This window comes from Sinohyriopsis cumingii, chromosome 3, assembly GCF_028554795.1.
Source record: "Sinohyriopsis cumingii isolate HCF-2022 chromosome 3, ASM2855479v2, whole genome shotgun sequence".
NCBI classification, from domain to species: domain Eukaryota; kingdom Metazoa; phylum Mollusca; class Bivalvia; order Unionida; family Unionidae; genus Sinohyriopsis; species Sinohyriopsis cumingii.
In genome coordinates, this window is record NC_142963.1 from 21,168,625 (window position 1) to 21,240,713 (window position 72,089).

Sequence of the window (72,089 nt, forward strand, 5' to 3'; positions counted from 1 at the left end):
TGTCTACCGATCCAAATATAACAACAGAGATGAAGTCCTGCCGCGAATTCAAATGATACTATGCGAGCGAATCCGGTTAAATCAAAATCAGGCAGTGGTCCATTAATAGCAACACGAGTCATTTCATGTCTGGGGTGTCCAAATCGTTTAAAGTACTCAGCGGCGGATCCATACCCGAGAAAACTCGCTGGATAACAGGCAACCATATCAACGGAAATCATAGCGTCGCGGTTGTATTCAGTGTTCCATAGTCCACCGTGATAGTATTCCAAACAACTGGATTGTACATCCGGTAGAAATTCCTTGCGCGTTGGTCTCCACGCATTTTTCCCTGCTGCAACATGAGCCGCAACCGATGGAATCGTAAAACAATTTGTTAGCAGTTGTTCATCATGCTCTTCAAATTCCATAGTGGTTTTTTCATCTTGTTGTGAAACGCTTCAGTGCGATATAATTCACCGTTTGGTCTTACAAACTGATCAAAGGTATCCACATCGTTTTCAGCGCTGCGAAGTAACCACACTGACACAGGGTCGTTTTTACACAAACAAGCAATAGCATCAAATAGTTTCCTCTCCGCGAGAAAACCATCCTCTCCCAGGAATTCCCCCGGGATATACTTTACTGTTCTATCCCGTGGAAATATTGTGACCGCGGGCGTCCACGCGTGTTCGTTATGATCAATAATTTTGATTGGGGCTCCCTTTGATCTATACTTTGATTCGTATATTACTTCACCGGTTATCGTTGTAACGGTTATTGGAAATCTCAACGACGTTTCTAATTTCGCTATGTCGCTGATGGTTGCTCCTCGCTCGCGCACTGTCTCCTCCCATTGGTTTATTTTGCTACGTCGTAAATCGGTCAGTTTATTTCCTCGACACGCATTTGTAAAATGCTCTATTACTCGTTCTGCTACACAATTTATCCCCGTTGACTGTTTCATCGGCGCTAGTTTTCCGATATCAGGTTTCTTATTTAACGGGTATATTCCATAAACAACTGCTGTTTCGGGATACGCTCGTTCATAGTATGGTCTGTCAATTCCGGTTAACAGCCCCGGCTTGGAGTCGCGGCTAACAATGACTGTTTTCATGTCGCTGAGAACTGGTTCAAATTTATCACGTATGATCCAATCGCCTGATTCCACCCGGACAATGAATTTTACTCTGAAGAAATACCTTTTACCGTCAAGTTGTGATATTATCGTTGCTGCGCGGTTGTCGTTCATGGTAGCATCAACAACGCCATCAATTCGAAATGTTGACCAACTATGAGATGCACCATCACGCTTGAATTCATCGATACAATCGCGTATTTTATTCAACAGGGTTCTATCGTTTATTAACGCTTTTGGTGTGTCCTTGAGGACTCTATCGAAATTGAACTTAATATTTTTCCGGGGCTTAATTGCTGCTAATCTCTCGAACTCATCCATATAATTAAAACAAGTATTTAAATGAAAGAATATAGTATAATGAATCACTGCAAATGGTTGATTATTGGGTCGACAACCCCGTGCAATAAATCATGTAGAGGTGAATTCTGCGGATATCATTTACAAAGCGTTCGTAATGGTTCTCTTGGCCCCCTCCCGTGCTTGGTTTGCCACGTCGGTGTAAGAGGAAAATCGCAGTTGTGTATTAATTGTGGCGGAAAGCGATACAGGGAACTAAAACGCTATTATGACAAGCGAATTAAAAACGCCGTCATTGACCCCACCGCCGACTTCGTCATCAAAACCCCCCAAGCCTATGTTGAAAGATTTATAATTAAACCAAATAATAAATTAGACAAATAGTATTATTATACAAATGGACCAAGAATTTCAGCCGCATCCTGTGCTCGTCAGTTACGAGGCATCTCGCGACGGCATTGTTAGAAACCGCAAACTGAAGAAGCCGGTTGGTACCGTAAATAATCACGGGTATTTGCAATTTGGTGCTGGAAAGAAGACATATTTTGTTCACAGAATCATCTATGAATGTTTTCACGGATTAATCGAAAATGGACTTGTGATTGATCATATTAATAATAATAAGACTGATAATTGTCTTATAAACTTGCAAGCTATCTCTCAAAGTCAAAATACCAAAAAAGGCCAAACCGGTAAATACCCAAAGAAAGCAAAACCCGTAAAGTCATTTGATACAACAACTCACGAGGAAAAAATATTTCAGTCGATGAATGAAGCCAGTAGATACTTTGACATTTGTATCGCCTCAATACGAAAAGTAGCAGAACGAGTATATCAAACAGCAATCTCAAAAAAGACCGGGCATAGAATTCGATTTTCATATGTAGATACGAAGTCACCGGCGCCTATGGCGCTGACGAAGTCGCCATGACAATAAATTGTCCATTCCGGAAGAAAACAAAGTATGAACACCTCGGGATCGATACACGGGGTTTCATTTTTTTTTATTTAAAAACAAGATGTTCTATAAGAATAATGAATATCGAAGACATCAATAATATATTAGCCGAGATTTCAAAATTAAAAAATCAAGGAATTGAATTATCTGATGGTCTCGACAGTGAAAAAATATTATCCGATTATGAAATTATTAACGAACAGTCGAAACGGGGGCGTTTTACCCTGGCCCGCGAGTACTTTTTTGTAAAACGATTACAACATACGATTAATGAAAACTTGTACCACAATGACGCAAATGCATTCATTGGACTATTTACTGCCGTTGAAATAATACGAAAAAAACTTGGACGTGTTTATGAACGACGCCGGGAGATTTCCAGCAAGATCAAAAACATTAGAAGGATTATAGACGGAGCCTCCGGCGAGAAATTAGAAATTGCTTCGCAATTGCAATAATGGTAGGCGAATCACTTACTACTCGGCTAGCCAGAGAGCGGCTAGCAGCGCTTAAAAAGTTCATACCGTTACGAGACAGGGTCCGAGAACAACTTCAAACGCGGCAGCAACTACAAACCGATTTTACTGTTGGAAGCGAGCAACTCTTTGCCCCGGTAACTAAAGCGACCAAAGATGTTACGGCGGCAACTGTGCCCGTCCTCGATGCGCTTGAAAAGATAGCGGCAGAGACAAAACAAACAAAAAGGTCTTTAGAAACACTCCCTGCAAAAATAGCGGCTGCTACAACACGGAGGCCACCACCACTCGCTATAACCGAACCACAAGAACCCTATGTTACAATGACCGACGAAGAAGAATTAGGCGCCACCGCAAGAGAACCAGAAGAAGAAATACCGGAAGAAGAAATACCGGAAGAAGAAATACCGGAAGAAGAAATACCGGAAGAAAAAGAGGAGAATATACCCCGTATTGTACTCAAGAAGAGCACAATAGATGAAATTAGAGGCTTCAGCCATGAAGAATTAATTAATTTTGCTGCCAACAATTTTGCTAAGAGCATACGAGATAAGAAGCATATCAATAGCGGTTACGAGAAAAATATAAAGTCGTTAAAGGATTGGACAAGAATGGTGTATTTAGCGAGTAAATATAAAGATGCATTACCACTGCGTGATAATAAATATATAATATTCCACAATAAAGTAAAAAGTATAAAACCAAAAAAAGGAAAAGGATACTCTGTTGGTAAAGAATCCTACGGCGTTACCTGTCCTGGTAGTGTTCTCAGTGATATATCACGGCTAGAGGTACTAATTGGAGGAAAACGAGCCGGAAATAACTCTCCGGAAATAATCAATGAGGCCGCTGATATTTGCAAGCGGTTATTTGCAGGCGGTATTATGGACATTAATGCATATCGAACGCTCATAGACGAACTCTTGGATGATTAAAAAAAATTATAAAATTATGGTTTTTATTAATTTTTGACCGTTTTTTGACTGTTTTTGGCCATTTTTTGACTGTTTTTGGCCATTTTTTGACTGTTTTTGACCATTTTTTGAGGGCAAAAACCCAAGGAAATCATTTAGAGAAAATCGATGTTTTTCTGAAAAATCGAGAAAAAAACGACTATAGGCAACAAAAAACGACCAAAAATGACTAAAAATCAAGAAAAAACCAGAAAAAAACCGGATTTTTATCGAGGGCAAAAACCCAAGGAAATTTTGATAAAATTTATTCCGGTTTTCCACACGGCGGTGGGGGGGGGTAATCAATCACTGGTGATCACAATCACTGGTGATCACAATCACTGGTGATCACAATCACTAATTGGAAAACTGGTGTTTTTATAATAAGGATGATCATACACTACAACCACGATAAACCAGTACTCGTCTACGTGGTAAATTCGCGATTGCCTGTTTACCGCGCGTACTATGGAGATGGTCTCAGTAGCACCATTGCGGGGTTATTTACAAGAATGGCTCCAAAAGTAGCGCCGTTAGCCAAACAATTAGGAATGAAGGCTATTGATGTTATTCGTGATAAGGGTATTAGTGCCATTGGAGATGTTGCCGGAAAGGCGCTTTCAGCCGCGCGGGACAAACTAATGTCATTGGTAAAATCCAGGAGAAAAAAACAGATGCCATCAACGACAGTGATGCCTGCGAATGTCAGTAGAGTAATAAATAACGCCGTGGAAGAAAAACTAGAGTCGTTGGCGACTTCGCCATCAGCCGATGCGGCAACCAACGCGCTCATGAACGCGATAGCGGGGAGTGGTTTACGACGAAAACGACGTTGATGGATTTCAATTGAAAACACCGACATGAATAATAATAAAATGTTTGCGCGAACCGCCGACCCCGCGTTTGATATGGACGCCCCAGTGCGCAGGGATGATTCTGTCCGTGATTATCAATATTATTCTTATTATGCAGCGCAACCTGACCTACGATCGCGAATTGAACTTCAAGTCCAAGATACCAGTAAATATTTTTTGCCGTGTGAAGCGTTTATCGAAATTGAGGGAGAACTCGTGACAAATGCCGCCGATAATGCACCATACGCAGATGACCATCGTGTTCGAGTTGGCTTCGTCAACAACGGTATCATGGCGTTATTTGAGAGCGCCAGATATCTTATTGACGGGCGAGAAATTGAATCAATAGAACGCGAGGTTGATGTTGCAACGACGATAATTGGGTTAGCGAGATACTCGGATGATTATACAAGATCGGCGGGCCCATCTATAATGTTCGCAAAGGACTCCACCGATAACGCTGACCATCTTCAGTACGTTAACGTGCTGGTGGAAAGAGATACCGCAACTGACCCACAGGCTGAAGCAAATAACCCAGACCGCAGAGCAAGACCAGGCGCTAATTTCAATATTATAAAAAGTCTTAACGATAATTACAATATGGGATTCGCAACACGAGTAGGGATGTTGCAAGGACCACGCCGAAAGTTTTCATGCGCGATTCCACTCCATCACATATTTGGATTCTGCAGAAATGTTAGAAAAGTCATCTATGGGGCTAAGCATACAATTGCCCTGACGCGAAGGGGCGATGATAACAATGCAATATGGCATGCTGCTGGCGTCGCTGCCGGTAAAGTCATTTTAACTAAAATGGCATTGTGGATGCCGGTGCTGACTCCATCAGTTACCACGGAAGCACGATTGTTAGCATTTATGGAACAGGGGGGGAAATCGTTGTTGAGTTGGCTAGCGGTAACAACTGATGCTAAAGAGGATAACGTCGCCGATACGTTTACATGGCACCTGGCATCAAAACAGGGTGTTTCAGCCCCGCGTCATATATTCATAGCGCTACAGAATAGGGAACGATTGGGCAGTCAAGAACGCAGCCATATGATATTTGATCGATTAGGAGTCATGGAGGTTTCGCTGAGAATAAACGGACAACAGGAACCATCCGAGGATATACAGCTTAATTACGGCGACAACCATGTCGCACGTGTGTATCATCGATTGCTGTCATATATGGGTCGTGATCAAAACGTCGACACTGGTTTGCAAATATCACAACTTGATTTTAAAAACCTGTATCCGATTTATTATTTTTCGCTGGAACATCTTGATTTAACGAGACAGTCCGTCGTTGATATACACTTCCGAGCTCGTATAGCCCCGGGTGGTGCTGATTATAGAGCGGTTGCTGTCATTCTCAGCGATAAATCAATGCTGTTGGAAGGCGTTGGTGGACGAATGAGAATCGTTGATGCGCCAGTGGAAAACATGTAATTGAAAGCATAAACGCGTTTACAATAAAATGTCGTATAGTGTCGTCAGTGTAGAGTTGACCGATGGTCAAGTCAAGAAATTACGATCAAAGTCGGCTAAACAATGCGGGACCACAATAACGCTGAAGCCGTCACAGATGGCAGGTGGTAATCATAAGATATCGTTGACGGCGCGTCAAATAAAACATTTCAATGATGCGATGAAGAATAAAAAGGGTGTTCAAATAGATTTTTCGGCCGCAGCGATTAAAAACATGGAAAAGACCGGTGGGATATTTCCGCTGTTAGCTGCGATTCCGGCATTGATTTCCGCGGCCGCACCAGCAGTGGCTAAGGCGGCGGCGTTAGGAGCCGTTGGTACCGCGGCGGGAATGGCATTAAAGAAGGCAACCGGGAAAGGCTATAAAAAAAAAGACCCGTGGCCGGAAAGGGTCTAAGACTACCGGGAACCCCGTATTCATGGTACTCGGGGAAGGGTCTAAGTCTACCGGGAACCGTTTATTGACTCGGGAGTCAATGACTCCTGAGTCAATGACTCCCATGTCTAATTTTGATTTAATAGACGCCGCAAACGCGCTAGCGATAAAAAACTTCAGAGGTGTTTTTATGAGGGACCAATTACCGGCGGCACCAAGGAATATTGAAACCGGCATAATTAACCTCGATGGGTCCTCCGGAGCGGGAACTCATTGGGTTGTATACGCGATTGATCCGCGTGCGATCGTCTATTTTGATTCATACGGGTTGGCCCCGCCGAACGAGTTCATGCGGTATATCCGGGCCTGTTCAGCCCGGGCGTGTTCAGCCCGGGCGTGTTCAGCCCGGGTTTTTTATTCCACGCTGCCAACACAGCGATTAAGTGACCCACCGATATGTGGCCGCGAGGTATTAAACGTACTTGCGGAGATTTCATCATCGCGAAAACCACCTCATGTGGTTGTAAACGAATACACTAGTGGGGTCGTAGAAGCTCAACGGATTTTAGAGAATAACATTTACAATAATAATGATTGATATCTGGGGACGACCGGTTTCGGCGCTGAAAAAGCCCACGGAAACGCCCGCCACCGATGACATAAAAAAACTAATTGAGGATGAAATCGCTGATACGTTGAACTTAACCAGTGTTGACCCAGATGAAATAGTTGTATTTCAAGACCGCCAGGGTAAATTGAAATCCAGTAATGTGTCGCTGGATGACGTTTTAATACGACAGCGTGATACCGCCGAGGACACTATCGCGCTGTATACCAGCGACGGACGACTCAAACCGGGTGAATCCATCTTGACGATAAATGGAAAAATAAGTACACTTGGCGACAATTATATAACCATGTCAAATTCGTTAAAGGGTTTACGTAGTGAAATTAAATTATATGAAGAACGGATCGTGTTGACGCTAACGCATTTCGACGATGTGCGACACATTGTCGATAGTTTTTTTCGGGGACCCCCGACGGAGACGAACCAAATCTTGTAATAATAAAAAATGCTATTTCGGAACTTACGGCGATGTCGGCCAATTTACCCCCGTTGCGAAAAAATGTTAACAGGATCGATGACAACTTTGATAAATTCTTTGGTAAAAAAAAATACCAAGCCGGATGAGATTACAATAACTATAAATGATATCACTGCGTATGGACAGGAAATAAAAACAATCAAAACTGATGTTGCAACAAACAAAAGGAGTGTAGACGCGCATGAACGGGAAATAGAAATAATCGGCGCTAATGTTGCAACGATCATAAATAATGTAGACTCGCATGGACGGAAAATAGAAACAATCAAAACTGATGTTACGACGATCATAAATAATATGGACGCGCCTACACAGGAAATAGGAATAATCAAAACTGATATTGAAGCGAACAAAAAGAGTGCGGACGCGCATACACAGGAAATAGGAACAATCAAAACTGATATTGAAGCGAACAAAAAAAATGTAGACGCGTATTGGCGGGGAATAGGATTAATTAAAACTGATGTTGCAGCGAACAAAAAAGGCATAGACGTGCATACATATGAAATAGAAACAATCAAACTTGATGTTGCAGCGAACAAAAAAAGTATAACCGAGAATACACGGGAAATAGAAACAATCAAAACTAATGTTGCAGCGAACAAGAATAATATAGACGCGCATTGGCGGGAAGTAGGAATAATCAGAACTGATGTTGAAGCGATTAAAGACGGGCTACCGAGAGTAGCAGAGCAACTCGAAAAAATAAAAACCCCTCATGAGAACATCATCAACACAGTATACACAATTCGGCATGGATCATTCGATTGGACTCCTACACAGAATACAGTAAATATCACCGCAACTGTTAAGGGTATTTATCGACTGACACTGGTTTCAATGATGCAGTTTAATATATTATCGTCGAGTTCATCCGGGTTTAACAATACAATATCAACAATTATAGACAAGAACGCAACTGAACTGTTTACAATTTATGCCGTTGATAGAAATCTAGCCGGGGCAAACATCACATGGTATGTGGAATTTGTAGCGAATCTAAGTAATTAAAAACACTAGCTCTTTTAAAATAAAAATGACCACCAAGGAAATTGAATCAGAGGTATCACCGACGTCACATCAATATCGATTCGATACCGCAAAAGAATTTTCCGCGAACTTGAAAACGCTTTCCGAACAATACCGTGCAAAAATAAAAAAATACCGCCGAAAAATAACCACCATCGACGCGGTCGTGTACTCGGTGTCGGGTATAGTGGCCGGTACCGGCGTCGTTTTATCCACGGTGACCACGATAGCCCCGATCGCTGTTCCAATCGCCGTCTCCGCGATGACAACAATTGCTGGAGTCGCCAACGCAATCACTAGGAAGATATCATCGTGTTTTCAGAAAAAACTCAACGAGTATACAGTAAAACATCAAATAGTATCCGACGCGTACTCGAAATTATCCGGGTTGATCTCGTTGTCAATTGATAATTTGTTCGTATCCGATGTTGAATTCTCCACGATGGTCCAGTTGTATAGCTCCGCGATGTCAAAAATCGAGGATTTTCAACTGGAAGCCGGAACCACCTGGTTGTTGAAATTAGACACTAAAGACAACAAATAATAATAATGTCGCTGAACCCCGAAGGGTTTCAGTTGCTTCAGCGGATCGCGGAGAATACCACTCCGGTACAAACAAGTATGATATCGATAACGTCAACGAAACCCGAATTTAGTGTGAACTTCCCATCGCCGGTTCCAGTGAAGGAAATAGCGCTGGCAAAATTGCGAGTATATCACAGTTGGCCTAATATTCGAGCGGACGCATTTAACGGACAACAACCTAATAACTCGCTAGTTTTTGCACGGACAAATAAACCCGATGGGACCCCAGACTGGGAGGAGGTTACAATACCAACTGGGTCATACCAAATAGAACAAATCAATAAAGAATTTCAACGCAGGATAAAATCGATCACAGGAAAGGAATCAAAAATCGCTATTACGGTTCATGAACCGACGTTATCGTCGACGATTGAAATAAGCACACCGGGGTATATGGTTGATATTTATAACAGTTCAATAAGAACCATACTAGGATGGCCTGAGAATCCACCTCATAAAACCCCCGCGGACAAGCAATCGTATCATGAGATTAATCCCAATTATCAAAATAAATTGTATAATATGAAAAACGCGTTATTACCCAGTATATTTGCATTTCAAGACAGGAATAACATGCAATGGTATTTTCAGCATGGGGAAACTCCTAAATTGCACACCACATTCGTAATTAGTTTAAAGAATATCACTGATATGTTTGCCGAAATTAATCATTATTACCAATTACAACTAGAACAGCTACGAGAGAAAAAAGCACAAAAACACGTTGAGGTGTTAAATCAACTTATATCAGACATGGAATATATCAATGAACGAATCGTTAAAGTAATATCCGATAGCAGCGATGATAATAAACAAAAATTCCTAACCGAGTATAATATCACAGAAGCCGATTTACCTGATTTCAAGTTTCCAGGATACAACGCGCCAGAACTAAGAAAGTCTCTTAATGATTTTATCAGTTCATCAACTCATATCCTCAGACACGATAACGGAGATGATGGTAGGCATATTGCTCCATACAACGTAAATATCGCATCGGTGATAGCAATTAATCTAGTGTGTGATGCTATCGAAGGGAGTTACCAGGTGGATACCAATCAATCAAATCAAGCTCAACAGGGATATATCCTTTATTCATTTTCACCAACAGCCCCTCCGGGATATTTAATCGTTGAGAATCCGATTAATCCGGTCTATATGCGATGCCATGATCGGTTTTTAACGAGAATTAATTTTAAACTCACCGATCAGTCAAATAACCTAATTGATCTACAGGAGGAGGAGTTAGTGATCACTCTGTTTGTAAGATCATAAAGACCCTCATTGTAAATAACTCCTTAGCAGCAGGGGGGGCGATGACATCGACGCGGTCGTCGATGTGCTTACCGGACGCTGACGACGATGGGGATCGACGCGCAGAAGGTGTTAATTAAACCAAATGACGATTGGACGATCCCCCAACGACGTCGTCGTTTTTTTTTTACCAGGCGCTGAAAGTGCAGAAAGTAATAATTAAGCAAAATAACGATTGGACAAAATGTCCGATTCGCCCCCCCCTGCTGCTTCTCAAACGATCACGAAGATGGAAGAGTCAGCACAGATCTACCTGCTGGTCAAATATTTGCTAAAAGTCATACGAAAGCATAATTCACAGGCGAAAGTGGCAACAAAACTTACTCTTTTGGTCGTTGATTTGATGAGAGTCATACGAAAGTGTGTGCTAATGAAGTTTGCTATATCTGCAAAGGTAAATGGGTATTTGTCTCCAAAATACCTGCTTCGTCTAAGAAAGAGAGACAAAAGTCAAGATACCTAATATCGTTGTCAGGGGAAAGGACACTGGAATTCAGAGTGCCCTACGAGAAAAGAGAAGAAACAAAAAACAAGACGAAACAGAGAAGAGGGATTCAGAAGAAGAAGAAGAAATTGAAGATGATGAAGAACTTGTGCCAGTAAAGACATGGAAATGGAAAAATTGACAATGTGAGCCGATGCGTTGGCCCTGATGTGAAATTTCATACTACCTTCTAAAAGAGAATAGACCAGAAAGAAAACGTGTCTCTTGGTCTTGACATTGTATAATAAGGATGGCGTGTTTTATTTTTACTCACACTTTATGAAATTGTGCTCTTTCACCTCTCTCTATCCCTCTGGATCATGTTTTAGTTAGAATTGAAATGGAAGGATGTTTTCCTTCACGCACGCTCTTTAGGTATGGAAGTCCGTAAACAATAGTCAGTCTATTCATCCATCATTTTTGTGTCTTGATGTTTCCTAAAGCACACACTGATGCCATAAAATAACGGGTTAAATGGGTTTTGTAGTGTTGGGAGTGGGGGTGGGGTGGGGTGTAGGTGTTTGGCAGAGTTGGTCATTGCAGGTGAGGGCTTAGGTGCTTTCAAAAAACTTTTTCTTCTTCATTCTGTGTTGATGGAATACAATGGGTTATTTTCTTCACTCTCTGGTGATAGTATATATAAAGGGTTATTTCTTCACTCCGTGTGGATAGTGTATAATGGCTTTATTCTTCTTCCCTCTGTGGTGTGCGCGCGCGCGCGCGTGTGTGTGTGTGTGTGTGCGTGTGTGTGGTGTGTGTGTGTGTGTTAGCGTACGTTGTGTAGATCGTATATTTGGTTGTTTTTTTTTTCTTCCTCCCGAGTGTGGATAGTATATTTGGGGTTTGTTTTTTCCTCTTCCCTCTGTGTGTGTGTGTGTGAGTGTGTCTTCGCGCGTATGTTGTGTGTGTGTGTGTGTGTGTGTGTATTGGTCTCTGTTTGTCCCTATAAAACTCACTTTATCCCTATCAGATACACTCTACCTACCTACCTACCTACAGTAGCGCGTATTCAGGTCAGCCACTTGCAACACTGTTGCCATTTATCCCCTAGTGTTCAGTACAGTGACGTGACTGACGCTGAAAATTTTGAGACTATAAATATCGACTTGGGGATTTCCACATTTTGAGAGCTATACATATATACTAGAATTCATAAACAGGAACGTCACTCAAGCTGAGGCTATAAAAAGATAGTGGGATTTTCCAAAGGAAAAACCCACAAGTTGGAGCTATCAATAGATAGTGGGATTTCATAGGAATTTCAGCTGATTATAGATACATAGGTATTTATCCACGATCGTCACAGAAGTTGATATTGTAAGTAGTTACTAATTTTATCCATTTTATAGTGTGTGTGTGTGTGTGTGTGTGTGTGTTTGCGTACGTTGTGTAGATCGTATATTTGGTTGTTTTTTTTTCTTCCTCCCGAGTGTGGATAGTATATTTGGGGTTTGTTTTTTCCTCCTCTGTGTGTGTGTGTGTGTGTGTGTGAGTGTGTCTGCGCGCGTATGTTGTGTGTTTGTGTGTGTGTGTGTGTGTGTGTGTGTGTGTGTATTGGTCTCTGTTTGTCCCTATAAAACTCACTTTATCCCTATCAGATACACTCTACCTACCTACCTACAGTAGCGCGTATTCAGGTCAGCCACTTGCAACACTGTTGTCATTTATCCCCTAGTGTTCAGTACAGTGACGTCACTGACGCTGGAAATTTTGAGACTATAAATATCGACTTGGGGATTTCCACATTTTGTAGCTATACATATATACTAGAATTCATAAACAGGAACGTCACTCAAGCTGAGGCTATAAAAAGATAGTGGGATTTTCCAAAGGAAAAACCCACAAGTTGGAGCTATAAATAGATAGTGGGATTTCATAGGAATTTCAGCTGATTATAGATACATAGGTATTTATCCACGATCGTCACAGAAGTTGATATTGTAAGTAGTTACTAATTTTATCCATTTTAGTCTAAACCATTGTAACTTAATTTTCGGGGATATGTTTATTTTCCTTTAAATTCTGGGACAATTTCGTCATTTTAACGTTACTTTTAGTCACATCCATTTTGTCGTTGAGCATTTTCCTTGATTATAGCTATTTATAGCATCATTACAATTATGCAAATTTTTGAACACCCCAGCAAGATTTCAGGTCTTGGTAATGCTTTATATATAAATCCCACGCTTGTACTAGTGTATGTATGTTTCTGTCTCTGTTGTGTTTGACCCTCTACCATCATTGTCCCTAGATAGTCCCACCATTTTCAATTCCCCTTGACGCTATACAGATCCACCATGTTCAATTTCCATATGTTAAATTCCCTTGAGGCTATATCCCCCAGGGGTTTCCGTAATGTTAAATTTCCCATTGTCCCTAGACAGTCCCACGATCTATTCCCCATGTTAAATTTCCCATTGTCCCTAGACAGTCCCACGATCTATTCCCCATGTTAAATTCCCATTGTCCCTAGACAGACCCACACTATAGTCCCCTGTTCCATTCCCCTTGTCCCTAGACAAGCCCAAACTCTATTCCCCCATGTTAATTTCCCTTGTCGCTAGACAGACCCACACTATAGTTCCATGTTAAATTCCCCTTGTCGCTAGAGTGACCCACGATTTATTCCCATGTTAATTCCCCTTGTCGCTAATCTGACCCACGATTTTTCTCCATGTTAAATTTCCATTGTCGCTAATCTGACCCAGGGGGTGCTTTTAATGCTAATTCCTATTGTCGCTAATGTATCCCTATATACTACTTGCATGTGACATAAAGAAGTTTGTCGTTGAAAAAAAGATCTTCTCTATTCTGGTTTGAACAGTTTACTTTGATGTTTGTCTGATAAATTTGAGTGGTATAATTAATGCGTAGTGTTGCATCCCAGTTATTTTCTCTGTGGCAGGGTTTTTGATATCTAAATTATCGTGGGAACAAAAGCACTGTATTCAATGTGAGGACGGATTTGGTCACTCCTTGTGAATACAGAAAACATCATCGTCGCGACTGAAGGGGAGTGTTGATGGAAATTGCTCATACTTGCAGAAGATGAACTGAATGCAACAAAGATGGATCTATTCATAACCAACGAGCGTGACGTTCAATTACAATTTCACAAATCTAACAGTCCAATTAAGTTCTGACGTATTACCTATGACATGTATTTTTCGCGGTTTACTAATTTCAGTATATTTCGTGGGTTTTTACGAACCTTGAATTAAAGGACACAATAAAGAATGATCCTTCTGTAAAACAATTGGGCTCCGATTTATAATCCGATTCAGAAACCGTGGTAAATGTCGTTATTTTGCAGCAAAACCACGAAAATTGATATCCAAAAAGATAAACGACTTAGTAGTATTGCAAAAAGGATAATAATTTAAAATGTAAATCAGACTGAACTAGGAAGGTCTAAAAAATTCAAACGTTGTAATCATCATGATTAGAAAGCACATGAAGACGTACTGCATATATTTTTACCATAAAATTACATATAATTATGTACCCATAATTCATGTTTGAAATTATTTGGAATGATTTGTGTTCCTGAAGTTTTTATATAATTGTTTATTTTTACATTTTTCGAATTTAATGTTTAGTTCGCACAATTGAGCCACGACTGTGCTGCGGATCTATCAACGCTACATACATACATACATACATACATACATACCTTTACTTATACTGTCAACTTGTAACATTACACATATGGGCCACTCACGGTTATCGATACAATGCAGTTACCGTTAACATTGCACTGCAGATTCACTGACATGGAAACTCTTGTATACCCTTTGCAAAGATTCCAAAGATGAATAATGTATAAATTGCTTGTTACAGTAATTATTAATTTCTCTGTGCAAGCAAAACCAATATTACATGCAAATCTGTTCAATACACCTAATGATAAAAAAGAAGCTAGACGAGATTACAATCTACCCAGCTAGGTTACAGATTTGCATTTTTTGGCATTGCGCTTAAAGATGAGTGTCATATTGTATTTTAATACTAATGTTTTTTGCCGCCAATAAAGAAATTTGTAAACTCTTATTTTCTAAATGGTCGGAGTATGTTGAAATTTTTTAAATTTCTAAATTCAAAGAAATCTGTCTAGGGAAGAACCATCGGAAATTACATCGATAGAGCGCGAAGTCGATGTAATCAAATGTCATGAATGCTACGTAAAATGACATAAACTTACAGGACATTATTATTATTATTAGTAGTAGTAGTAGTAGTAGTAGTAGTGGTAGCAGTAGTATGCCCTCACGCTCGCTGTTACTTTGATCTCATATCAATTTCATTGTTGAACACATGCATTACTATCTATCATATTTCATGTATAATGTTTTTATGTTGTATAATTCTTATACCACTAAGATTTATCAAATTATTGTATACTTCAACAGTGGTGCATTTGTGTCAACAGGCTTATGTACAAACACCTATTTACGTATAAGCGATTTATTTTTGTATTGTCTGATGTATGTCATTGAAAAAGGAATAACATGTCTTTTAGTGGTCAGAATTAAGTTGGCTGACTCGTCCAGAGCTATTTTGAAGAAAGTCACCCGTTGCTGAATAGAATGTCACCTACGTGTTGAACAACTTTACGGTTTAATATACACTTAGCACACGATATTTTCGGTAAAAAGCAGAAATGCGGACCAGCGGATAACAAAATACACTGAATGCACTGGTGATATTGGGTACATGTTGGAGACGGAAAACCAATGGAGGTTAACTGGGCCAACGGAGGGCTACTGAATAAAATAATATCTGATGTTATGCGACATTGTATTTGAATCAATGTGTTAACTGGGCCAACGGAGGGCTACTGAATAAAATAATATCTGATGTTATGCGACATTGTATTTGAATCAATGTGTTCAATGATCTAAAAATAAATAATATTCTAAACCAGCTGATTAAATTCAGAAAGAAAAAAAAATTAAGTAAGAACAAATAATATTAGATCTAATTATAAAACTATTTAAATAAATGGTCAAACTCAACCGTCATGGTCATACCAGCTGGTTTCCATAAGCAATCTTTGTAATTTTTGTTGGAATAGGACAGTTATGTATAATTACATGAATCAATGTATGTACTTTTCTAAACAAAGATTATATCTCACCTGACTTAATCCGTAAGGAAACAAAAATTATATAAAAACAAAAAAAATCTTTGCTGGATCTACGAAACAAACTAGCTAAATAAACGATCACTCCGTCTGGTTCCGCAAGCAATTTTGTAATTATTGTGCCGAATATGATTATCAGACTTATTTAGCGAGAACACACATTTGGAACTGCATTTGGCAGATCTGATTATGAGTCCGATTTTATGTCCGTAACTTTCCAGCAAGTTATTTAAGAATAAGGAATTCAAAAGTTTATGTATTTTGTATATCACTCTGATAGTCAAAGGGGTCTAGAAAGATTTCATCAAACCTTGAAGACTATTGTTCGGTCATATTGTTTTAATTCAGGAAACGATTCAGACGCGGGTGTTCATTTGCTGTTATTTGTTGAATCATTAGGTTTTAGTCTTTTTAAACGAAATGTCTCTTTTTTACATACTGTCAAATGACCATTGAAATTATTAACAGAGAAACATCTTTTACCGAAGATACAGAAAATAATAATGTTGACTATGTTTCTGATTTCAAATATAAGACGTCAAAAGCCTTGTGATGTAGCAAGAACTATTTTGCACTCTTTGCCAAGTCAAAAATGAAATTAAGGTATGAAATACAAAGAAAACGAGTTTTCAGCCTGGCGATAGAGTTCTGGTACTCCTACCCATACCTCAAAGTCCTCTTCAGGCTAGGTGTTATAGTCCTTAGACGTTTGAAAATAAAGTAAATTACTTAAATTATATCATTAATACTCTTGGGAGGCGAAACAAAACAACTTGTCATATGAATTTGTTATAGGAGGACAGCTCTGTTAATTTATTCAATCAATGTAGTTGTACCTGTCCAAAGCAGTGAGGATTTAAAAGATGGCAAGCAATCGGAGTGTAGTTTCTTGGGTGTAACCAATTTTTGGAATTATGAAATATTGAACAATCTGGACCAGACACGTTCACATCTACATCAACAAAAAAAGAGTGAACTAAAATACTTATTATGTGAACATGAGCACTTGTTTTCACATGTTCAAATACAAACATATAAAATCTACCATGACGTTGAATTTGTAGATTGTACACCTGTGAAATAGCACACTTATATAGGAAGGACAGGAATGTTTCAGAAATGAAATTCAATATTTATTGGAAAATGAGTTCATAAAACCAAATAAAATAACTGGAGTTCACCATGTATTCTAGTGCCGAAACCAGACAGTACTTTCCACACGCGTACGGACTATAGAAAAGTGAACATTGACAATAATCGATGGCTGCATTGATATAATTGGAAATAAAAAATATATCACCATGATCGACTTTTTAAAAGGATTCTGGCAAATTCCACTGAAGGAAAGAGCATAGGTAATTTATGCGTTCGTAGCTCCAGATGGACTTTATCTCAGTAATATAATACCGTTTGGAATGAAAGGTTCTCCATCAACTTTTCAGCATAGAATGAACATGATAACATCTGGTATAGATAATTCTGACGCTTACATCGATGACATCATCTGCAACGATACCTGTAAAGATCACTTGGAAACCATTCGGAAATTTTTTGATCGACTGAGTTATGCAAATTGGACAAGTAGAAGTGATTTTTGCCCTGCTTGTATCACATTTTGGACATACTGTGGAACATGGCCAAGTTAAACATACAGGAGCAAAGGTTAGGGTTATCTCTGAATTATCCTTGCCTATTAGATAAAAGGAACTGATGAGAATTTTAGGTACGGCTGGATATTATCGGAAATTTTCCTCCAATTTTTTCATAATTGCTGAACTTATAATTTGTTGAGTAAGGAGGCGAAGTTTCATTGGCCTGACAAATGTCAGGAGACGTTTAATAAATTAAAATCCATACTTATGAATGCACCAGTGCTTTCAGCTCCAGATTTCAATCATTTAAATGTGTGATAATGCAAGTGACGGGGGATTGGGGTTGGTGGAATATTGATTCAAATTCAAAAAGATAAAAATGGTATCGATTATCTAGTATGCTATTTTTTTTAAACAAATCAAACAAGCACCAGAGAAATTATTTCACAATTGAAAAAGAATGTTTGGCTTTGTAACACCTTGAAGTGTATATTAGTTCAGCTCCTTCAGTGCTTATTGTATTAAGTAATCACACACCTCTTACTTTCATTAAGAAAATGAAAAACAAAAATCAGAGATGGCTGTTGCAGAAACAAAACATTAAAATTAGGCACATCAAGGGAAAACAAAATATAATTCCTAATGCATTGCTTTATTTTTTGACATTCATAAGACATTTTCCTATGTAATTTAAATTGTTTTAGTTTCATATGTGTAATTAATAGGTAAAAGAAAGCTTTGTTTGTATCTTTCTTGTTCTATATCATGGGAGGTGTTATGTATATTTCATTTGTATTATGCATTGGCTTTTGTCCATGATTATATGGTATGCATTTTCAATTTGTAGTGTGTGACCTTTGTCCATACTTGAGGATTGGAGCTGGCCCTACCTGAATAATGTCTCGTTTTAAAGACAACATATTAAAAAGCTAATATTTAAGTGACTGTATGTTATATATTAAGAACATTATTACTTGGAGGTAAACATGTTGAAAAATGTCAAATTCAAGGTCTAGATCTATTTTGCTTTGTTTTGTTTTAACTAAGAATGTTCTAGAATGAAGTTCTTTACAAAGTTGATGGAGAATTCCATTAAGCTGACAGTCTTAATAAAATGATTATTGCAACATAGTTCAGGTGGAGTGGTATATGAAATTGTTTTCTTCAGAATTACTCATTCCATCAGTCTTAATATAATCAATTTTAGTTGTTTCCAGTTGAGATGATTTATTTAAATTATTCACTGGAATTAAAAAGTACTAATTGATTTAGGACTAAGTCACTATTTTTTTTGAACTTGTATTCATTCAAAGACATTTTGGATTACATCATTGTGATACATCACAAATATTAGCACATCAATACTATTTCAGGCTATTTGTACATCAGCACTTTCAAAGTTGGAATTCAATCGGAACACTGCTGGAATTCACTTGGAATACTATTTAAGGCTATTTGTACATCAGCACTTTCAAAGTCGGAATTCAATCGGAACACTGCTGGAATTCACTTGGAATACAATATACTTTAGGACTTATGATAGAATTTGTTTGACTATTTGGGATTTAATTCATAGTACTGAAGGTGCTTTCTAAAGTTTTACTTTGTATTCTAGGGAAATAAATTATATATTAATGTTTATAAAACTTGATGTTTTTCACTCTTTACTTTGTTTAAGACCAAAGAGTTGTAACTAAAAACCTGTCACTTGTCTGGGATATACCTTTCTTTAAAATATTTCAGAAAACCAATTTATTTTTTAATTTCAATTTCACTTTGTTTCACAATTTTTTAGTACCTGGTATTTAATTTCACATATTTGGAAGAAATCTTCAGTAAAACCAACGAGCTTTAACAATATCATCCAAAGTGGAGAACTTTGTTTTAAATCCTACACAGGAATGGTCAAAGTCCTTTGAAAAGGATGAATTGCTTCAGCTTGAAAACCAATATGATCTTTCTGAGGCTAGGGCTTATTTAACAAGCAAGAAGCAAAACTATTTTGGTTCAATATTTGGTGAAAAAAATTGCTGGGGATAAAGTGCTTAATGTTTGATTAGTAAGACTCAATCTAGTTCTGAAATGAAATTTAACAAATTTAAATTAAAAAAAATCCCACTGCAACATGACCATATATTCTGAAAGAGTAACAAAATAGCAAGACTTTGAATCTTGATGATCAACATTTTTATTAAATCCAACAAGTTACCATTAGTAGCCTTTTTGTTCACATAGCCATCTGCTTACAAGAATTAGCAATAATAATAATAATTTCAAGACGGCCACTGCATTGGCCATTGGTATGCAACTTTTTTCATTTAAGACCTACTAGAGATCATGTGAAGTCTTTCAGTGATAACTCCATTCAATCAGGAGTAATTCTGTTAAGATTTTGAAAAGGAGGGCCAATATTGAATTGTCTGGAAAGATCAGACGAGAGAGGCTGTTGAGTTAAATCATTTTAATTTACACTAACTCATTTTATTTAATACCACGTCATTTGGAAGCAGATATAATAATTTTGTTTTGTTCTTTAAATCATTTCATTTGATACCACATTGTTTGGAATCAGAATTCATTATTTCATTTTTGAGGTTCAATCATTTCATTTCATGCTACATTATTTCATATCACACAACGTCATATGGAATCTGAATTCATCATTACATTTGTTGGGTTAAACCATTTCATTTCATACTACATCATTTCATTTAACACCACGACATTCGATTTTGTTCGTTAAATCCTTTCATGTGACACCACATTTGGAATCTGGATTTATAATTTCATTTTCTAGGTAAAATCATTTGATTTCATTCTACATCATTTGATTAATGTAATTTTGGCAGTGACGGCTGCCCATACGTATGTTACAATTTATCGCTGAGTTTTATTTGACATAAAACAATTTAGTAACATATATTTATGGCTTTCTCCTATGCAATTTTGTTTATTCCTTGTTATGACCAGATTGATTTATTTATAGCTGTCTGTCTGTATCTATGGATGGATGAATAGACAGATATATTGACTAGACGAACCAGGATGGTGAAGCTAGTATCCGTAGTGTGGCAGGAAAGCCATTTCAACCGACAGTGTATCTGTTTCATGGTGGGATTTGATGAATATAGATGCATAATTCTGGAGAAGTACGATGAATTATGATGTGAATTCCCAACTTCTGGATAAGGGGACGTCCATTAATTATGTCAACAATTTTTAGGCAATTTTTTACCACCACCCTTTGTCAACAACTGTCAAACTTTCTGTGACCCCCCCTAATAAAATTTTACCCCCCCCCCCACAAACTAACAATATTTTATACGGCTGGCTTTTATGCTAAAAATATGCTAAAAATAGAATTATGGAAAATAAAAGGTCTACAAATAAATTTTAATACATTTTTTTTACTTGTTTAACAGATTTCAAATTGATTATAACATTCTGAATTCATGAAAAAATCGAGAGTTTATATTCTAGCTTCTATCATCTTCCCATAGGGAAGTCAAATGTTCCTCAATTGTTATAATGGGCATAGTGGCTTATTTTTTTGTCAAAAATAACATTGTTGACGTCAATTTATCTTGAACTCCCCCCTCCCCCATGTCAACAATTGTCAAACTTCTTCAAACCCCCTCTCCCCCATGTCAACAATTGTCAAACTTCTTCAAACCCCCTCCCCCCATTTTGTTGACATAATTAATGGATGACCCCTAAGGATCATTACATTGTGTAATGTATACAAGGACACGTGGTTATTTGAACCATATTTAATTTGCTTTGTAACACGTGGTTATTTAAACCATAGTTAATTTTCTTTGTAATATGTGGTTATTTGAACCATAGTTAATTTTCTTTGTAACACGTGGTTATTTGAACCATAGTTAATTTTCTTTGTAGCACGTTATTTGAACCATACTTAATTTACCTTGAGGCATTTGGTTGTGTGAACCATATATATTTTTCTATTATCATATGTTTGTGTGAATCACTTTTTTTCTTTATTATCATATGGTTGTGTGAACCATACTTTTTTAATTGGTATTGTATGGTTGTGTGAACCATACTTGTTTATTTTTGCATCATACGATCCTGTGAATCATACTCGTGTCTATTCATTTGTCTCGTATGACTCCGTAAATACCTTTCATTGTTCACATTGTAAATGTGAAAACCATACTCATATTTTGTTACACAATCATATGGATATCTGTAATGTTTAGTATAACAGTAGTGTATTGTATGTAGTGGGTGGGTGTGCAATTCAATTTGCATACGTGTTGTAGTGATATTTGTTTCACAAACTTTCATACTCTTACACAGAGTTGCATTATCGTTCAATCCATGCATTAAGAGGTTAGTGTTATGACTTGTTGGCCTGGTGTTAGGATAATGTAACTGGGTGGGACATAATGCTACATGTCTGCGGCATGATGCCCCAGTGCTAGACATCACTACAAACTGCCACACTGCAGACATTGTAGCGAGATGACTGAAAAATTGTTAAAGCTACATTAAAAATCCAAATCACATCACATCAGGGAGTAATCATACCTTCTACGTCTCTAACATTCCGATTCAATTATTTTAAATACTATTTATTTATCAGGATACGAACATCTCGATTCAAAATGGAGGATATCTGTTCTTGTAAAACATTCTACTGATGAACTGTGTAGCAATCAGTACTGATGATTCCTTTTCACCATTTCTTTCATAATATATCATACTGATTTTTTTTGTACTGAACAAGAATAAGTCTAACTTTCAATTTCCCTCAGGATTACACACTAAGTAAATCTTAATATAAAATGCGTTTGCAACATAAACATCGACGTAGCAGCAGCTTCACTGATTCAAATCGAAATCATCAGACACATCCTGTTACATTTAGAAAATCGGTCTCACATCATTGGTTCTAAACTCCTTACAACTAACGTTACCTCTTAACGATGTATTAAAAAAAGCTTTAATCTACATTCTGTTTGAAAAATGATAATATATCCTAAAGAAATAAAACTCTGACTTTAAATTCTTACCATGGAAGACTCTATGAATCTATTGTTTGATTCAAGATACCTAACTTGAAGACAGCAGATTCTCAAATGGGCACCAGGGAGGGCACTTGCCACCACCTACCTAGACTTCATCTGTACACATAATTTGGCCTACGTCTGAAAAACTTAATAGCTGACCACTACATCCCTCCCACTTAATAGCTGACCACTAAATACATCCCTCCCACCCGAAAATAATTATGTGTGTGCCCTTGGCTTCTTAGGATTCTCTTAATGTGAAATTTAAACTACTCCCACAAAACAATGGTCAGACAGATGTTAAACTACTCCCAAAAAACAATGGTCAGACAGATGTTGATAATAATTCAATGCTCAAAGAAAACATTTTTAGGCACAGGCCCTGGGCTGGTGACTTAAACTCACAAGCCCTTACTGAAATTCCACAAGCCCTGACTGAAATTCCACAAGCCCTGAAATTCCACAAGCCCTGACTGAAATTCCACATGCCCTGACTGAAATTCCACAAGCCCAGACAGCTTATACCTGTCAACTCTCAAGCCGGTAGAAAAACCTCCCGATTGTTGGGGTATTTCCCCATATGCCTCCCGATTTTTCACAAAGAACTCTCGATTATTAAATTATGTTTGTCAATTTTCATTTCTCAATAGCAAACCAAAAAAGAATACATATATCATATGCAATCCATATTCAATTTCGTCACTTGTGAATACTGTTGTGAAGAAATAATATCACACTACAAAGTTTATCTTCTTGAGTAAATAGAATGTTAAGATTAAACATTCACGTAAATTTAAGATTTTTCTAACCCCTACTACATTACTCAATCCCATGAATGACCACTGTGAATGCTGTGTAATTTTCTCTGCAAACAAAATCACACCTCCATTTTCACCAAAGAAACTCCTTCAGTAAGCACCTGGCATTCCACAACCGTATATGTATACTTTAATTATCATGATTAAATTAAAAAAAGGAATTAAATATACCATGCAGTATATGTGCCCCCAAAGAACTAATTCAGATTAAATATTTTATTTAGTAAACAGTGGTACATACCTTAATAGTTAAATCTAAGGAAATAAGGTGGGGCATAAAATGTGGTAAAAACAGTTGCCACATGTACGGTAACTTGTTACTGCAGATTTGAACTGGTAAAATGAAGTCCTAGGGATCATGGGTAACAACACAATAGGGCATCGTTTATTTGCCAATCAATTTCTGGTGCTTATATACACACATTGTAGAACATGGTTTATTTGATGTATGTCCAAAGGGCAGTCCTTTTCACAAGATAAATGCAATGATAAGGATTAACCGTTAATTAGTCACACTGGCCTTAATTATGCTTATGTACTTAATTCCAACCATTAACTATTATGCAGTTTAGCTACAACTGACCAGAATATGAAAAGAAGTGTTTGTTCAGGGGGGAAATATGGCATGTCATAGGGAGAAAGGGAGCACATTGAGGCAAGGAGGGGGAGGGGCAATAGTAGCCTCCCTCAACTTCACCTTTAAAACTGGTTTGGTCCACATCCATAAAATTTCATGGCTGACCACTTTGTGTCCCTCCCCCAAACGTTTCTACGGGCAATTTTGGCTCGTCCTTTGAAAATTTCACCCTTATTGGACCTGGAAGAGCAGCCTATATTTATTGAAACACAAAACGCTAGGAAAAATATAGTAGATGAAATTAATAAAAATAGTAACTTTAAGCCACAATGTATATTATACCTTGATGGTGATTTTAACAAACAAACTTTATATAAAATTTCAAGTTTTATAGTTAATACTATAAAAATTTGTGGCCCAATTAAATTTTAGCTTAGAAAAGATTTCAAGAGGGACAGTACAGATAATGATGCCATGGGGCTATGCCACATGGCGCTACGCGAAGTGAACAGGCCCATGTAAGAGTCTGGAAAAGAACCCTCTTGAGATAATATAAATTAGAGAAATGTAAAATGAATATTTATCCTTTTATCCTCTTACACTAACAAATACTTCATGTGAAAAGAAATTTATTTCAAATTTTAAAAATTTATGCAATCGGAACTTTGGATTGCAAACTTAAATTAAGTTAAATTAAAATTAATTTCTAATTTAAATTTTTTTTTTTTTTTTCATTATCAACCACCACTTTTGTGACGAACTTTTGGAACAATTATAATTAAAAGATAGACCTGCTCCATGGGGGAGAAACATAAAAAATAAAAAAAATGTGAACCCCTCCTGGAGCTCAGTCTCATCTAATAAAGAAAGGTGAATATAATGCATTCATAAGAATCAATACGATTCAAAACATTATGGGGATATCACCGATCTTCCAAATTCTAAATTTAAAAATCTTCCGTTGTATTGAAAACACGGAATATATTAGGAAAACTGATACACTACAAGAATCTGACGTAAAAGCTATCCCAACAATAACAAAATTTAGCATACATAACCCATAGCACAAACATATAACAAACACGGGATGTAGGAGACCCTAGCAAGGTCACAGAAAAAGCAAACTATGGGAAGTAACCCGAGAGGATAATGGAAATCACTCTCGGAGATACACCCCTATAGACACACTAGGGATGGAAAAATACCCGAAATCCTAATTCACGTTAAAAAAACGATGAAATAACACAATACAACAAATCTGGGGGAATACAGAAACACATAAAATAATTTGTTAAATTAGGATGGGGGGGGGCATCTGTCTGGTGCCCCCCCCCCCCCCCAAAAAAAATATTTACTGAACCGGCGCTGAAAAAAGGCAGTGTAAAAAGCTCTCGATTTTAGGGCCAAATCTCACTTATTTAGTTAGTCTCTACATGGCTTTTTAATAGCTGACTAAAATTAGAGGGGCTGCGGGCATCGGGCTATCAAATTTTTTGAGCCCTGATAATTACAGTCTTAACACAAACACTCTAACTGTTTGTGATATAAAAATGATATCTGAATGGCATAAAAAGCTGACCTCAAGATATGGTTAGCGAACTAATAACAAGCATAATGGCATGATCTTAAAGATTCTGAATTCACTATAAAATCTGCAATGCTACAAAGTTACAGTGACTCTTTATAGTTCCACAAACACCTTACTTATTCAGGGACCTAACAATAAAAAATGGACTAAAATTAATTTAATTTTCATCTTCTTGCTGCCAATATTTATTCTGAAATAAGCTATCATGGAAACAATATGAATATTACGCTGGCCAGTAGTAACCCAAACGAGTCTATGCTAACCTCTTGTGGGGATACTGTTCATATGGCAGAGGGTCATGTACAACTCTCTCCTACTGGGAATTCAGACATGGAAATAAGTGTTGTCAATGGAAATTCTCCTAAGATCTTCCTCCGTTCAGGAACCATAAATTGAAAACAACACTGGTCAGGACACTTCAGCTCCAATAGCTAGAGAAAGTAATAATAATACATTGCTCACCAAGGTCATTGCCAAGGTTGATACTCAGTCAATCAAAGTTTTTAAACTTCAGGGAGCAATGAAAGGCAGTAAAATAAACACGACAGCCTTAATGAGAGAAACCAAACTGCTTCAAGAAGAATTTGCACAAATGAAAGCAAAAGCCAAGAAACTGTCAAAGAATTGGGAGTCTTTAAAGAAACCAAACAGAAGTCAGCAAGGAATAAACATAAAACACTTAAAGATCAGCAATTAGATTTCAAATTAAAATTTATGAGCCTTGAAAAATAAATAACCACCATCAGATGTGACTTAAATAAGTCATCAAGCCATTTCCTTATTCTGGAAGAGGACAACACAAATATGAAAGAGAAAGTAAAACAATTAAATAAAGACAAAGATTCACTCCTGTTGGAAATTATGCAGCTTAAATATGGCTATGCTGCTTCCAACATCATGCATCCTTCCTGACATTTTAGCAGCAGTACAGGAAGACATTATACATTTGAAAACAGAAATTGTCAATACTCAGAGAGAAGAATCACAAAAGCACATCAGTGCAAAAAGCAGGCTTAAGAAAATAAAACAAAATGTCGCCTCCCCCTCAATAAAATTAATTCAAAACCCACCCAGAATACAGGGAAAAAACCTACAGTCCCTAAAGCCAAAGTGGAAAACCCTACCAAGCAATGTCACAAATAGGAATAAAGCATCAACCACCTTGGACACAAAAGCTTTCGATTTCATAATACACTGGATTCTACCAAAGACCAAGAAAACATCAAAGAATAAGATAATTCCAGAAAAACACTCATAACTGGAGAACTTAGTTATTAAATCTGTTAATGAAAGAGGTCTGAAACCTAGGGATCAGTGTATATATATATATATATATATATATATATATATATATATATATATATATATATATATATATATATATGATGCCGTCGGGAAAATTGTCCTTTTTCAATATGACACCATTATAAACAGTGTTAGTGGCAATGATGTAAGTAATATTCATATTGGTCAGACTGACACCAATTTTTATAATGTCCTAAACAACATTTCAATTTTTATAACATCCTAAAAAACATAAAATCCTATCTGCTTACTCTGTCTATACAGTGCATGCCCAAGAATTGACACAGACATTTGTGAATTGAGTGCTTTAACAGAACAAGAATGGTTTGTCACGCTTTTTCCATGCAATAAATGAGATTTCCTTGATACTAAAAGACAGGTAGGGCTCCTCTGAAAGGTAAAGAAACATGATTGGGATCATGCAAACTGTTCTAACCATCATCAGAGATAAAGGAGATGTTTCTACTTACTTTAGCGATGGCATATTGTGCAATCAAGCAGGCACTCAAGTATAGCATCAACAAAAGTGACCATACTGGATTACAGGTGATATACTGAAAGTTATTAAGACAATGAACAGGTTTCATAAATTAAAAGATCCCGAAAATGAGTGATTTTGATGAAGTAGAGTCTAACCAATGATTCAAACAATCAAGAAAACTTACTATTCCACCAAAATGTCAGACAGTATTATGAAAAAGAATCCTAGAAAACTCTGGAAAACTTTCATATATACACACCAATGTAATCGTAGAAGGCCCTTATGGAAGATTTGTCACTTGTCCATATGAGCTTCTCCTTTAAATAAAGTTATTATTATTATTATTGTTATTATTTTTATTATTATTTTTGTTGAATCATTCAATCTTTGTGATCTTCTCACCCTTCTTTCACTGTAGCACAAGGGCTATTGCTTTAATTCACCCTGCTTTCGCTGTAGCACAAGGGCTATTGCTTTAATTCACCCTGCTTTCACTGTATAACAAGGGTAAGTGCTTTAATTCGCCATGCTTTTGCTGTAGCACAAGAGCTACTACCTTATTTCACCCTTCTTTCACCATAGCACAAAGACTACTGCTTTAATTCACCATGCGTTCACTGTAGCACAAGGGCTACTGCTTTATTTCACCCTTCACCATAGCATAGAGACTACTGTTAATTCACCCTGCTTTCACTGTAGCACAAGGGCTACTGCTTTAATTAAGCCTGCTTTCACTGTAGCACAAGGGCTACTGCCTTATTTCATCCTTCTTTCACCATAGCACAAAGGCTACTGCTTTAATTCACCCTTCTTTCACTATAGCACAAGGGCTACTGCCCTAATTCCCCCTGCATTTACTGCAGCATAAGAGCTATGGCCTTATTTCACTATAGCAGAAAGGCTACTGCTTTAATTCACCCTGCTTTCATTGTAGTACAAGGGCTAGTGCCTTAATTTCCCCTGCTTTCAATATAGCACAGTGGCTACAGCATTAATTCACTCTGCTTTCACTATGGCACAGGGGCTACTGCCTTAATTCACCCTGTTTTCACAGTAGCACAAGGGTTCTACTTTATTTCAACTGGCAGTCACAATACATGCTGACCTGTGTGAATGAGATTTTGCTCTTTTTCTTACGAAGTTCTTTGGGTCATTTTCCAGCAGACTGTGGATCTATCAATTGTTTACTGAATAATGTTTTGCTACAGTTAATTTCTCAAGAAACAAGCATTGTTTTTCCTGAGAACTTGTTGCAAATATTTTCAAGAAACCCTGATGATTTTCTAAAGCAAGATTTGTACTTCCAAACTATGAATGATTATGATAATTAAGAAATAAAAGTATTGTTAATCTCTAACTTGGCTGACATTGCTTTCTCGGAAGGACTAGTGAAGATTCAGCAGATCTAGTAGATTTCTCAATGAACTAGTCCTTTTGGCACAAGAAATTTGTTTTTAATTCGGGCCTGCAAAAAATACTGTGATATGTATCATGTGACCAAGTAGGTGATGCAAAGCTGTAGTTTGAATATATATAACGAAGTGAGCTTAAAGAGAAGTTTTTAAATTAAAGCAGTCATAGTTTCATTACATTTCTTGTATTGATCGTGTGATGTACAAATGATAATGTTTTATATTATTAAACAATGATTTGACCCATGAGCTGTGTTTGCATGATTTGCTTTGTTGCTTGTTGATGGCTGTAGTTTCCTCTAGGTATATCTGAAAGTACAACATATAGTTTTCCAGGATATTGAAACTGGTAACCCTGGTGGTTCTAAGAAAATAATAAACTACCTCAAAAACAAGCTAAATATGGTTTCCGTTTCCTCCATTTGCACTTTAGATCTTAAATCTTTACACGACCTCCCCTATTGAAAAGCTTAAAACACAATGTTTGTACTGGACAGCAGTGCTGTTTCTTTATACCTAATTATCCTCAGTATTTGTATCAAATTTGTAGCTTTAAAATAGAAAATGCGGAGTGTATGAACAAATCATTTTGCCTGAGTTTTATGCTTTTGGTGTCTGAATGAAGACTAGCATTGAGACACTCCATCAGATCACAGTAATTATGAATGGTACATGAATGGTTATTGCACTTCACAACCATCAATGCCACAATATATGAGACATGGAGCAATTTGATCAAACTTAAAACATTTACATCACCAACACCAACAACATAAAATAATAAACTTGTCCAGCCTACACTTCACAGTAAATAATAAAACAAGCTAAAATGAGCTTTTCCACATTAGTTAAATATAAGTGGTTCCCTATCTCTCTCTATGCAATGCACACCAAGATACAGCCTAACAAAAAATTTGAACCAGACTAAATAACTTTTGAGAGTTTTTGAAAATGACACCTAATATTAAGGAGCAATTTGCCATTAATGCTCACCTGTGATCATGTTCTTATTGATTGTGATGTAAGCTGACAAATGGGGGAGAGAACTGCAAAAATGTCCAACAGCTAGAGGAAATCAAAGTCAGAATTAAAATATGCAGAAACTAATATTTTTGAAGATTAGAGTAAATCTTTTGTGACCAGTAGAGGAAAAAGCTCCTTCACATTTTATGAATGCATCTATTACGTGAACTGCATCAAGCAGTATGGTAATTCAAATTTCTTTTAATAGTGTAATTGATTAGAAGAGAGTAAGTGAAAACTATGTATGGTACAAATGACACAATTTTGAGGAGAAAGTTATGGATCTTTGCCTTTTTAAACTGACTATACACAGGTAAATATCTCTCAATTAATAAGAAAAAAGAGTGTAATTTCCTGGAAGCAGATTTAATATTTCAAAACTTTATAACAGTGGTCTGTGATAATTACTTATGGCCAAGTATTGAAAATCTGACCTCACATCATCTGCATACCATGAAATTGAAAAAATGGTAACATAAAATTGCTGTAATTCTAATGTAATCAAGTCACTGCCTGCAAAATACTATCAGTTACAGAACAAAGATATTGCCACTAAAACAAACTATAACAAAATGGCTGATTTTATGGATTTACAAACATCTAGTAACACTAAAATAGTTCAATCTCACCCTCATTTCACTGAGTATAGAGTAAAGATGGGTTAAGCTATGTAGAAGTGTGATCAATAAACAGCTTTAGTGTAGCATCAGCATTAAGAATGCAAACAGTAAGTCGATCTTGCTGGTAATCAGACTGCTGGACATAGAACTGTGCAAGATTCATAGGGAGATGAAGCCCCATTAATGGACATTTTTGTCCACTTATAAACTCCTTGACCAACATCCTTCCACTAGTCATCTCACCACCCGAAGATAAATTGTAAAGCTTCATTAAATTTACAGTTGGCATCAAGTAAACTCTGTTCTCAAACTCTTTTTGGTCTCCATTGTCATATCTTTCATTCAGCAAGGTCATCAACAAGGCTTCTAAAATCTGTTTATTCATGTAATATTGAAGTAGCTTGAGGGACTTGAAATATTGTGTCCTTTTTTCCAATATATATATATCACCATGTGGAACTTCTTTCAATGCATCCTGCAACTACAAAATAGAACATTTCTTCAAACAAAATGGTGTCTTGATACTATTTAGGCCTGTGCAAAAAACAAACAACTTAATTCATTGTTTAATCTGCTATAAATAACATTGCACAGTCCAATGCAATCCACTCATAATTTCTACTTAGACTTTTGGGCACATGGATTGCTCATACATACATACATACATACATACATACATACATACATACATACATACATAGAGACAGACAGACACACACACACACACACACACACACACACATATATCTGTGTGTGTGTGTGTGCATGATTGATTTTTATGTGGGAATCTTGATGATTTCTAAGTTGTGACCCAGGTGCAACTGTTTCATGCATAACTGAATTCATCTATTTACACTCTCCCAGTGTTTATTGTATAGGGATCTCAATAAGTTCCTAGGCTATACCTATGCGTAAAGTCCCTGGGGATGAGACAGACTATGAGGCCAATGTTGTCTGCACATACGATTTGCATTTTTGTATCCAGGAAGTGTATGTCTTATTGCTTGGTGGGGATTTAAACAGTTTCCACGTTAGGACCCAAGGGCCATTTCTGTATTATCCATTGAGTCCCATTCCAAACTCCATCTGATATTTGGATCAATGATCACTAATACCAATTTTCACACAAGTGCAAACAACAACTTGTGAGCCTGTTTAATTTAATGTTGAACCACCCCCACCCCCAGCTCAGCCTTAAGGGTATAGATACAAGTTTTAAAACACTGCACATATACCAACCAATCCAATACATACTTCAGAAGTTCCAGAAAAGTATAAATCTTTACGTTAGGACAGGTTGCAATGGATTCAGTGGATGCAAAAGTGTCTCCTACCCCAAATCTCTGTCCCTCGGAAAGGAATCAAAGTTCTAAGATTAATGAACACGTTCAAGAACCTCACCAATCACATCCCAAAGTTTAAAATATCTATTTTGAATGATGCATGATGAGTTGTGTGACTGTACATGTGAATGTCGGGCCTGGCAGCATCACATAATTATTGCAGTGTCTTCAAAAAACTTAGACGTATTAAGAAGAACATACTTAAACTAAGTTAATTTATAACAAAGAAGTTAATTTGGACACATTCTAATTGGAATAGATAACAAAATTTATTGCTTCATAATGGTTTTGAGCTTGTAATTTTGCTGAGAGAAAGATCTAATTAACAAGAGTTCCTCAACAGGGTTCTTGCTTTACTGGGTGAAAATAATTTCAAGGAATTCAATATAAGACAATCTCTTCTTGTAACTGCTGATTGTTGAAACCAACTTTAATATTCTTCAGTTAGAAGATTTTCAAATTAGCTGCTGTGATGTACATATTTGATTTCAGATTGGCACCATTTCATTTATGACCAAGCAGTCATAATTAGTCGTTTGGAGGAAACCATCTAATCAAGGGGAGTAGCAATAGCAAGAATTTCAAGACTGCCATCATGTCAACCACACTGAATTTATGGCTGGCACCATTGGTGAAACCCTGCATTCATATGGCTTTCAATTCTGAGGGAGTAAGAAGAAGATGATTTTTTAAGTTGACTATAATGGTGGCCATATGATGTGCACACCATTTCTATTTCAAATCAACCAGGCATGATAACAAGTTTTCTGGTTAAAGCACAATGTCAAAATGACCAGCCATCTAGAAGTAGCAATAACAAGATTTTCAAGATAGCCATTGTAGTGGCCATAATCAAAGTCAGATTGACACCATTTTCAACAACTAACTAGACATCATAAGAAGTCTATCAGTGAATCATTCAGAAGAAGTAGTGATAATAAGATTTTCAAGATGACCAACGTGGTGGACATAATGAATATCTAAGCAGCACATATTTAACCTAGGACCAACATGACATCGTATGAAGCCTTTTAACAAAAACTCCATGTTGATATGACTGTCCATTCATGTGCAGCAGTGATAACTAGATTAGCAAAATGGCATCAGTCAAATTGGACGTGTAATAGGTATCAATTCCATTTAGGACCATCCGGAAAAGACTTCTGGCAAAAACCCCATTTCAAAACACTTTTTCATTAGGAGGAGTAGTGATAACAAGATTTTCAACATGGCTGCTGTGGAAGCCATTTTGGACGTGAGATTATACCATCATTATTTCGAACCAACATCATCATAAGTACTTCAGTGAAAACTCCATGTTTATATGACAATCCATTTAGTAGGTGTAGTGACAAGATTTTCAAGATGTTGCAGTGGTGGCCATATTGGATATCTGAACAAGATCCATTTTCATTTAGGACCAATTAGACCATAATAATAATAATAATAATAATAATAATAATGACCTTATTTAAAGAGGGTAACACAATTAGCTAAGAACTAATCTACCTTGAGGCCCTCATACAAAGGAATTTATTTATTTTAGCTGCATCTCTGAAGCCACTGGATAAATTGGGTTTGGAAGAAAGAAACTGTAGTCATTTCTAATCTCAGCTGGAATACTGTAATTCCAGAGCAGAGTTCCAGAGTATTGGAAACTTTTTTTAAATAACTCCTTATTTGGTTTGGGAATTTTATACTGTTTGGTAGGCATGGATCGCAGGTGGGGAGTATTACCAGGTAGCCTATACTGGAATAGTAATTGTAAATATTCAGCAGCACTATTATGGGATATCCTGTACATTAATTTGGCTTTTCTCAAACAGATTCAGTCTTTAATAGGTAATATTTTTAACTTACCAGCTAAATTTTCCTTTCTTTCTTTCTGGATTGACATTAGCCCTAATGCTCTTTTTTGAAGATGTGCCAGCTTTGCTACGTTTTTATCATTTGAATTACCCCATACTGTATTACAGTAGTCTAAATAAGGTTGTATGTAACTGTTATAAAATAGTTTTTTGTGCCTTTCTGGGAGAAAATGTCTTATCCTACTGAGAAGCCATAAACTTGAATTGCCTTTTTTACTGATATGTTTGATATGTTCAGTCCATGATAGGTTATTATCTACCAGATCACCAAGTAGTCTATCATGACAGACCATTTGCAAATTTGTATCCTTCCATATCAGACATAGTTTATCACTATCAAGATTTGTCCTTTTTTGCCGTGTTGAGATAAGTAATATTTTAGTGTTACCAGTATTTACCACCATGCCACTGCATCTGCACCAGTTTTCCAGTTTGTTTATGGCATTTTGTAAAGAAATTTCGAGTTCATGCTTTGTGTTTTGGATGTCTGACAATGTTGTGTCATCTGCATAGAGATCTGTAGATGATATTGAGTCTCTTAGTAAAAGTGGCAGGTCATTAATAAATAAAAATGAATAGTAATGGACCTAGAATTGAGCCTTGTGAGAGATGAAGGTGTGTTTAAAGTTTCATGGCAATTCTCCAAATAGTTTAGCAGGAGTACTGATAACAAACTTGTTTCAACTAATGGGTGGACAATGCATGAAAACGCATACTAAAAACTCTTCTGGTCTACAACAATTACAGCTAAAACTGTGGTATCCTGACTCTATCATAATTACGGGTGCAAAGTTGCCCACAGAAGGTTAATGGTTTCTCAAAGGCAAATATCAAAACTGCAAAGAATGATGTGCTAACAATTTATAGATTCCAGCGACCCATTTAAACTTTAATTAAACCCTATCAACAATAGCAAAGTGTTTAAAGAAAATTTCCAAAACAACCAAATGATCAGAGTAAAAATGTTGTTGTTGTTGTTGTTGTTGTAGGGTTTAACGCCATTTTTCAGCACACGATAGGCTATACATGGCGGCCAGTATTAATGGCGGAGGAAGAACCCGGGAAAACCCCGGAAAGAACCACCGACCCACGAGAAGCTACTGGCAAGCTTTCTCACATACCCACATTAGCCGAATCCGAGACTCGAACCCAGAGTAAAAATGTAATACCTATTCTAACATTATTACCAAGATATGAAGTAAATTTAGTGAAGCACTGCTTAACACGGATAAATGAAAATAAATGCTAGAACTGGGGAGAAAAGGTTTATTAAATATAAAATAAGTCTGATTTACCAAAATTATGGCAAAAAACATGCAATTTAGTGAAAACCTTGAGTGCCCCATAGTAGGGATGAAATGATACAATTCACGATGCATTATCAATACACATGAACTTGAGGGTCTTTCCATCTTTGGAAGTTCTGTTTGTTGTAGATGGTGCCCTTTTATGTGATTTACTGGTTGTATTTTCAGTGTGAAAAGATAACAAAAATACTTTCAAACAGACTACCTGTTAGTTGTCAGTGATTTTTATTCAACATTTTAGGCAATATAGGACTGCTCCATTTGATCAGTTTCAGGACTTACTTCAGCAACCAGAGAGAGGTATTTTGATCAAATAAATAGCTTTACCTTTTAATTTCATTTCTTATTCAGTTTATCTTAACCCCAATCAGGAAATATAGTTTTGTAACACATGATGTATCAAAGCTATTAAAATTGCATTCCACTTTTTAAACTATCTGTATTTTAATTTAGCTTGGTATTCTGCCTTTTCTACATTTGTTGATAGGATGATTGACCATCTATTTTTGTCCATCCAGCATGTACATCAGACTTGTATTTAACACCTTTTTCTGGCTCAAATTCACCCAATGGTATCTCCATTTACACTTTCCCTGCTCCAACTTTGAAATTTATTGTCATCATAACTATCATCAGCCAGTATTTACCAATCAAATCATCATCTGAAGACGAACCACAATGGGAATCAGCCATTTTGGGTTTCTAGGTAGCCCATATTTTAAACATGTATTTGTAAAACTTCCTTGATGAAAGGCTCAAACTATGACATAATATTTGTTCCAGGGCACAATGTGCCAATCAAATTTAGTTTAACAACCATTTGTGTCAAGCCTAAGAACCCATATATGTAATGTTATGTGTATCTATATAATTTTTAAATAATGGTAAATGATTTTATCTAATTTTTATAATATTTTATTCATGGCAGTAAATTATACAGAATATCTTTTCGTTACTTTTGCCTACATGACCTGAATCTGTTAAGAGCAGTTTTACATAGGATCTATCAATAGATGCTGGTGTACATGTTGAAAGTTATTAAAAATAATCTTAATAATAAGACTTAAATGTTGCCTATAGCTTAATTTCTCACTGGCTGATGAGGTTTCAACATTTCTAGAAGGATTCCATAACTTCCCATTGGTTGGGCTAGGTCACATGAATAGTCAAGTTGGATGCAAAATGAGCAGTACCGGTAAGTTCCATCATGTGAGGTCTTTTGCATAATATAGTCAAAATAGAATTTGTACTTGGATATTATTTGAGAAGAAAATATTTGTTTGGACTATTCAGTGAAAATAGGAAGAGCTTATTATTTACACAATAATAGTATTCTGGAACTGTTATAAATTATTCAAAGAAATTTTGGATAACATCACAGTTCATGAAGAACTAGTACATTGCCTGTTTTGAAATTCACAAGGAACTTTTCATTCATTAAGGACTTTCATAGACCTTTATTGAGCTAGTTTGGGTTCACTTCATATTACTGGTACTGTAAGTTCCTCTCACATTTTTCATTTATAACTTCGATAATTAAATTGTTTAAGTTTTACAAAACTTGTTGGTTTTGCTTTTTTACTGTTACTTAGTTTGCAACCATATAGTCACCACAGTAAATAGTTGCCTATCTGATAATAAAAAAGATATATCAAGTGCTATTATACATCCACTGGCACAACTAATGTCTTGAAAAGCAAATTAAGGGTGAATAGTTAAATAAAAATTATATACTGCACCAAGTACATTTTCAAAATTTTCAACTATTTTGTAGGAGCTCTCATGCATCACTACCTTCCAAGTCTGAGAATTCATAAAAGAATGTGTGTGATTGACATACCTGGGCATCATATCTGTTTAAGTTCTGTACATAACAATTAATGAACACTTTCTCTGTTGTTTTGCCAATACTTCCTGTTGGTCATGCAGCAAATATGCCACATTAAGTTCTGACTGGTGTTTATAATATACCTTGCACTGGAACAAACAATAACCACCAACAGGAATTCACTGAAATGTATTTCACTGCATGACATCAGTAGTGTAGCTTTCAAATTTGACCAAAGTAGACAAGCTAGAAGTCAACAAAGAAACTTCACATACAACTGGTGAATTATTTATTATTTATTTGGAACACATCTGGAATGTTATGAACCACATCATACGGTGCTAATTTGTATAAGGTGAGTGAGTGCTGTCAAGTCGTTTTAATTTTTGCCAACAGAAATGAGTGCCTGTGCCTCCAATAGCTGTCTCAGATGAATTTTCCATTTAAAGAATAACAAGGCAAATGACTGCTGAAGAGTAAAATAACTTGCATATGGTAAGTATCATCTTGTATCAATATGTGTATTGCTACAGCAAAAGTGTCAATGCATCCATATATCGATGATTCTTTTCACCCATTGTCCACATATATGTGTTATCACTGCACACTGTGCATAGATAAGGATGGAATAGACTAAAGTACATATAAGAGTGGGACTGTTTTGCTTTTGTTCTAGATCACCAATTAGTAACTGAAGGAGGGAGATTTTCATATTTTACTGGGGTCTACCATCAGGAAAAGAGATAGCAAAGTAATAATAGTATTGTATTAATGCTTTTAATCATTGCTTTTCCGGAAATCAAATAAAAATTTGTAGTAAAACAGTCACACAATTTTCTTTTTTAAATGCACTATTTTCAGAGGCAAATCAAAAAAGAAAATGAACAAATTTGATATATTTAATATTTCTTTTTTTTTGTGTGTAATTTTTTACATTCAACATAGTGTTAAATAATAATAACAATTACGTATCTTTGTGACTAATGGAATTTGAGTAAGAGCAAGTGATTCATTTTAAAGCCACTTGCCCTGGGTCATCATAGGTTTGAACCCCAGCCGAGTTTTACCAAAGACATAAAAATGGTACTAGCAGCTGCCTCGCTTGGCACTCATCGTTAGGAGGTTAGTGTTAGGACTTGTCAGCCTGGTGTCAGGATAATGTGATTGGGTGGGGCATGATGCTACATGTCTAGTGCATGATGTCCCAGTGCTAGACATCAATGTAAACTGTCACACTGCAGACATTGTAGCGATATGACTAAAAAATGTTTAAAGCTATGTTAAAATCCCAAACACACCCATATAAATACACACATCCTGGACCTGTGTCTCAAAACAAAATTTTATGAACACTGGTGTGCTATTTTTACCAGCAATGAATTCACTTTTAAGTTATGTAACATTGTTATCTCACATTAAGAAACATCCCAAGTTTAGCAAAACATGCACAAAATTTCATGTTAAACTGTTTGATGTTGTTGTTGTTGTTGTAGGGCTTAACACCAATTTTCAGCACAAGATAGGCTATACATGGCGGCCAGTATTAATGGTGGAGGAAGAACCCGAGAAAACCCCGGAAAGAACCACTGACCCATGAGAAGCTACTGGCAAGCTTTCTCACATACCCACATTGGCTGAATGTGAGACTTGAACCCACGCAGACAGAGGTGAGATGGCAGTGATCCGTAATGGAGAGCACTTTAGACCACTTGGCCACTTGGGGCCCCATTAAACTGTTTGATCATCTATTCCAATAGCTTCGACAAGGAAGATAAAATACTACCAAAGTTAAGAGCACCATTGTTTGAAGAAATAATAAAATTCTCATGATTGTTTATCTTAGGAAAACATGTTAAATCTGTTTACTTACCACTTTGTGATATAGTACATGGTCATATTTGACTACATGTTTGTCAAGCAACTTAACTTGATTCAGGTCACAGATTTCCTTCCTCCTGTTTATTTTCGCCCAGGTTAGATGGCCTACTTGAATATCAAGAGCAACAACTTCATCTACCTTCTGCAAAGAAGAAAAAATTGTGTCCACTGTAATAATAAAAAAGGATATATTGTATACATTAAATCAGCAAGAGCACATTCCAAGACTAGCTCCCTATGAATGACACAAAACTGTCACGCTTTTGAGCAAATTTGCAGTTTGGTCTCAGTGATCCAATGCAACTTATAGCCATAGGATATGGTCCTATTGTCCAACCAATAGAGTAAATTTTGAGAAATCCTTAACAAAAATGCTCCTGTTATAACTTCAACAAAGACTTCATTTAGGATACACACACAATGGGTGAACGACAAGAGAATGTATAAATATATTTCAATCATCTCCACAGTTTTGTGCCCGAGTCATCCTTATTTTAGTAAGACATGATAAACCTGATGTATTTCTAAAATTCCCAGCAAACAATTTCCATCAAACACAGTCACTTGCCTGACAATATCATAAGGTAGTAAGAAATGAGTAAATTAGGACAAAACCTTATGAAAAGTGTATACAATTAGGACACAAATTTTAGTAATAGTGTATCAGTTTAGGACACAAACTTAGTTCTATAACTGTACTAGTATATCAAAGTTTCTGATTTAGAAGGTAAAGGTTGGACAATTAGAGAACTTCTAGGCAATATCTTTTATTTTTAAAACAGCATTATGCTTGAAAATTAAAATGCTTCTAAGGCAAGAAATTCATCATTTAACTACTAGTTCTGAGACTTTGTATCATTCAATTTTTGCTTGAATTTAAAACATGTTTTGAATATTTGAATATTTATATTTCAAACACAATTGAACATTCCTTCTTTAGAATTTTATATAGAACAAAATGAGACACTGTTCACTCGAATACGCATCCAACTACAATCAAAACAATGTACCATTAATATATTTTTAGATGGCAGTAAAATGCTTGAAATATTTCTGATATTTCTTTCATTTGAGTAAGATAAGTGTGCATGTGACCCATTGTACTTTTCAGAAAATTTATACACAAGAAAAACACCATAAAGATTCAAAGATAGAAATACCTAAAACTTTTTCAGACCACCCTTCCAACACTGAAACAAAATTCTAATATAACACCAACACAATTGTAATTGTTCATGGAAAGTTATATGTATACAATGCATTCATTGGGGAGACGACAAATGAGACGGATGCTCTAACCACTAGGCCACCAGAGCAGTCGGTCTTGTATGGCTGATGCTTTCAACTTGTCTATGGAGAAGAGTGAACAACAACAACTCTTTGATTGCCACTTGACAGTACCCTATTTTTGGCTGAAAAGCCTGGTTGTGTCAAGAGGACCGATGAGCTATCTGCTCTGAACTGACGATAAGTTCAGGTCAACTGAAAGTGCATGAAACTCAAACAATCTGCATGCTGAGGCTATGGCTACCCAGAAACATGTCTTGTATGGCTACACAGAAACCAGAAACATGTCATGTATGGCTACCCAGAAACATGTCATGTATGGCTACCCAGAAACATATCATGTATGGCTACCCAGAAATATATCTTGTATGATATTAGCTTCAATAAAGTGTGGCCTAAGGGCTTGAACTTATCTTAAATGCGAAATGTTACAACCATAGCCAGATTCCATTTAGGAAACAGTAAAAGCGATTTTGGTCAATGCTAATAAAAATTAGCTAACCAATCCTACAGGTCTTTTTCATGTTTGATATCATGTCTGCCAGGATGTCTGAAAGTGTAAGATAGTTTCGCTGTAGCCTTTGATAGTAACTGGAGCCAGCTGGGCAATTAAGGTTATTGATTAGGCTTCATTTCCTGAAGACCCACTGGTTTCCCTCTGTCAGAGTGGCAGGCCTTCTAGCTCATGAGACATTTTCAACAACAGAAGGTTTACATTGCTCTGCGAAGATGATGAACCATGTGTGAAGATGTTTTGGGCAGGAGTGGAATATTTGCTTGCTTGAGAAGATTCGGCTTGGCCAGAATCTTAGTGGATAGATCTATCACTAGATCTAGTAGACCTGTGTCTCAGGACTTGTACCATCTGAGAAGGGCCATCAGAATCATGATTAGACTGGGGTCATATGTGAAGGCCGAGAACCCTTCCCAGTTTCTTGACAGTGCATCCATGGCCCAAGGTTCTGGGTCTGGAACTAGGGAGATGAAAATGGACAACTAATGATTCCACATTGTCACAAACAGGTCTATTGTTAGACACTGCCAAATGTACAAACCCAAAGACAGAATAATGGGTGGTGAGACCTTTCAATGTGAATGACTTGACAATTTATGGAAAGAGTGTATACCAGGACAAAGAGTCTGCCTGGAATATGTCAGATTTGTACACTGATGCTGAGTTCTTCACACCAATGAAGAAACTGCCAAATCAGAACATAAAGGTTCGGCAATTTGGTGCATCCTTGTTTGAGTTAGGTCACCACTACAGAGCTGATGAACATAACAAGGGCCATTTTACTTGAGAGAAGATCCTTCTAGAAATGGAACATTTTGATGACAGTCTACATTTCTAGAAGGTTGACCTGGAAAGGCTGATTACCTGGTTCTCACATACCAGTGGGTGTATCAATGGCCAACATCAGGTGGGCATCTACAACCCCTGATACCAACCAATCTTGGCTAAGCCACTAACTCCAGGAATAATCGTACAGTGGGTGAGATCATGACTTGTTGACTGAAGGGACCTGAGAATAGATGCCTTTAAGCTAGCAATGTCATCTCCAAGGAGCATAAAAAAGATGGCCAAGTGGAATTAAGTCTACTACCATACTGAATAATACAGTGAGTTACAAGAATTCTCATGCTGAAATTCAAGTCTTGTTGGAAACAGACTCGACCTGTTCTCTGAATTCTGTTGGCACAATTGCCATTGCTATCATCATAGCTGTAAAAATACTTTCTATATCTAGCTTTCTGATGAGTAACAATTTCACAATACAATTAGCAAATAAAAAACAATACAGGACCTTACAGTAATGAGTAATGTCTACCAAACAGTATAAAATTCCCAAACCAGATAAGGAGTTATTTAAAAAAAGTTTCCAACACTCTGGAACTTTGCTCTGGAATAGTATTCCAGTTGAGATTAGAAATGCCCACACTATTTCCTTCTTCCAAACCCAATATATATATAAATAAATTCCTTTGTATGAGGGCCTCAAGGTAGATTAGTTTTTAGTTAATTGTGTTACCCTCTTTAAATAAGGTCATTATTATTATTATTATTATTATTATTATTATTATTATTGTCTTAGGTGAGTAGCCAGTATGCTGGGTAAATGTTTATGATCCGTCTAAAAAGACAGTTCATGGACAATGAAATTGACATGAAAATCCTTTAAGGATAACTACAGCATAATGATTCTGTGATATCATGTGTGCAATAGACTGCAAATACCCAGTCTAGATTCAGGATGCAACACAGCAGAGAGATGTCACACAAATAAAACCATATTTTGTTTATACAAGATCAATTTCGCTGACAGGAAGATAGCAAATGTAACTAGCATATCCAAGTCTCCAGAAATTATATACAGTGAAAATCTTGTCTAAAGAGGGAGGCTAAACAGTGTTGAGAGAGATGATCATGTACTTTCTTGTCTAGAGCACATCAATAGTAGATAGACTCTGAGTCATCTAACTGTAGAATTTAATAATACAGTATAATAACTGCACTTTTTTTCTGAGAGCATTAAGAGGAAATTAAAATGTCTGGCATTTAAAAGATGAAGTGGATCACAATCTCTAAAAATAATTATCATGGCCATGTTTCATGGTGCCATTTGCAGTGAAAATGGACTGTTGAGAGAAATTGGTCCAATGCCATTTTCAGAGAGAAGATGATGTTTATATAAGACCTAGATAAGAAGATATTGTGTGGAGAAACATCAGTGAGGAATGGAAACCACAATGCTTGGGAATGTACAGTGAGGAATGGAAACCACAATGCCTGGGAATCTACAGTTAAGAATGGAAACCACAATGCTTGGGAATGCACAGTGAGGAATGGAAACCACAATGCTTGGGAATGTACAGTGAGGAATGGAAACCACAATGCTTGGGAATGTACAGTGAGGAATGGAAACCACAATGTTTGGGAATGTACAATGAGGAATGGAAACCACAATGCTTGGAAATGTACAGTAGCCAGACATTACTGAAAATGAGGAATTGGAATAAAACTACAAAAAGGCTAACTACAAAAATAAAACTTACAAACATACTGACTAAAAATTTAAACATGAGGATATTTGTTAATCACTGGACAATTAAAGCATTTTCTGCATACTTTCAGACTGCATACAATAATTAAGTTTTTTTCTGTCCAAAAGCAACAAAGATATTTCATTCAGTGTCTAAATACAAACAAATGCAATACTTAAGCCTAAGCAGCCACAGAGTGGCGTCTCTTTTATCACACAGCAAAATCATCACAATTTACATTTACATTCATGAAAAAAAACTGACATTACTTATTTCCTCAAGTTTATTTCAGTCCACAAGAAGATGCAAGCATACTGAAAATCACAACTTAACAAGTCAAGCACAATGTTCTACCATGTTTTTATCTCTTACTATCATCTACTGCCCATGAAGGTCTGCACAAAATAATTCATTAAAAAAAGCAAATAGAAAATATAAATGATATGAAACATCTTGAGTCTAAGTTTCAAGGCAGCTAAGCAGAAGTATATTTGGGAGAGTTAGTCCAAAACAGAACCAATAAGCTGATCCCCACCCCATAGTCCACTAATAAAACATATTAGACTAATAGCAAATTAAATTACTCATAACAATATTTAATATACATAAAATAAGGTTTAGTTATGTGCTAGTTTTCTTTCATTGAAAATACATTGTTATCTGCTGTAACTAACTCCTAACTACTGTATGCGAGCAGTATATGACTGTATGTGAGATTTATTATTGTCCACAATGAAAGTGCTAAAAGACATTTTCATGATGAAGACTTTGACTTCAATGGTTTTCTGTTTTAAACAGTGTGTGACAGCTTCTATTTTATGATTGAGAATTCTGTCTCATACAGGTGAGTAATAGTTACAGTGTTGTAGTAAATAGATAAATGTGGTTCTCTACATTATCAACAGATTGAATCACACATGTAAAAAACTTATAATGCTACTTTCAATGATAATCAAGCCATTCCTCAGCTTTCCTACAGCAGTATCAATCTCTTTCTCTTGCATAATTTTTGTAGAACCACAACTATGTCTGAAAACATTTGTGCTGAAATAAGGAATGAAAAAATTACTTTGGTGAGATTATTTTGGTGTATGTAAACACGTGGAGTTTGAAGACATGTAGAAACTATGTCATACAAGTCTTCAGTGATGCAACCACAGACCGCCATAAAGAGAAATGAATTAAAAAATACTTGAATTTGCAAGTACGATTATGAACAAAATCAACATCGCAAAGACTGGCTATTCACTGTTGACCTGTCACATGACATGAGCACACAGTTAAGATTCTAATTGTCACATGCTGAAAACAACAGTGGGAAAAAAACTGCAGAAAAATGTAGTGAATTGACTTCAAAATACATATGGATGCCTTGGTCATTACACCTTGATTTATAAATAATTGTCACCATTTATGATAATTGCATATGAACCTAAACAGGGCAGTAATCATGCAATACATGGAAATGTTACTATCAATCTTTACAAGAAAGCCAGAGTGGTCAAAACAGAACCAAATGTTTGAACTTCAAGAGGGCACAGACTTCCAAAATGTCTTCAGGAGTTTTATATAACAATTCACTTTTGAGACAGGTGGTTCATTCTTGCCTAAAATGGCCATGTTTTCAATTGAACAAGTATAATTTCAAAACCTTGCCCTACCGATGAGCCCACAAATAGACCTGCAACTGAAAATGGAGAAATAAGTGAAATGTGTGCACAATTTGAAATACTGAAATAAAAAGATTCAGCAACAAAATGCCTTGTACCTTGCATATTCCAGAGGTCAGTTTCGGATATGTATCCTTAATATGAAAGGTGCTTTCCATAGAGATGTCGTCAGAGATAATGTCTGTCTGGTTCAGCTGGAGTATGCTGTTACAAAGTTTCTCCATTTTTGCACTACCAATAGTCGGCACTTCCAACACACTATTTAAGGTTTGAAATGGACCATTCTTCTTCCTGTAATCTATAATCCAATCCCATGTGCTGCTGCTTAAAAAATTACTTTTCATGAGAACACTATCTGAGCTGTTAGAAAGGAAATTAAGAATTTTCTCTTTTTCCTCTGCATGAAAATGATCATCAAAATTAATTTTTGTCTGCTTTTTAGCTCTTGAAGTCTTTGCAGAGTCTTTACTTGGACTTTTACTTTTCTTGAGGTTTACTGGCTGTTCATCCTGGATGTCTGTATCCTCAGGGCCTCCACCTTTCACAGATATCTGACACATCCTTAAACACTGTGTCTGAAAGCAACAAAAAAAACTATTCATACATAAAAGAGAGTTGGTTGAGATTTCTGTATATTTTTGTACTACAAAATACAGATACAGTACTTAACTCCTGTACATTTGAGAAGGACTGAAAGAAAATGTTTATATGACAAAATATTTTAATATTTTTAGAATCTATATAAAACCTTCATATTGTCAACTAGTCACCAGCTCAGTCACCATCCACATTTCATGCACATCCATATATTTTTATAACAAAAGCACTTTTTTATATAGTTGCACTGATTTAGCCTTGAATTTTAATTTAAAACTTGTTACTTATAAATGTACCATTATATCAAGGCTGCATGTGCAATTGTCTTTGTACCAGAAATAAGAAAGATCAACATCTACAGGCAATGTGAGAAAAAGAAACAAATCTTTCCATAGACACAACACTCATCTGGTGCATCATAACGAATGATACATACAAAATTTATCTCTGGTTACATCATCACTACAGAATCGACATAAACGATATATAATGCACGCAATTATGCATTATAGATTAATGAAAATTTAAATTTGTAGTGGTTAATATGACATTATTATTGGAGTGCTTTAATTGTATGCTCCCTTTCTCGCTAGAACAATAGGAGATTGGAGTTATTTCCTAGCAACCACATTTGAGAGGCTTACATATGACTACTTCAAAGCAAGTTAAAAAATTCCTAAGCAGGCAAAATCAGGATTCTTGTCATTTTTTATTTTTTTATTTTGATAAATTAAATCCTTTTATAACAGGGATTTAAATAAATTTTACATAAATTTAGTTTTATGCATATACGTACCATGTGAAATATTTAATGAATAAGAAAAACTTCAGCAAGTATTTTCAAAGGCCACTGCCTCAGAAAATTTAATAGGTGGCCTGTTTAAACTGAATTCTTTTTAGAAATTAAGTCATTGGTTTTACATGTACATCTGAACTAAAGATAAATCAGCTACCTATAAAAATAAAATAAGAGGGTAACAATGAACAGTGTGTTCCACAGATTTATAAAGTCAGTGAACTCTAGAATAATAATAATAATAATAATAATTTCTTAGGTAAAAACAAAACAGAAGTAATAATACAATAAATAATCAAACAATTAAATAACAGTGATATTGTATGTTATACAAGCAAAATAAACAGTAGTCACACACACACACACAAGGGGTCCCGAGTGGTCTAAAGCGCTCTCCGTTACGGACCACTGCCATCTCACCTCTGTCTGCATAGGTTCTAGTCTCGGATTTGGCTAATGTGGGTATGTGAGAAAGCTTGCCAGTAGCTTCTCGTGGGTCGGTGGTTCTTTCTGGGGTTTTCCTGGGTTCTTCCTCCACCATTAATACTGGCCACCATGTATAGCCTATCGTGTGTCGAAAAATGGTGTTAAACCCTAAAAACAACAACCACACACACACACACATCTATGGTCCTAAACTATGTAACAGAGAGAAACCAAAAGCCACAATTTGAGTAAAATTAACAAACATTTTATTTCCCTATAATACAAATTAAAAATTCAAAAGACACAGTATTGTGAATTATATTTCAATTAATCTTAAATGTTTTATCACAAGTCCAAAATTACAGATTCAGAATGTTCCAAATGAATTGTAATAGTCTTGAATGTCTTGATGTATCACAATGATATAATTCAGAATGTCTTTGAGCAAGTCCTCAATAATCCCAAAACAGTCAATCAGCACTTTATAATTCCAATGAATAATTTAAATAAATTCATCTTAGATTATACTGGAACACAACTGTAAGTGATTCCACAGATTGATCATACAACAGGAATGAATAATTGTATATAAATCCTATATATACCAATTTCACTTGTACTAAGACATCATACTCTGGAGTTCTTTCATAAAAATAATGGCAAAATATGTGAGAATATTTGTGCAAAACCCCAAATTATATCTTTTTCAAAGGTCACCCATGACAACAAGAACCATAACTCTTCCCAGCATGTGGATATATAAAACAATGTAAATAATGAAATGAGTACAACACATATTGGGTAAAAAAAAACACTCAAAAATGTTATTTTATGAAAATAACAATGTTTATACCAAGGAATCTGCTTATATCAATGTAATTAGAGCAGTCAAAATTTTAGAAAATTTCTACCAGGTACCCATCAAGGCTAATGATCAGTTACCAGACTAAAAATGTATTACAATAAATGTGTTAAACTTGAACTACTTTGTTGTAGGTTGATGATGGCATGAACGGCATGCAAAAATGTATTTATTCAGTGACCAAAGTGTAAATAACAGAGCTGTTCATTTAGCATTTATTTGTATAAAAATATGAAGCAAATAAAATGAACAAACAGTTTAAGAAACTGTAAAATAAAAGAAAACAATTAGTACTGCTTCCAAAACCTAAAAAGTATTATAAAAATATTTAAGATGTCACAATTCAAATTGTTTCAAATGTATGTGAAATCTTTCTTGAATATTGATAAAAGTCATAAACAAATGTCTGTTCTCACTTGTCAATGGACGTGTTCTAGTTTCAACTGAGAAAAAGAAACATATCCACAGTTTATGGCACCTGACAGGCTTGTCGCTTACTAACTATATGCACAGCTGATGAAAATGTATTTCCCAATGATATGGATGTTGCCGGAATGCACAAATATTTTTGCACAAGAGCAGAAAGTTTACTGCTTACTGTTATTGCCCCAGTACTGCATAATGTCCAAATTTGCAGATAGTGGTATCGCTGATAGGTAGTGGTATCTCTGATAGGTAGTGGTATCTCTGATAGGTAGTGGAATCTCTGATAGGTAGTGGTATCTCTGATAGGTAGTGGAATCTCTGATAGGTAGTGGAATCTCTGATAGGTAGTGGTATCTCTGATAGGTAGTGGTATCTCTGATAGGTAGTGGTATCTCTGATAGGTAGTGGAATCTCTGATAGGTAGTGGTATCTCTGATAGGTAGTGGAATCTCTGATAGGTAGTGGAATCTCTGATAGTTAGTGGTATCTCTGATAGTTAGTGGTATCTCTGATAGGTAGTGGTATCTCTGATAGGTAGTGGTATCTCTGATAGGTAGTGGTATCTCTGATAGGTAGTGGAATCTCTGATAGGTAGTGGTATCTCTGATAGGTAGTGGTATCTCTGATAGGTAGTGGAATCTCTGATAGGTAGTGGTATCTCTGATAGGTAGTGGAATCTCTGATAGGTAGTGGTATCTCTGATAGGTAGTGGTATCTCTGATAGGTAGGTTACAAATACATCAGAATTAGGAACTGGTTCATCAGCAGTACAATATCTTCAAATATATTTCCACCCATGTAGCCTGTGTCTCTTCTCGCTTTCTTTGGCAATAGTTCAGGTTCAGATACCTCTGATTCATTGCCAGTTATTTTACCCATTATTGTCTCCAACTCGGATCTAATGGCAAAATAAGTCTCCTCTTGATATGTTGCCTCTCCAAAAATGTAGGAAGCTTATAGTGAGGATGACATACAGAATGCCTTTGATGCATTCAATATGCCACATCCTTCTGGATAAAAACAGCTATGTAATTCTGCAATTATTATTGTTCTGCATTCCTTAATAGGAACATATTCATCAGGTTTGGAAGCCGTAATCTTTCTTGAAATGATGTACTGCTGTGACTCGACAGATGAAAGTGATGGATATATCTGCCCAGATGACATGCTTGTTACCAGCTGAAATGGTCTCAAAATAGGTATGACAGCTTGGGCAAGAAACCAGTTGTTATAAGTCATTTCCAGAGTTGATACATAACTATGGACTGTGAGAGTCAGATAAGAAAGTAAAGCTCCTATGGTCCAGTGCAGTTCCAACATATCCAGCAATGAGTTTAATCTTGTAGAACAATACATTAACACTTTTGACACTTCCTCTGTGTCTTCATTTTTAATGCTGTTTGCTTATCATGCAAAGCCTGTGCTGCAACTGTACTGTTTAAAGTGAGCAGCCAGTCACCTGCCACTTTACTATGTTTAAAGTAAGCAGCCTGTAATATGTTTAAAGTGAGCAGACAGTACTATGTTTAAAGTGAGCAGCCTGTACTGTTTAAAGTGAGTAGCCTGTACTATGTTTAAAGTGAGCAGCCTGTACTATGTTTAAAGTGAGCAGCCTGTACTATGTTTAAAATGAGCAGCCTGTACTATGTTTAAAGTGAGCAGACAGTCACCTAGCAGCACCAAGCAGCTTTTCAATGACTCTTACTTAAAAACCAGCACTGACTGCCAATTGCTGTGTGTGTGTGTGATGCAATGCTGATCTGGCCAAATCATCCAAAATTCAAGACCAAGTTGATGTTTGAGCCATTATCATCAACTAGTATTTGCCATTCTTAAGCAGCATCCTCCAAGCTGAGACTGAAATCTCAGATGGGTAAAACCAAACAGGACTTAAAAATAACTTACAAGATGCTCTCAACAGACTTCATGTATGGTGCAAGAAAAACAGTATGATCATAAATGCAGGAAAAACGAAAGCCCTAGTAGTTACAACGCAATAAAAACAAGCAAGGCTAGATAGCGACAAACTCCAGGTTCTGTTTGACAATGTGAGCCTTAATATAACCTCTCATGATAAAATTCTTGGTGTATTCGTAGATAACAATCTTGGTCTATTCACATTAAACATGTTTCAAAAAAGGTTAATTCTTATATTTGGCTACTGAGGAAAATCAAAACATACATTCCTCTTCACTATTGGGTCATCTTTTATTTATAAAAGTTATATTCAGCCATATCTGGACTACTGTAATGTAATTTGGGGTAATACCTCTAATTTAAACATAACAACACTTTTAAGACTCCAAAAGAGGGCTTGCCATTTAATTCTAGATCATTGTATAGACAATTTCCAGGCTGCATTGAATAATATAAAGATTTAACAATACATGAAAGAATATTTCTTAGAAAGGCCAAACTGATGTATAAAGTATCCAGAAAAGTCATTCCTGTCTATCTAAGCAATATCTTTCACCAAAGAGATGTGATGGTACTCCAAATTTAAGGTTCATAAGAAGTAAAAATTACATTATACCAATGCCAAAGAAGGAAATGTTTGAAAAAAAGTTTTCAATATACTGGTCCACTGGTAAGGAAGAACATTCCCAGTGACATAAGGCAGGCTCCGAGTATTTCTTTTGATAATCAATGTCTCAAATGGATGAAATCTTTAGACAACAGAACAGTTCTAGTACAATAAATACCACCTGCTTTTCTGTAAATCTGCATCATTGTCACACTTGAATTTTTCAATTCAGGATGATATTTTATATTTTATATATGTTTATGTGTTCACAGATGCATGTGCATATGTTCCAAGCTTGATACTTTGATTTTTAAAATCACTTAATTATCTAGTGTCAAGCCAGATTCTTCACATCATCTGCCAGTGCCTTCTTTATCTAGTTCCACATTTTAACACTTGCCCCTGCTTTATACAATGTTTAATACTGCTAAAAAAATAATGATCAGACTATATGTTTAGTCATTTATTTTATTTTAAAGATATCATAACTTACAAAATGGCAATTAACAAAATTGTGATTTCAGATCAATGTACAGAAATGTATGTATAAGAGCACTGCAATGAATATGTACAACAATCTTTAGGAGCAATACATAATGTAAAAATTGTGTATGACTCAAGAATATGGTATTTCATTAACAAATGTTAGGGTACACTTGATAAAAAGCACAGAAAGACTTCAGAACACATAAAAAGTCAATTTATTCCTAAAGCTGAATGTTCATAAAAACATTTCTCAGCATAAAATAATACGGTCAAAACTTTGCAAACAGTGAGCAATGAACAACAATACCATGAAAAACATTAAACATGGTGGACAGTGCATGTCAGAATTCTTTCTGTAACATTATTTCAAAGATATGATGATGAGTTCATTTTTTAAATCCATTTTTTTAACCCAAATTATGTAGAAACACTCCACATAAAGAATAACATTTAATTTCAACTTGTGTAATGGCTCTGGAATATGGCGTTTCATGTAAAATTGTTAGGTGGGGGAGGCACTTGATAAAAATAAAGGCAAAGAAAGGCTTCAGAAGTACCTGGAACACAGAAGAAGTCAACTTATTCTTAAAGCTGAATGTTCACAAAACATTTCTATATGACCAAATGTAAGAGATATGCGAATTGCAGCTTGAAATACCATTAGGTCAAGAATTTGCATAAAGTGACCAAAAAATCAATACATTCCAATGCTGTAATAAGGCGTTGTATTATTGCTGCAAACAGGATTTACCAAATAATTTTGAACACACGTTGCCTATCGGTTGTTTACATTTGTAAAGCTTTAGCCAGGAAGGATACAACTCTGTTGGAATACAATTACCTCAAAATTGAAAGCATTTTTGGTAACTGTACATTGAAAAACAATGAATATCACTTCTTTGTAAAGTCCATGCAATTCCATTGATCATCATATACAAAACTCTTGTCAAACTTACTTTATCTATATTGGTCTTTATTACAAAATATACTCAGAGTATCATCTGATGTCTGATGATTGTAAGTCATATATCGATGGCAATGTACATTTCTTTACATTGTAATGCCTTGAATTTCATTTAAAGGTAGCCCGTCTAGACCAAAGTTGGCAAAATGTTGCTTTGCTACTACTTATCTGACAAATAATGGAAAGCAATAATAGTTAAACCTGTTTTAAAATCAGTAATATTTCACTAATAATGCTAATATTAATTTTATATATTTCTTTACTTACATTGCACTAATAATTCTGACAAAGCTATAGAATATTCTTTTTTTTCATTTCTACTGTTGTTATCACGGATATCAACTTAACTGACATTAGTGTGATCTACTTAAAAATTGGATCGTTTATTTTTGTTTAAATGTTCAGTCATTGCAAGCATGGACATTCTATACTGTCGGTAAGCTGAAATTTTTGTTTTTTAAAATAAGTGCATGCTACCATACTTAAATTAGGCAAATACTGCGATAATATAGAGTTGTTCCCCCATGTTACAGTAATCTGGGTCAGTAGCCATAAGTGGTTTTATTTACATTTACGTGACTGGAATGAACAGAGATTTATTTTATAGGAATAGATAGAGTGGAAAATCAAGAGAAACTTTATAATTTGTAACAATGCAGCAATAACAGAATGGTTTTCATATGTACCAATGACAACATTAAGTACTATGATAATACAGAATTCCAGGCTATTATATAGTAATAACAACGTAACAAGAGGGAGATTCAGTTGGACTGAGTGCCACCATTTTATTAATTTTGTACAGAGAAGGTACTACTCTTTATGTGACTCCCATTCATTGGAAAATTTTATATCATAACCTGTGCAAAGGAAACCATTTGGCTTTTCTTTTAAACTTTACATTATTGGTAAAAAAAATTATATGGCTCAGAGAAACTTTTCCTGAAAAATCCACAAAATGTTTGGATCAAGGAGGTTTCATGCGGAAGAGGTTTTATTTATCTACATACGGAATGTGTCAACAACTTTTTAGTACTTATCTTCATTTCATGGGAATAAAGACATATTAAAACATATCCCAAATCTCATCTTTAACAGGAAATGCGTGTCAGTTCTTTAACAGGAAATGCATGTCAGTTCTTTAACAGGAAATGTGTGTCAGTTCTGTCCATTAAGCAGCTGGTAGAAACCAATAAAGTACAAAAAAATCTGTGACAACATAAACTCAGCTTATCTGTACAATAAATATACACGTATTTATACTACAGATGTGGTGATTTACTGTAAGGTACTTTACTGATAAAATGTCAGACTCCCTTGGTAGCAACTATATACTCAATGAATATAAATAACCAGTAACCAGCTCAGTTTGTTTTTATTACTGCTACAATACAGTATCAAATTTGCTTGATACATTTGATATGAAATTAATTTAGTAGTTAAAAAGATTACTAACATTTTTTACTTGTATCTTCTACAGCTGAGATCTGATTCTTTTCTGTTAATAAGAATAAATAACACCTGCCCCCCCATATATTTTTTTACAGTTTGTAAGGCTAGTCACAGCTCAGGCTGTTGTAGCATCCATCCCCTCCTTCTGCATAAACATCTTCATTTGCCTGTGATTTTATTATCATTTTACCCTGTTTAAAAAATAATACTGTTACGACATGTAAAATATCAGCACAATGCAATGATGCAATAAAGCAACCAAAAAAAAGTATATAAAGTATTGTATTTAACATTTCAAGGAAATATTAGAGAAAAAGAAGTATTTTATGTATACATCTACATTCATAAAAACAATATTTTTAAAAGAATTATTCTTTAAAAAATCTCATAATGGTAGGAACTGATAAGTAACAAGTAACTGGACTGTTTTGTTACATTGCCCTTACAGATTTGTTTAAAAAGAGGGAGGTGAATGTTACCAGTCCCTTTTGTTTATCACTTGCACATGAATAAAACAAATAAAGACAAGGTTTTCACATAATCTGACTTTTGGATTGGACATACACTCATAATTGCAAGAGTAATTAAAATTGCAAATTCTGGATTGGCCGAGGCACATTTCCCAAAAAAAATCCTTTTATATACCACATACATTTTTCAATTATGCCTCAAGAACAGTCTGGCTATATTCTCTAGTGACTGTTTCAAGAATTAGCCATAAAAATGATTCCGTTACCGGATTTGTACTCAATATATACTGTACAAAAATGCTCACTTTTTAGAGAATTTTTTTTGTTGCAGAAAATAAAATGTTCGTTGTACTTGCTATGAGCAAAAACGCAAAAAGCATAAAAAGAATTACATCTTTTTATGGTGCTAATTTGTCATTTCTGATGATCTGACCTTCACAAGAATACCAACGTTATCAACCCGAGACGAAATATTAAATTCGGCCTGTTAATTATCACTATTCTATAAATGACGATTCTTGCGAATTTATTTCAAGATGTCATAAGGATGAGTTCCTTTTATAATTCTGTACACTCAAATTATGCAGAATTTTCATATATTCTACATCTCTGATAAATCGTCTCATGCTGCTGGTGGATTTGTTTTTCTTCCACGACATTAACCGACTCGAAATTAGGTAACACATATACGTTCACACTTTCTCTTCTATATTAAAGTTACGATACACCGTATGTCACTACCTTTTCAATTTGTCGCTTGACCTTGCCCCAATAACGCAATTTTGTTAAGTTAAACATGCCCTTATGCAACATCAACTCGAAAATAAAACAGCTTTTCAAGACGAGAACAAGATTGATGACTAATATATAGCCCTGATCACAAATGACTACGGTGAATCCGTAAAAAGAAAAAGATAAAAACAAGACGGAATAATAATAATAATAATAATAATATGTAATACAAGCCACTGGCCCATGATACATATTGTGAATCATGCAGTATAAAAAAATGTTTAAGTGCATAACAAAAGAACACTGTATATATTGAAACATCTTCGCTAGCCAAGGTTCCGATATGTTAACCCTGTCTTAGGTTTACATATTGGAACTTTGGCAAATGAAGACTTTAAGTATATTACTCGCGATGACTTTTGTACATTTTGTGCTCTTCAATACTAAAGATTCAGCATCTCTCAGCAATTTGAGGTACAACGCATGGGTGTGAATCTTACAGTTATTTTTGCTGTATAGAAGTCTGACTATACTTTGGGGGGGGGGGCACCAGACAGATCCCCCCCCCCAACTTAACCAAAGAGTAAATGTGTTTTATGTATTACTGAAACCCCCAGATATTTTGCTATGTTTCCAATTTTAATAAAGAATTAGGTCCAATTTTTTAAAAAATAATTTTGATGGGGTATTTAAATCCTAGTGTATTCTATAGGTATGTTCGTCCGAGTTGGTTTCTGTCACCTGACTCGGAGTCCCTTTCCTATTATTTTGTGACCTTGGCTGGAGGTCCCTATATCCCGTGTGTGCTATCGGTGATTGTGCTATGTTGTTCGTGCTATATTTGTATTCATGTAGGGATTGCCAAATATATCAAATTTGTACCATTTTTCTTACGATCCTTATATCCTGGATCTTGTGAATTCTCTTTAATTTGTTCGTTTTATTTCTTTTTGGAATTTTGGCGAAGTAACGGTGCGATGATTTTAGGAAAAACAAAACCTAATGTTTTTAGTATATGCTATAGATGTGTGTCGTACTTCGCAAATCTATTTTTAGTTACAGTCAGCTGTATTCGAGGGAGCTCCATATTTCCTTTATTTTGTATACTTCACTCTCTCGAATTTGGCTACCTTTATTTAATTATTTTATTTCCAAAAAATTTGCCAAAACATTTTATTTGCTCAGTTGGGGTATGTCGTAGGGTATAGCGACCGTACAGTAGTTAGTATTTGTGATTATTATCTTCGACGTTTTTATGGTTTGTACGTACTGATGTCCTCCCTGTGGTTGTTTTTTCCGACTCTGCCATGGGCCTGTTCACTTCGCGTAGCGCCATGTGACATAGCCCCATGGCGTCCTCATCTCGAACTTTCCCCACAGGTGGTCCCTGTCTTTGGTAATCAGGGCCGGCGCTACCATATAGGCAAACTAGGCAGCCGCCTAGGGCGCTGATTTCAGGGGGCGCATTTCTCCAAATCAACAACAGTTTTGAAAAATAAATAAATAAATTTCAGTTTTATTGAGGGTCGTTTTTTATCCTGGTTTATTTCATACTGGGACAAATAATCGGGTAGATTCAGTCTGGCCGAAACACCAGGCTGACCGGAACAAGCAGAATGAGTGAGTGAAAATCGCGCGTATACGAAACTTTCAGGATGTAATAATTTTCGCCTGTTTTTATAGGCCACGAGTTTTTCCGTGGAATCACGCGTATACGAAACCTTCAGTTTGCCGCGGAAACCAAATTGGGGGGGGGGGGGGGGTAATTCCTTATTTTAATGGTATAAACAAGGAAAGAAATGGCCTGTGTGGGGTGTGCTTCATGAACTTGACAGGAAGAAAGGTCTGGGAACATTTGGTAAGTTTTGTATCATCATTTTGACCCCGTTAAACTGTCCAAGTACTGTAAATTGCAGACTTATTTTGTCAAGCGTTTCACTGGTTAATAAAAGTCAGTAGCCAGAGAAAAGCCTGTCACAAGTACATGTATTGTGCTTAGCGAAGTTAGTGATGCCAAAATGATCATCTAATCACTGATCGTTAAAGCACCATGCACAGTCCATCATGTAAACATAGTTAATATGTTTCGGTCAGCCTGAAAGTGGTAGAATCAGTGGAACAACTATTTTCAGGTCAACTGAAACAGCATCCATTATTTAAGCCCACTTCTTACTGGGCTTGAAATATTTATATTGACTGTTAAGTAGACCTATATAATCTATAAATATATTTGTATGATCAATTGATAATGAAATGGGAGTGGGGATGTTGTGTTTTGTGAACCGTAACAGACCTTTAAGCCCTAGTCCTAGGCTTATACAAATAGTGGCGTAACCAGAGGGTGGCAGGGGTGGGGAAATTTGTCTGCCCAATTCATGAACTGGGCAATCTCATTATGAGTTTTAATTGCCCACTTCATGAATTGGGCAGACAAATTTGCCCATTTCATGAACTGGGCAATTTGACAGATTGGCCGTGTCATATATATATATATATATATATATATATATATATATATATATATATATATATATATATATATATTTCCAACGTGCCATGGCGGGAAAAAAAGAAAAAAAAAACCTGGAGCCCAGTACCGCAAACGGTATCAGTGGCAAGTGGTGAGCGTAGTTTCTCAAAGCTCAAGCTTATAAAATCTTACATTCGCTCTACAGTGTTACAAGAGAGACTAGTTGGCTTGGCAACTATATCAATTGAACATGCTCAGGCTTCATCACTTGATTTAGCTGAATTGGTTAAAAACTTTGCTGAGGAAAAGGCACGCAAAGTGAGATTTTGAATTGTCATTCTGTCTGCATTTATCCCTCAGCCAGATTTGGTTTCAGGTGTATTAGTATTGAGTGTCTGTTCAACTGTTCATTATGTTGTTAGTTCATCACTAATGTCTATCTTTATGTTTGTTTATTCTTGTCTTAATTTTGCAAATAAAATAGTATCAAGTAGTGCTTGGGGGGTGTCAGGACATTTGAACACAGAGGGGTAAATTTTTAAAAAATTACCCTTGGCCTGTGCTCAGATGTTGATTTTTTTAAAAAAATTATTGTTTATAAATTTTTTAATTGATATTTTCGGGGGGGGGGGGGGGCGCCAGAATTTAACCTTGCCTAGGGCTCCAGATAGTCTGGCGCCGGAGCTGTTGGTAATACCTAAATTTCTATATAGACAAAGTTAAAAGATGTTAGTGTTCAATACAGAGAAAGAGGAAAACAATAAATTTAAAATCACCTCTCCATTTTTATTTCCCAAAAAATATTACTTGACCACAGGCCTTCATTGTTGTTACGATGTAATTTGTTATTTCATATAATGTATATTTTGTGAAGTTCCCATCTAAATATAATACATTTTGGTGTTTGTACGGATTTGGTTTTTTTTAAATTTCTGTTATGGCTTTTAACCTGTTATTTTGTGACTTATGACATTGCTTCATAACGTGGGATTTTGAGAATGGTCCTATTTTGCACATTGGACATTTCGGCGGTACTCTGACCATGTGCCGTCTCACTGCAACCTCTCCTGTCAACCATGCATTGTGCATGTATTTGAAGCAGAGGCTTTGGAGTTTTAGGAAACCAAGTTTCATCCAGTGCCCCCATGCTCTATCCCAGTTAACGCGTATATTTTCTTTTTCTACTGTGCTTTTAATATTATTTGTTACATCCTCCCTTATCCAATTATATGTTAAGTTTTCATCCCTAGCCCATAGCTCTTTTTGGTCTCTGTATTTTAAAAGTAATTCTTTGATATTTCTCAATTTCCTTGGAATTTCCAATTGTTTAATCAATTTATTGTTTTTATATATATCATCCCTGTTTCTTAGTGAGAAACCATAACGGTATATATAGATACCTTCCCATGGACTCTTTGGTTCTGCTCTTAATCTCTTAAACCTATTTAAAATATTGGAGACTTTAAGCAATACGGGGCTGGGGATTGCTATCCCCCCTCCTTGTCATTATGTAGGGTTTCTTTATATATGTAATGTAATTTAAAATTTCATATATATTCTATTATCGTGTTGTCTAATTTATTTAGTGCTATATTACTAAGATCTATAGATTTTAAGATGTAATTTATGTGTGCGTACATGTATGTTTTCACCACCTGTACTCTCTCCATAAGGCATATTGGCGTTAGTGCCCAGATTTCCACATTTTTTTTTAATTGCTTCTTTTATCTGTTTACAGTTTTCCATTTCTTCACCTTCTCCAAAATATATTCCCAATGCTTTGACCTTTCTCCTGGTTAATTGTAGGGGAAAACCTGGGTGGTTTCCTCTCCAGTTCCCTATTTTAAATATTTCAGTTTTGTCATGATTAATTTGAGATCATGATGCTTTTCCAAATTTGTCGAAATTCTTGATCAGGTGTTTAAAGTAGTTTTCATCCTTTGTAAAGTTTGTGCAATCATCTGCATTTTGCAGCATTTTTACTTCTTCTATATTTGGTACTTTTATACCTTCTATATCTTTATTAAGTTTAATGCTTGTACTTAGAATTTTAATTGCTATTACATATAATAGCATAGACAGTGGACTCAAAAGATTATACTTATTATCACATGAGCTCGGACTTCTCTCAGAGTAAAAAATTAGCGCAAATCGCGCGTTTCGGAGGCCGTAACTTCAGTTTGATACAACGCAGAAAAGTCAATAATGGCTTGATGAATAGAAAAAAATCTCAGGAGTAAAACAAGTCATATAGTATGGTCGTGTTCCTTTAAAGACGGAAATAGCAGAAGGAAATCGAGGGTTATGGGTGGAACGAAGTATTTGGAAGTTCCGTACCTTCTCTCTTATATATTATGATAGAGAGGGTCATATGTCAGAACGGGTAGTGGGGGTAATCTAAGGTATTTTTGTCACACTGTATGATTTGTTCCTTTAGATTATTGTTTTTTTTTTCTCAACATCAAGCTCGTAAAACGTAAATTTGTAATTGTCATTCATTTCCTTTGCTTGATTCGATATTGTAAATATCCGATCACACGACATAATATTTACCTTTTACGTACAGAGACCGCTCCGGTGGTCTAGTGGTTAGAGCGTCCGCCTCGGATGTGGGAGGTCGTGGGTTCGATGTCCGGCCGAGTCATACCAAAGACTCACAAAAATGGTACTAACAGCTGCCTCGCTTGGCGCTCATCATTAAGAGGTTAGTGTTAGGACGGTCGGCCTGGTGTCAGGATAATGTGACTGGGTGGGACATCATGCTTTATATCTGCGCATGATGCCCCAGTGCTAGACATCACTATAAACTGCTACACTGCAGACATCATAGCGATATGACTGAAAAATTGTTAAGGCTACGTTTTAAAAAAATCCAAATCCAAAGAAACATGTGTGAGAAGAACTTCTCTTTTCTTTACTTCTTTATCAAATTCAGTAATTATTTTACAAGTAAAGACAATGACGAAACACATTGACCAATGCATTATAACATGAAATTTCATGACAATTTGGTCCTACAACCAGTCAGAAAAGAGCTCCCATTTTCTTTGTTTCTTTACCAAATTCACAAATTCTTTTCTTAAATGAAAGACAATGCCAAAACACATTGATCAGTGCATTTACAACAAGAATTTTCATGACATTTTCCCCACGACAAGTCAGTACGTTCTGCCATATGTAAATCGGCTTGCAAAGGTAAGATATAAGTGCAAAAGAACCCCTATGTTTTTTATTTCTTAATCAAATTCAGTAAATCTTTTTATTTAAATATATTGACAAAACACATTGAATAATGCATTTATAACATGACTTTTTACGACATTTTGGTCTTACGACCAATCAGTACGTATTGTGTGTATCCATGTGTTAACGGGACCAAGAATAATAACGTATTAAAGTGCATGAACACGACCTTCAACCGTCCCTTTTCGGACCCCGAAAAGGATCAGTAACAATAATGTGGACAGACACAGTGAAATCCGACCGTGAAAACTTCGCGAGGGAAACTGAAGCGGAAATGGACCCCAAAGCATTTGTCACCGGTAGCCCTGTTAAGGCAAAGTGTTGCTGATACAAACTACAGGAATACGGAAAACAAAACAAATGTAATGGAAGCTGAACCGTTATCTCTCAATCAAAGAAGCAATCTTTGAACAATCATAGAAGAGTTATTTGGTGAAAATACATCATCTTTGTCTACAATTGACATACATGAAGACTTGTTGGCCTTGGATTAACGATAGATTGCGTTTTAGTGATGAGGGTCCCAGCAGTATTTCAAAAGTGGAGTTAAGTGAAGATGAGTCCAAAGAGTGGTTGAAGCGTGCGAAGGAGGCTATAGCATATGCGAATAAGGATTTTAGTTATGTTCCTTAGATGATTTATTGTGAGGAGAGCGATGAAGAGTACGAGAATGAGGAATGGGTGAGGCGCAGTCATATCCATCAGCGTCCGGTGTACCGTTACAACCAGTAGTATTACAAAAAGAATATTCTGAAACGTTTGAATTTGTCAGCGCCGCAGAGAGATCAGTTTTATCAGTTGTTGAATCAGTTGGTGGACCGTCTGAAATTTATAAAATTTGAATATGTGTTCAAGCGTATATTTGAGATGACGGGTCTTCACGAGCAAGCGGCTAAGTGCAAGACTGTATCTGGAAAGAGCATAATCGAGGAGTACGATCAGATTATTTCGAAGGCCTTGTCGTCTCAGGAACAGTGGACACACGAGACAATGTCTCAGACGCAACTGGCGTCAAAGATGATGTTGTAATCCACGAGTTGAATTGGTCCGGATAACCAAACCACTTGACGAGAGGGGTGTTTTAATCTATGGCGGAGATGACATTTTCAATCTTGAAGAGGTTTTCTTTTCTTTGTTGAAATTTTTGTTCGTAAAAAGAACCTTGGATAGGATCCCCCGAGGAATCGTAGAGCGTGTAAGTGACTGGAATGGTGTTATGAATGGTATCAACGATGACGACTTCTTCTCTCCAGTTAGGGGTGTATCCCTTTTCGAAAGTAGTTTTTATGTCTGGTGATTCTGACGTGGTCAACTACTTTGAAATTGGATCTAAAAATAAAGTGTCTGTGGCTTGTTGTTTTGTCTATCGAGGATGATTCTGTGGAAGGCGTTTTAATGCTGCGGTGCCATGCGTGATTGTATTTTTCATCAATTTCTGGCAAAAGAAATCTAAGTATCGGTTGGTGTTATCGCTGTTAAAACTCATCCACACCGGATGTTTGAGAGTTCCGTTAAACCTCTCGATGACTGATGCTTTGATTTGTGTGCTTGTGCTGTACAGGTCAATGTTGTTTTGTTAAAGCCAATCTGAAACGGCTTTGTTATAAAATTCGCTACCGTGATCTGCCCATAGATTATTGGTCTTTCGTGCACCTACAATGTCATCAAACGCTTAAACGATAAAATTTCTCTTTTTATTTTTCACAGGAACTAACCATGCGTATTTGCTGAACACATAGATGACCGTCATGAGATATTTGGAATGATCGCTGTACGCATTGTAATATTTCATGTCGACTAGATATGCCTACCATATATTGCCTGTTGAGAACGCGATGACTCTGCGTCGTGAAAAATGCTCGAGTGCTGGTTTTGTAGTTCTTCTGCGACAAGTTTAATTTCCGAACGATCTTCTGCTGCTTTTTCATTTTACATGGCACTCGATGTTTACACGCATATGCCTAACTTATGTTTGGCTCCTTTGATGCCATGTACAAGGGGTCGGCATACACGCTGTCTGAAATTTTTAGGTCTGAGCTCTTTCTAGTCCCTCAGCATTACTCGATCGCATCCAGCTTTGTCCTTTGGGTGATCTCTGTAACATATATCGTGTTTCATCGCGATGACATCTACGCCCTTGTAGGACTCTTGACCAGACAGCGACTTATCGTTTTCATCCAGTTGCTGTTGTAAGGGATTCCACGGTCCGGCACATTTATGTCCTGGTAACGACCATCCGCCACGAGGTCGTGGTAGTTTTCCAATCAGCGCATGGATGTCCACTGCGCCACCGAGAATTTATCGTTCACCACAGCACTTACAGTCTCCCAAGCACAGATTTCGTTCCAGGTCTTCGCCGTTCGTGTCGAGGTCACAATGCTTGCAATGATGCATCTTTTTATACAGAGCCATGTTAATAAGTCACCATCTCACATAAGTTTGTAGTCAGCGTCGTCGGCACGCCAGCATATTTTCACACAGTTTTGTTATCTACATTTTAGTTGTCTCCACCGATGGTGACTCTGTGACTTTACATATGACAATATGTGATGTTTCGGAACCACACGCATACAGCACACCTCGATTTTTGTCATGAGGCGAAGTTACTTCGTGACCACCTCGACGGGGTCCATACTCTCTGTCCTGGGTTTGTACGTAAAGCACCACGAGTTCATGTTGGCTGTTCTATATTATAGTTTACACTGTTTTGACAACTACGTTGCTACAAACCGGTTTCGAAAGCTGTAAAATAACTTCGATGGGTGATTCTCCTCCGTACCTACGTTGTAAATAATCTGTGCTGTTGTTGACGTCTTCAAGCTGTAACGTGTTGTATAATGCTCAGTTATGCCTCTTTAATGTAGCGGAAGACTTCTTCGAGAAGAGGCAAACCAAACGAATCGAAATGCTTGACATTGCTGTAACGTGGATCGTGTACCACGGCGACCCAATGAATGCCATATCCATCGTAATAATTTTGCAGGTTAATTACGCAGCTCTTGTCGGGTGTAATTTGTTCCGGAAGCGGATCCTTAGGAAAGACACCTCTGAAATGTCCAACGTTGGGTACTAATTCTTTTTGGAGGTCGGTGTTGGACAGAAGAGGACACAGTGTTTTAGGAGACTTGTCGCGTGCGACGTAATAAAATCCCTGTTTTTCATGCCTTTGGTTTGAATGTCCTTTTCCCCGAGTGGTTCCAGAAAGTCGGAGTCCTTTTCCGATGATAAACAATCTTGGAAGTAGCGTTTCAGCGATTCCTGCTAACAGAGATACATGGAATCCTATATGTTTGGACAGCTGCGACGCCAACAAGTTAAGAACGATTCTGTTTCGTTTAGCAACATGTTGGACTACCGAGGTGGCCTGGAGAAGGGTCAACATGACTCTGTCAGGTCAGATGTGCGCAGACGCTTTAAGCGTGGTCGATATGGGTCTTTTGAGCATGGCCGCAACAGCGATACCCATATTCTGCTGCTGTGGCAGCGTTAACACTACTAGGACGTACGACATAGTTTGATATTAAAAGTTATTCGGGGGGGGGGTCTTTTGACGGGTTTATTTCGATAGCCAGTGGACGATGGCAGGTTGGCATGTTTTTGTCGGGGATTTCAGTCTCGGAAGTTTCTGCTATGGTAAACACCGTTTCCCATAACCACTTTTGTGTAGCTCCAGTAATAACTCCATTCGCGGCGGCAAGTCCCAACGGAGCAAGAACCGATGAAAACAGTTTTGGCGCCATGGTATTCACAAATGGAATTTTAGCGCTGGTGATGGAGCCACCCTCTCGTTTGGATAGCCGACGTTGGGATGATGCCTTTTTCTGCGGCATTCTCATTACATTATTGACACATCGTCTCTTACTCCACTTTGTTGTTACCCGATGATATTCATTTTACTTTTGAACACGTCCAGCGTCATGAATCGGTCTGAGGTCACCAGAGCGAAACAGAAGTCCACCTGATTTCGATGTCGGCGGGGGAATCTTTGAGACGTTCAGAATGTTGGAAGACATCAAGAGGAAAATGGGATACAAGTTGGCAAAATCATACAGCGAGATATACGTGCCCATGTCCATGTCCTGGTGCTTTTGCATGGCTTCCATCAACACAATGTAGGCGCGAGAATAATTTCGGTTGGCGACGGCGAAGATGCGATCTAGTTCACGCTCTGAATATTTCATGGAGCTGATGCGCGAGACAACTCCAGATGGTTAAACACTTGCTTGTTTCCAGTTTGGTTTTCTCTTCGTGCTGCCAGCTGAAACACCACAAACACGTGCCTATGAACTGGATTGGTGACGACTCTGCATGACGTAGTCACCTGAGACGCAGAATACTATTGCTTGTAAATAGGTGTTGCTCAAAGTAAAGTTTCTTGTTGAATCTGACCAGCATAGATCCCAGTTCGGGCATGTGAGCCGACGATGGAGTGATTTTGGGCATCCATACCGACAACCACATTATGGTGAATTGTCCATCGGCTCGAACTTCTGATTTGAAAATTTACTACAATGGAGAATCTCTTTCAGCATCAGTGTGTGCTTGACACTTCTGAATACCGTGCGGATATCCCTGCACACTTCAAAGATGCTGATCAATGGAAGCATCATGCAAATTTTCGTTAAAGTACTTCCAGCTGTGAATCCTACGTTTCAATTTTTATTAGTAATATTTAATCGCCCTTATATTTCAACTACATAAATTTTGACACACATGGAGCTGATCTCGAACACCTTCTTGACGACCGATGCATATTTTAAGTCCTTTACTTCCTATTTTGATGACAACTTTATGCTGTGCGCAATGCTGTAATTATCTAATTCTCATTAGTGAAACACTCGTATCGCATACAAATGTTGTACTTAGGACAATCTTGGGCGTACGTTGTTTTGTGAATCTGTATCAGGTCTCACTGAATACGGTGTAACTGTGTTTATATCAGGTTCCACTGAATACGTTGAAACTGTATTATTACGACTATATAGCTTTAAAGTAGTTAATTGACAAGAACCCAAAACCAATTTTTTTTTCGTAAAATACAATACATAATTTATTTCCCTAAAATACAAAGTGAAATTATTTTTGAAAAAATATAAAATATTGCGGATTAAATCCCAAATAGTCTAAAATGTTCTATCACCAATCCTAATGAATGAAGTTCTAATTAAATTCCAGTGATTTTCGAAATAAGTTCCAGCGCTGAAGGCGTTGATGTGCCTGTAGTCTTTAATGTACTATGGTACCAGTAGCCTGTAGTGTCGTGATGTACTAACAGTCTTCCAATAAACACAGTCATATAATCCAAAATGTCTTTGTCTGAAATCAATATAATTCCAAGTGAATATTTCTGCTCACAAATATTATTTAAGAGCACTTTGTATTTCCAGTAAATAATAATTTGAATAAATAATTTCACCCAAAGCAAATACCGAATACAACAATATGACAAATTCTGCCTAGATATATTAAAGCAAGAAGGAGTCATGTCTCAAATAAACAACATTATAAACCACTCTACCAGACCTAGGTCACAATTATCATTTTCTGAAAATGCTATGTGTGTGTATGTATGTATGTATATATATATATATATATATATATATATATATATATATATATATATATATATATATATATATATAGAAAGATAGATAGAAAGTGAAATTCTCATTTTAGAACATTTCGGGATGTTTACAAGATAAAATATATTATTAAAATTATAATATAATAAAGAACATGATAAACATAATGTTCTTGATTAAGACCAGATAATGATCCTAATATATAACCCATACACTTATAAAACTATTAGCTATGTATTTTTTGTTTACCAAAATAATATTGTTCGGGTACAACATAAACTTGATTTTGGAAAAGATAAATCCAAATTCAATTATATATAACATATACTGATTGACAAAATAAACTAACAAAATACAAATAAATATACATAACAGTGTCTATGTCACGTCTCATTGAATATAATGTAATTCTATCTTTGTCACATCCAGCTGAATATGACGTAACTGTATTCAAATATTTGAAGAGCATATGAGCATAAACGGCGTGTTACGGCATATGAATGGTGCTTCTTTCAGAGCTGGATCATGCGATGCAGATAATTACACAAATGTGACATTAAAATCTCATTAAAACCTTATTCTAAGGATTGCAATTTATATCAAATAAATTCGGAAAGTTGCAGATGACGCAAATGATTGCTTAAATATTACATTTACCTTCACCTAAGTAATGGTGGACTGTTGGTTTATCGTTGGAAACGAAAGCCATGATGACCTCGAAGTATTTTCATGTTTTTTAAAGGAAATAAAAGTCGATAAGTATAGTGAAGTGATTAGATAATCATTTTATACAGATAAATAAGGAAGTATGTTTAGCCATTTTCTTCAACAAGTATGTCAAAGTCTGTATAGACATTGACATTTATTTCTCATACACGTACACACACATACATACATACATACATACATACATACATACATACATACACACACACTGAGAAACCGTTGTCTCATTTGTATGACTTAAACATATGAAAATCAGATTTTTTTAAAATACGTATTTATTTGTTAACATTCATTCACAGTATGATTCTAAATTTCAATTTTAAGTAAACCAATAGTTCGCTTAAATGGTGGATCTAAGCCAAAACCCTACTTTTGTATTGCGACGACAAAATGATTACCCCCTCCCAGACTCCTTCCCGCTAGTGTAAACAAAATACGAAAACAACTTGTCGAGGCAACAGCGTCGATTTCATTATTGATTATCTGTCAAGGACCCATCACCGAATCATCATCATCGTCATACGAAATAGGGTTGGCTTGGATACGCCCATTTAAGCTCACTACTGCGGTTTTTACTTGAAATGGTAGCGATTTATATTTACGTTTAACACGAAATAACTAAACCTAACATTCACACAAAATTGCTATACCTAACATTGTCTTAAAATTTCGATTCGCTATTAATAATTCACTGAGATTTACAGGTCACGTGTCTGTCTGTTAATAATGCGCTATTAATAACTCACTGAGATGTTACCAAAAAAATCAATAATTTACACACGCACAACCGATATAGTTTTGATATTCACACAAAATTTACATGAATAGCTAGAGATTTACTGTAATAACCAATCTAAACAATCCACCTTGCTAAAGTCAGTATATCAGACATTTTATAACCTAATGCAAATGTACTTATCCCATCAGAGCAGTATCTTTCATCATCAAAATTAATTACAAAAACCAGCTTTTATGATAGTATCTTTCTCATTTTTTGACAATTTAATCTTATTGCCATCATCTCAACATAACTAGAAAATCTGTCCATTGCATCTTTATAATTATCAAATCCTATCACCTTACCTACCACATTTCTTTTTAATCCCTTAGATCGTTTCTTAACTTTATCATCAGCTAGTTTTAGACAGTACATTTTACTACCCAATCAGATAAACTCTACGATAGGAACCAAAATTGTCTCATCCTTAAATTTTCCTATTACTTTTTTATTATCATCACAGTGAAATCTGCTGTTTTTTGGATAATCTGAAAGATCAAACATTTCTCGGTTATCGTAAAGTTCTTGATAAATATCATCCGATTTTATATTGTACATTAGCTAGTCTATGTCAGTAAATAACAATTCTGCATCAGGTCACCTTACCTTAACAAAATCGTAATGAAATTGGTACAATAGCAATTTTGATATTTCAAGTACTGCCATACCGACATACACTGGCTGATTCAACTTTGGATTTGTCTTTCTTCGTTGAATGGCTACTAGATTTTCATTAAATTGTTTCATACTAACAAAATCATCAGATGCTACAAGTTTATTAGATCTCAATATTGATTCGCTTTCTGATATTTTCATGGTCTGGCCAAAGACGCTGTTATTCATAAGCTTGAAAAAGTTTTTTCGAATTCTGTTTTGGTAGTTTGTTTGAGTCTGTATAACTCTTCATCCACTGTGACGGATTAAATGTTTGCACACGATGAACTTTTCTTAATACCAGACCATGATCAACTGCCTCTTTTAAAATTTCATAATGACAAACGTATCTCCGTTTGACAAGCAGATTAGGAACTAATTTATTAACAACAGATTTACCACTAGTGCTAGCACTAGACGAATAATATCGCTGCTCATGGGATAATAACTAGTCGATCAAAATTGACTCTGGACAGAATGGATAGTCGTTATGCTTATCCTGAAGCTCAGCGGGATAGTCAATAGCAATTTCAATAAAATAACTAACATCATCCGGTATAGTTTTATCAGTTTCTTTTAAAAACTGTTCTTCGCTGATCAACCTAAATCGACCAATCTGCATAGACTCTGGCATGGAGTAACTACAAGTTATTGTTACCAAGATAGCTTATAAAACTTGATGGCGCTGTACTATCATAATCGGGTAGATATTTATTATTAGCCCTGGCATATTTTTTGTTATGACACTTATTCCGCCTCGGATTTCACGTTCTATAAAGTTGAACAAATTGGGGTCTGCTAACAGTTCTAGTTTTAATTTACTGTGCTTGAGTAATACGTCCCAACGTAAGGCGGGTACCAAATATTACCACGCTGGGTCGAGTCTGTAGTTATCAGCGCTGACATCTCTGAATTTTTTTAAGACGTCTGCGAGCAAGAGTACATCTGTGATAAGATATAAAAAATGATAATGTCCCAGGCTTTTACAGCCAAACGAATCCCATATCGATTTCGCATAAACATAATTATCCTTTTTAACACCTTCAAGATTTAATATAGAATAAAACCTATATTTGTCAGGTAGACATGTTTCGTAAAAACTGCTCATATCATCAAGGTATTCGTAGGGAAAATTTCCTTTTTGTGTCAATAAAATGCGAGCAGTTTCACCGAAATGTTCAGTCAAATTATTAAATTTACCGCAGCCATTTACATGCTCATCTAGCGATGTTGCCATAAACTGCAGACTATTAATGAATTTTAGCCGCTAATTTTTGCAATTCCAGATACATTTTCAATTATTTTCGATAATATATTTCCAAAGAAACCTCCTATGATATTGATCTGATAAATGTTTCGTTGTTTCATTTTGTTATTCAAAACAGTCTGATAAAATTGAATGTGGTCAGCATAGCTGACTGATCAGAGATCACTCCATCAACTAGTTGATGGACCTCAGATGCAGATAATATGTTACAGTTTCGTTATTGCGATTCAGCTGCCAGACTGATTAATTAGTCAATGTGATCGTGATAGAAGATATTTGATTTTCAACACTAACATAATAGTAGATTATCTGTCTTGGGTTTACTTGCATTAACGATCTATGTGGTAGGTCAGGAGAAAAGCGGTAGATAGTTTGACCTTTACTACCACGTGCCGTATACAACCCGCTGACAATAGAGCAGTTTATTAAAATCGAATTTACATCGGCTACATCAACGGGTGACTCGCCATCGTATGAAATTGAAGCACTTTGCCATTAAAATCCTAAAAACTGCTCGACACTATTGACGATACTGAAATCAACAACAAAAAAACCTCAAAGTCGTTAAGCTATGCACAACTTAGCTCAGGAGATAATATAAAGTTGTCATTATCTGGTGGGACGATGGCTGGAAATATAGATTATATAAATTAATATTTAATACTCAACTTGATAACACAACTTCGACCAATAATGAATCTGTAACAAATGTAAAGTCAGTTAATGATACCTTTGTAATAAAATCCGCTGATACTATGGTGGGAAATCTTGACATGGGATCAAAAAAGATAATAACTACAGCAATTCCATCAAGAGTATCAGATTTGACAAATAAAAATTACGTCCATGATAACATAGCAACAAATATCACATCACGAGTAGCGAAATTCGGCGATAAGATGACATGTATGCTAAGCATAGGATCGAATCAAATAATAAAGACCTATACTCTAGTCGCCCCATTGGGTCTAACAAATACATTTTATGTTGATGCTGAAATCAGTGCAGCATCAACGAGTACAGTTACTTCTGCAGATACCAACTATCTTAAAAAAATTGAGGAATAATTACAGGTGCGATCAATATGGTCAGTAATAAGATAACTTCCACGTATGTACCCATTTCTACATCCGATCTTACCAATAAAAAAAAAAATATGTGGACAGTGTTACCAAATCGATTGCGATTGATGGTATTACAAAACGAGCTGGGGCCCCGAGTGGCCGAGTGGTCTAACGCGCTCTCCGTTACGGATCACTGCCATCTCACCTCTGTCTGCGTGGGTTCGAGTCTCGGATTCGGCTAATGTGGGTATGTGAGAAAGCTTGCCAGTAGCTTCTCGTAGGTCATTGGTTCTTTCTGGGGTTTTCCCGGGTTCTTCCTCCACCATTAATACTGGCCGCCATGTATAGCCTATCGTGCGCTGAAAAATGGCGTTAAACCCTACAACAACAAAACGAGCTAAAAATAGTGTTGGTCATGTTCCACATCTTGCTGATGTTGTTAATACTCGTTGAGGTTTTGTTGCAACAACGTTAAGTTATTATTCGCAAAATAATCCAAGTTATGCATCTGCATTTAGCAGTCCTATATCTGGCTGGTTAGAGTGAATCTCATTCTGAGAAATATTAACTTTTTAGATTAAAATACAGTGTCCAGCTGCCGTAGCAATATGGAAATTTCAATTACGAGGTAAAATAAATGCTAATATCGGATACATTTATGATTGTCGATTATATATATTTATATATATATATATATATATATATATATATATATATATATATATATATATATATATATATATATATATATATATATATATATATATATATATAGGTCTGATGTGTTAGAACGTTATGATTTAATGTGATTCTGATATATAATGTCTGTTGATCCTTCATTGATCAGAGTCGCAAAAGAGTTTAATAATTCTATACTAAACCCGAAAACGGAGATAGATATAGATGATGTTGATTAGCTAGAGCCACGGAGTGTTGAATAAGCAAAAGCGGTTAATATAATTGCTCGAATGAAAAAATAACTTTACGTTCCCCCAATTTAACCGAGAACAGTGAATTCTTTGCCAGAGTTTCAGGAATGAGAGGCCCTCAGCTGAGATACGCAATCAGAGACATTGATATAATTAGTAATTGCTGTCCAATAAGCGAGTGCGAGGAAAGATGATTAAAAGTTGAAAAATATTTGATAAAAAGCATTGCTTGAGCTAAATAAGGAAAATGTTCTGACGACTGATAAATCTAACCTTGAAGAAACAAAATTTCATGGTGGTAAGAAACCAGAGCAAAAGCGACTTAGGAAGAATCAAGACTAGCTTGACAAACTAGCTGAAAGAAGGAAACTCAAGTCTTGCTGAACGTTTAATGTTTCGTGTACTCGGTATGGACTATTGTGATAAAAAGACGTTATTAGAGATAGTAGATAATAGCTTTGATGCTTGACAAACTAGCTGAAAGAAGGAAACTCAAGTCTTGCTGAACGTTTAATGTTTCATGTACTCGGTATGGACTATTATGATGAAAAGACGTTATTAGAGATAGTAGATAATAGCTTTGATGTTAACCTGCTAACAACAGCATATGTAGTTTTGACAGATTCTCTCACCGGCGATAAAGAAAAGTATGACGTATAACACATTAATGCTTCTCTAACCACAGTATCAGAAATTAAGTCTAGAATTGAGTTATATGATGATGTCGAACGAAATATATATTTTATCTGCCTGAAGATATTACAACTGTAAAACCTGGAATTA

General features: G+C 36.1%; 1 protein-coding gene across 1 annotated transcript; it reads right to left on the reverse strand.

Moving 5' to 3' along the window:
- Positions 1–30,365: 30,365 nt before the first annotated feature.
- Positions 30,366–54,756, reverse strand: LOC149802518 (transcription elongation factor, mitochondrial-like). The gene is made up of 4 exons (XM_089951758.1): positions 54,603–54,756; positions 44,957–45,433; positions 38,852–39,001; positions 30,366–31,116 (listed from the first exon to the last, which is right to left on the reverse strand). The coding sequence occupies exons 1-4, from the start codon at positions 54,672–54,674 to the stop codon at positions 30,682–30,684; spliced, it is 1,134 nt and encodes a 377-aa protein (XP_089807884.1). The 5' UTR covers positions 54,675–54,756; the 3' UTR covers positions 30,366–30,681.
- Positions 54,757–72,089: the final 17,333 nt, after the last annotated feature.

Bases quoted from the DNA above. Each gene is read 5' to 3' on its own strand.
- LOC149802518 (XM_089951758.1), bottom strand. From the start codon at position 54,674: ATGTTGCATAAGGGCATGTTTAACTTAACAAAATTGCGTTATTGGGGC. The intron at 45,434-54,602 runs GTAGTGACATAC...TGTTGCTTTCAG, and splicing joins TCAAGCGACAAATTGAAAAG to ACACAGTGTTTAAGGATGTG. The intron at 31,117-38,851 runs GTAAGTAAACAG...TCTATTTTGTAG, and splicing joins ATGTACTATATCACAAAGTG to TTGCAGGATGCATTGAAAGA.